The following is a 60948-nucleotide window of genomic DNA, read 5'->3' as shown; positions in this document are numbered from 1 at the left end:
TAAGTGGTCAGTCTCTCAAATTCTCTGGTCCTGATTCTAAGTTGTGGTGTCATCACTGGGGAGTAATACAGCTCGGTCTTGTGTTGGTCAGACACCAATCACTGGATAGGTGGCAGGCTGATACCACATAATCTCTAGGACTGGAAAGATGGCTCAGCAGTTAAGAGCACCTGCTGAGTCCCACCATCAGTTTCTGATGCTTCATGTTCCTGCAGTTCCATCTCCAGGATTCTACACCCTCTCTAGCTTCAGAGGGTGAGGATGCGCATGAGTGCAGCACACACAAATTTTCTCCTTTTATTACTTATTTCTGGGGCGGGAGGAGAGAAGGATGTTGCAGAAGTTGTTTCTCTGTTCATGTAGGTCCTAGTACTCCAACTTGGGTCACTAGGCTTGGCAACAAACACTATCTTGATGATTTTTCCCTCTCACGAGAAACTGGAAAATTGGTTTGGAAATCAGCCCACCCCTCCCCAGGTTGAGTCTTACACGCACTTATATTTAAGTACAGGTTTTGAAATCTACCCATATCCATGACTGGCTGCACAACAGCTTCCTCAAGGACATGAAGAATTGTTTCCTTAGGCTCCATTCACAATCCCTTGGTCAAGATACGGCCATCAGTTTGGCAAACTAATCATTTGAGATGTAATACAACAAGAATTAATTACTCATTCTGTTTATTGAGTTGAGAGAAGGGGATACAAAGGACTGGGCAAGTGCTGTGCACTGACATGGAAAAGGTGTAATTAAAATAAAATTTAAAAATCCAAGTAAAGCAAATCAAAGTTACTGTAATTTCAACCAAACAAAAAAATTTAAAGACATTTATTTAATATACCACACATTTATAAAATAAATGTCAACCAAAAGGTGTCTTGTAAATAATTAGTAGAACAAGTGAAAATAAATATGAGACCTGAAGTTTTATACTTTAATGAAATAATAAAACAAAGAAATTTAAACTACTAAATATAATCTGAGAGGCAGTTAAAAAAGCAAATCCCAAAGTTTAAGAACACAATCCTCTGGAAACATCAGTTCATAATTAACTATTACTCCACACCAACAGCTGTGTGAGCTACATCACATAAGGCCTTATCACTCTCCATAGCTCAAAAATCTCCAGAGCAACACCCAAATTCTTTGTGATCTCTACAGCTTGGTTTGTAAGCACATACATGCTTTTGTGATCTACTCACCTCAAAACACACACACACACACACACACACACACACACACACACTCACTCATTCTCTCTCACTCATTCACTCTCTTACTATCAAGAGGCCAATAACATCCCCCCCAGCCTAAAAATGTTATGATTTAATTCTACCATATTGATCCTGATAGTGTAAATGTCTAAGTCAAAGACGGGACACAATTAATTTCATTCTTATAAAAATAGACAAGTATTAACCAAGTCTTAAACTCAAGAGGGCACTTTACGTGTGCACAAGACTTTCAGTGAAAATGACAACCTAGAAGTTGTTTCTAGGATATTTTATGAACCAAGTTCTTCCTTTCTTAAGCACACAAAATTTTATACGACTAACTTCATTAAATCCAGGCTATCTGGACCAAGTAGATAGGGATTGGTTTTTACAGCTTGTTTTTGCAATTCTAGGGCAGTTACTGTAACAATTGCTCAACACTGCAAAGTTAGATTAAGTTCACCCTGTTTTTAGAAAGTGTCTAAGTGTAAATGCAAATTCACCTCTAATTTTAAGTTAGCAGTTGAAGTGAAATCAGGTATGGGTTTGGAAATGGAGGCAATGCTTTGGCCAGCAAGCAAAGGGAGAGTTGTGGAAGTCTGAGACATTAAAGTAAAATTACTAGGTAAAAATATATTTTTAAAAAATGGGACACAAAGGATATTAAGACAAATTCTCTTCTTTCCTCCCCATTCTTCTGCTGTAAAGTAAATGACATGGATATGTTCCCTTTCAAGACATGTGCGGTACATTTACCCACTGGGAGGCAGAGGGTCAGTTCTTGTTTGCAGGAACCAACGTCCTAAAAAAGATTTCAAGGCGGGGAGGGGTGGGAAGAAGAATTTTCTATTAATGCCATAGAATGCCAGTCAAGGCAGAACACTCCTAATCACTAATCTTGCTCGATTAATGCTTGTCTTCTCAAACTACGGAAACAGCGACAAGATTGCTCTTGGTTCATCTAGCAGGTTGTTTTCATTACTTACAGTCAGAGAATGCCTTTCTTGTTCTCCCACCCAATAAAATGGGCCAATATATGGGGATATTTGCAAATAAAATTTCCTGTTTTCAACTACTTACCTGGATTACTAGAATACATTTATCTGGCCAGCAAGGGCAACAAAATACTGCTGGCATGAATACTAATAAAGTACAAAACCCAAACCTGAAGCTTCACCATCTCCCCAACTCACTCCCACTCTAATTCCTTTTCTCACCACCCACACACCAACCTGTGACCCCCAAATCCAACACTTTACCACTAATAACCAGTTACTTAGAGGAAAAAGACATTTAATTTCATTCTTGCTCTAGCCCTTAATCAATGCATTAACAACAACAACAACAACATTTTTAAGCACACGGAATTGAGCCTACTAACCTGATTTTTGGAGGCAAAGTTCTCCACTATTTTGATCTATGTGCAAAAAGTATTGGTACTTTTCAGTTATACATTGGTTAGTATCTTGTGGCTGGCTTGACAGAATTTTCCTTCTTAAGCCTTTATGTTTATCACATTATCAGACATTTTCAGTTAATAGCTATGGGTTAGAAAAATCCTGCCACCAGGTTCTTCCATCATCAAAGCTAGGTTTCTTCACCCTCTTTCCCACCTTTCTGACACACTCACTTTGTGGTAAATATCTGACACAGATACTTCCGGCAAATTGGCACAGTGAAGTACCAGTATATACAGGAAGCGGCCAGTTAGGACAGACCTGGAAACCACTCACCTCGCTGCTATGAACATCTTTGCATAGATGTAACTCCACTTTAAAATGTGCCTCGCTTTTAGTCCACGTTTTTACTTCCAAGTGTTTTTAACTGCACAAGCACTGTGAAAGCTCAGATCTAGGTGTGGTTTGGTATACTGGTAGAATCTGAGTGTCAAACAGCCCAGTGGGCACAAACTTCAGGAACATTACATATGTACCATATAGTACAACGTAACCACATCTGTAAACAGCCGTGGAGCTCTATGCCCACATTTTTGTTAGTGACTGTTACTGTAGAGACTGGGTGTGTGTGTTAATGGCTTCAGGGTATTTCAATCAAGATACGGTTTTAACTGCACTGAGGTAAAGAGGAGTTGCCACTTAATTATATACAGTTACAAATGAAAGTTTTTATTCAAGCTGAAAGTGAAAAGTAATTTAGTAAAGAAATGAAGTACCAGATAAACGGTAACATATTATTTTAACTTAGAAGTATCAAAACAGGATTTCTGATTTTCTAAAGTGGTGGTCTCTGCAAAATGAAGCTTGATGTAATCTTTCTACACACCAATTTGATAAAATCATCGCTGACTACAAGCTCTCACTTCCTCACTATGAGCGTTGGGAGAATGAACTCTACTTTAAGGCCAAATGTGTTTTCTCCTTCCTTTCCCTGACTTTCCCTCCTCACGAGCCCTACACTCCAAGCCTCTCTCCTCTTAGGGCCGTGAAGGGTATGACCATAGGGAGAATAATGCTATAGATCTGGCTTGGCCTCAAGGGCAACTTGGGACAAGATTTTTTTTCTTCACTAGGATCTTACTTTGGGAGTAATTCCACCTCTCTTTCCAATAGCTGTGGTCACCCTGATCATCCTCTACTGAAAAACAGGGAATTTCAAGAGAGACTGTTAGACCCAGCAGCTATGGGGTTTAAACACCATGAACATCAGACATTAGATGTAAAGTCTTCAAAATGAGAGCCTTTTTCCATAAAGGAAACCATCCCTTAAACTAAAAGGAGGAGGAGAGGGAAAGACTGTCCACAGCACCAGTTTGAATGAGGTTCAGTATGGCAACATCTGAGAAGTTAAGAAGGAATCTTCGTTAAATTCCAGTGTCCCTACATGTTGGGCATTAAGGGCAATTAGAAATGACGGAGGTTTGAATCCCAGTTGATGAACGTTTGTAACCTGCTGAGTTCTAAGTCTCAACGACACTATGAACTCCCCAAGTGGTCTATCTTCTGATCTCTGCTTTACTACATCACACCAATTCCAGAAGAACTGGGAATAAGCTTTCGTGAAAACCTAGACTGATAGCCGATTTTTCATGTTGGTGTATTTATAAAATTCTCCTTTTGAATCTTGAATTTCTTCAGCATCAGGTACTGATGTCCCTTTGGGAATGAAATAAAAGGGGGAACCTTCAGAGTATCTCTGGCTTTCCTGTGCCGTGTCCTTCTGAGCACTGTTTCTGACCATGCCATGTCTCAGGTGGTACCCCAGAAGAGCATCAGTTACACTGCATATCTGAGTCACAGAGAAAACTGTTTTTAAGCTGGTTTAGATTCCAAATGTATACAAATGAAGTCACTTTAATCCTATAAATACTTCTTAATTTATTTTTAAAAAATTGTGCTGTTAACCCTTTTACGGGGCAACAAGCTATGTGAAAAGTACAAAACTTTTTGTCAAATGTAATATTGAGAGTGCTTTTGACATAGTTCACTGGTTTATCATCTGATCAGTATATACTGCGCAACGGGCAAGGCTAGAATCCATGAACCAAGCTGCAAAGATCTCAAGCTAAATAAGGCGGAAAGATTTGGAGAAACAAAAGGAAAATTCTTTCCTGTCCAATGTATACTCTTCAGACTAATGAACTCTTCCTATCAAGCCTTCTAAACTGTTAAATAAAGTTTCCAAACAAGCATTTGAACTTCATTACACAGAAGAGCAACAAGAATGGTATCCCACCAGACAAAGGCAGGAGGGAAAAGTATATATACTGAGTTCAATGGGTAAGCCTGAATGCAGTACAGTTCTTCACAACCGATGGGGAATATTCAACATGGTGTCCAACAACGTTCTAACGACGTGCTTCATCAACTGGTTACTATGAAGCAAGGTGTAAAGGTTTGGCCCCAATCGGGCTTCAGAAATGGTTCTTTTTTCATGACGAGCATGTCTGTCCAGCTATCAATCATGTTTGTTTGCACCAAATCCCAAGCCATTAAAATACGACTAATTTTAAGTTAAACAGAAGTCGTCTGCTCCAATTCGCCATCAACTATCCATGCTACTGCATTCCTCTGAATGACGCCAAGATGAAAATGTGCAGAGGAAAAAAGAAAAAAAGAAAAGATACCAGTTAGAAAGTTTCAAAATCTGAATTAGGACATAATAGCAGAATAAGTAACAATAAACAAATTCTTGGTATTTTCATAGTCCTTAACTTTTTAGGTTATATTTTTATAATGTAACCTCATCATTATTTTGAATAATGTAGGAAAAGAAATGAATAATTATGTTAGAATTTCCTAGTTTTATGTTACTTTGGAGTGGGGGGAGAAATGAAACAGGGTCTCACTGTGTAGCTGTAGCTGGCCATGAACTCACAGAGATCCACCTGCCTCAGCCTCCAGAGTGCTGGGATTAAAGACTTGCATAACCATGACTGACAGAATTCCCTATTTTTAAAATTAACCTTGAAATAGATAATTAGAATAAGAAAATCTTTGTTAGTTTACAATAAGACAGATGAAAGAACACTCTGGTAGTACAAGGCAGAGCTGCATACTCAACTATGTATTTAATCCATTTAGCTGCTGAAGCTTGAGGTCTACAGCCTCACCCAGCTTCGTTTGGGAGAGGTGTATCTGTGACTTTTAGTAAGAGTTCACATACCATAAAAATACACTCATTTAAAACTTATTAGTTTTAGTATATTGACAGCTTGTACAACATCAGGACACAATTTTAGACCAACTTCACCATTTTAGCAATCACGTACATCCTCATTAAAAAAAAAACTACTCCTCTGGTCTCTGTGGACTGGCTTATTTTTAGACCAATTCAATATAAAATGCAATCACAGTATATGGTGTGTCTGTTTTGTTTCTGGTATGTTTCATTTAGCATACTGTTTCAAGGTCCATGCACCTTATATAGCATATATAAATACTTCACCCTATTCCATTTTATACCCCACCACACAAACCCAGAAAGTTACTAAGGCAATCAATCTTGTAACTCATTATAAAAGATCAGCGACTTCTCTTTAAAATAAATTGTTAAGCCAGGAGCTAGAGTGATAGCTCAGCAGTTAAAAAACAATGGCTGTCCTTGCAGAGGACCCTGGTTCAATTCCCAGAACACACATGGTGGGTTTTTAAAACAGCTTCTAACTCCAGTTCCAGGGAATCAGATGGTCTCTTCTGGCCTCTGTGGGCACCACACATGTGGTACAGATTCATATTCAGGCAAAACACCCGTAACACATAAAGATAAATTTGTTGGGCAAATAAGGTGGCACCATGGGCAAAAGACTTGCTGCTAGGCTTGAAGACCTGAGTTCAATCAACAGGACCCACATGGGGGAAGGAGACCAAATGCAGCAAGCTGTCCACTGACTTCAACATAGCACATGTATCCACCACCCTCCTGCATACAATAAATGTACAAACCTTTTTATATGTATAAATTTTGAATTAAGTATTTAAATGACATGTAACTTTATGCTAGTCTTTGAACATTATCTTTAATCCACTTATATGTTCAAATTCCTATTCTTTTTTATTTTTGGTTTTTCGAGACAGGGTTTCTCTGTGTAGCTTTGTGCCATTCCTGGAACTCACTTCGTAGCTCAGGTTGGCCTCGAACTCACAGAGATCCGCGTGCCTCTGCCTTCCAAGTACTGGGGTTAAAGGCGAGCAACACCACCGCCCGGCCAAATTCTTATTCTAAGCAGGTACAATTTATTTTAAAAAATAATGTTTTCATTGTATGTGTGGGAAGACTCCAAAGGATATCCTCAAAAAGTAGTTCTTTTATTTGAAATGAGAATGACTGTATTTGTAGGGTCAGACTTATGTTGGTGTAGCGTAATGGACGTTGCTAAATTGGGCCTGATCTTGCAAGTTAGCCAGTATTCAGCATACCCACTGAATCACATTAACCAAAGTCACATAGCACAAAGTGCACCTCTTAGCCCATTGTGGTGTAAGACAGTACCCCTTATGAGATGAAGCTGCTATGTAATGTGGACCAGTCCTTCCCTACTTCCTCCAATCATAGTCTGAATGACTACTTAAAAGTCTTGGTTGATTTTCCAGGACTATCAGACAGTAAAAACCAACAGAAAAGGCCTCCAAGGTCCCATGCAACTTGACACAGTAGTTCTAACAGTTTTTAATTCTTATCTCTGTGTTTTGCTGTTTTGTTTTGTTTTTCGAGACAGGGGTTTTTTTTGTGTGTATTCCTGGAATTCACTCTGTCGACCAGGCTATTCTTGAACTCACTCAGAGATCTGTCTGCCTCTGCTTCCTGAGTCCTGGGATTAAAGGTTTGCGCCACCACTGCCTGGCCTCATCCCTGTGTTTTAAAAAAAAAGTAGCTAACTTCCCTCCAAGGAAAATCATTAGCTGAAATTGTTCCATGTGTTTCTTACTAAATCATTTAGGTGGGAAGCCGGACGATAGATGGCTTTAGCAGTTAAAACACTTGCAGCTCTTGCAAAGGACTGTCATTCTGTTCCCAGCATGCACATCAAGTAGCATGGGCACACAGGCACACACATGAGAAAAACAAAACAAAAACACAAACCACTTCGGTGGGACATACTGAACAAAACAATCTGTAAGTTATTTCCTTCTAAACGAGACATTTTTACTTGTTCTCTTTGAGGGGAAAAAAAAAAGATATTTACATAAAATTTCTTATTACTTCTCTCTAGTACTATTATATTTAATCAAGAATTTGTCCTCATCTGTTAGCTTTATGACTTTCTTCATCTTCAAGTATCAAGGTGGTGGGAAAACTTTCCAGACCTAGACTTGCCACCATGGCAGCATTCAACAAGTTAACAGGGGTCTGCCATATTTTGGTTCCTTCCCTATAAAATGAAAATAAAAATGTTTCTCTTACAAGACCATGAACACATGTGAGAGCAAATATACTATGAGCATGCTACTTGGCACACAGGCAGCACAGGAAATTTTAGTTCCTTCCTCTTTCCCTCGTCATAGTTAATGTTAGTATGCTATACAGTGCTAACATATTAGGAAAACCCCAAAATGATGCTCATTAAAATGGAAGTTTCTCAAATTTTATACATTGGTTAGTTCTCATGTATAGAAAATGTTTCGTGTAATATCACATTTACATAGCATGACAAAACAACATTTTAATAAAACTTGTATGTATGTGCATGTAAGTGCATGCCTGCAAAGTGCAAGATGTGTGGAGGACAGGGGACAACCCTGGGTGTCAGCCCTTGCCTTCCACTGAGAGAAAAAAACATCTCTCCTGTTCTCTGCTGTACAATTCTGCCTAGCTGGCCTGAGAGCTTCTGGGAATTCTGTGCCCACCTCCCATGCTCCAGCATTACATGGGTTCTGGGATCCAAACTTGAGTCCTCTTGCTTATGGGGCAAGCACTTACCTCGCTCACACTCATCTCTGAGCCCCAATTTAAAGTGTTACTGGTAACTTGATGTAAATGAGGTAGACTTTCTAGCTTACTTTCTCCATTGCTTCTCCAAAAGAACAAATAAAACCTAATCTTAAGATTTCATAAATTCTTTCCATAAAGTAAAATAGGTAAAATAAAAAAGTCATATTCCACATTTAAATTGCTATTTGAAAGTATTCTAACTCAGAGCAATGTTTCATCTGGAGAAAACAAGGACGGTGAAGGCCTTACCTTCAATATTCTGGTGGTCTATAAAAGGTGCTGGTCCCCATATTCTAACAGTGCCGTCATCTGAGGCACTGGCCATCATAGATGGAATCTGTGGGTTCCAGCTAACACAATTCACTGTGCGCGTGTGCCCTGTCAGTTCCGCAATTGGCAGTTCACTCCGTTTGTGCCAGATGTAAACCTTGTGATCTGGATGTAGAGTAATTCAGAGAAATGTTAGAAAGCTGTTATTAACAAAATCACTCACCCTAAGTTACCATTTACTACACACAGAACATGACTCTTCAATATTAGAACTTGAAGGGAGGAAAACATAAAAAATAGTTTAATAAATTAATTTTGTGAAAAGCCATGTTAATACATTATATTTTTTTCCTCCGTTCAAAGTAAATAGCTCTGAAGTCACAAAAACAACTACTTGCAATAGTCTGTCCATGTGACTAATGAATAATCGAAATCTGTGGCAAAATGGCTCAGCAGTTAAGAGTGCTTCTTGTTCTTGTAGAGGACCAGAGTTCAATTCCCAAGCACCTATGTAAGGTGGCTCAGAACCGCAGGCACCCTCTTCTGACCTCTGCACTCACATTCATGTGTGCACACAGACACACACATACTACATTTTTAACAGAAAAACTCCAAATACAATGAAGGTATTTGACCATAAACTAGTCCAGAACAGAGAGAGTGATGCATTCTGTAGAGATGACAGAGAAACAAGGTATCCAAACTGAAAAACCACAACAAGAGCAAAACCTTTATCAGGAGCTTACAAAGTACTTTGTGTATAATTAAATCCTCACTGTGCTATGAAGTGGGTACTATGCTTCTCCTAGACTGTAGAGATGGTACGCCAAGTACGAGGGGTAACGGCAGACCTTACGTAAGTACCTTATGTATAGCTTCTAGAAGACGATCAGAAGTGACCATAAAAATATCAAATCCACTACAGCTTGGGAATAAGCTAATTAGTAGATGATACTTGTAAACTGACAACAGAACTCCAAGATAAATCAGCTCTTTTTTATGACAATCTATCAGTTAAATAATGGGTCAATATGGAAATCTGTGAGTGGGTGTGCTGCCTCTACGTTTCAAGTGGGAGGACTAAGGGCATGTACCATCACACCAGGTGATTAGTTATATTTCAGTCAAAGAGCACAGGTTTGAAAAGTGGGAAGATGATACACACCTTTGATTCCAGAACTTGGGGAGTGAGCAGATTTCTGTGAATTCTGGTTTGTGTGTACACATGTTTAAGGAGGTATTTGCTGTAAGGTAGCAAAACTAGGATCTGCAGCCATCAAAGTAAAAATGATATGGTTCATGCTGACCACGTTCTGTGCGCTGTATCTGGCAGTCTGGCAAATCAACTGCCTATGTAAACACAGTCTGTAGCCCAAGCAGTCTCAGACTCACTATGTAGCAAAGGATGATCCTGAACTTCTGATCCTCCTACCTGTACATAGTGTGGTGATTACAGGTGTGAGCCTGTATGGTTTATGTGTGAGGGACTGGACACAGGACTGGGTGTGTGCTGACAAGCACAATACCAACTGAGCTACCACAATCCTAAGTCCCTAGTTTTCCTATATATTTTAGGGTATTTAGTGGGCTTCTGAAATATAGTACTTAAAAATTAAATAGTAGAATTACTGTGGTCATCTTTGGAAATTTCTATAAACAGCTGGAGTTCAAAACATTTTTAGAACCTTTCTATATAACTTGGAATAATGAAAAACTAATTTCTCTACTGTTCAGGCACATGTTTAAATACAGATGTTTTTCATCTACACACCAAGTTTAGCAGAAGGGACAGTTGTGTTAATTTGAGCTTTTCTGAAGCCATTAACAACTACCAGTCATAAAAGTGGTACTTAGACATACACAGTCACTATCTTTAAGAAAATAATCAAACTCAACTTTTCCCATACCCTTAGTAGAAATAATGACTGTGTTAAAACACAGATAAATCATAATAATTAATTCCAACTTTTGGTTTTGGAAACAGGTTCTTTCTACACAGTCCTGGCTATCCTGGAACTCACTATGTAGACCAGGCTGGCCTTGAACTCACAGAAATCCACTTGTCTCTGTCTCCACCTCCCAGTGCTAGGATTAAAGGCATGTGCCACTATAACCAGCAAGCCTGACTTTTACCAAGCTTTAAAAACTATCAGTCCTGTGAAAAAACAAGTCATCTAAAGGTATAATAACCTAAGTAAACTTTGATTTGATTCAAACATCAAACATACTTCTAACACATAATTAGGACAGGTTGCACTGACCCGAAACAGTAAGAAGAGCTCAACCACAGAACACTAGCAGCTTGAGGCCCCTGGGATCCATCCCCAACACCACAAAGGAAAATGAACAAGCAATCAAAGCCAAAACCAAACACCAAGGATTCAAGCCATTCCCCAAAAGGTAACATTAAGAATATATGGGAGGGTTGGAGACTTAGCTCAGTGGTACAGCGCTTGCTTAGCAAGTGCAAGGTCCTGGGTTCCATCCTCAGCTCAAAAAAAAAGAATATGGGATAAACTACTAAAAAATTTAATCTCCTATCGTATGCTTGCTGATAAAGAGTATTACAGCCCTTTAAGTGAGCCTGTCCGGGTGAACCAGCAGTGACGGCAGACTCTTACCTTCACTGCCGCTAGCGATGAAGTCTTCATTATGGCCTCCAAAACATGAATGAATTGTATAAAACCCTTGTGTGACACCTTGATATTTCCTTACTAAAACTCTGTCTTGCAAGTCCCATAAATGAACTCCCTGCAGGCAAAAAGAAAGAAAAAAAAGTTTTGTTGCTATTATTATTATTTTTTATTTTTATTTTTAAATAAAGATAGGGCTTTCCCCTTTATGACCTCTTTAAAAAGACAATCTCACTGTATACTCCAAGCTAGCTTGGAACTGATAGATCCTCACAAGTCCCTTTTCTTTTCTTTCTTTTTTTCTAGACAGGTTTTCTCTGTGTAGCCCTGGCTGTTCTAGAACTTGCTCTGTAGACCAGGCTGGCCTCGAACTCAAGAGATCCTCCTGCCTCTGCCTCCTGAGTGCTAAGATTAAAAGTATTCGGCATTACGCCCCACCCTCCCAAGTTTTTTAGAGTATAGGCATGTATGACATCAATAAAGCTTAGTAGGTTTTTTGCTTTATTTTTTAAGAAGAAAATCTAGCCCACCTTCCTAATGCTGTGATGTTTTAATACAGTTCCTCATGTTGTGGTGACCCCCCCAACCATAAAATTATTTTTGTTGCTACCTCATATCTGTAATTTTGCAACTGTTATGAATTTTAAGGTAAAATCTGATATGCAGGATATCTAATAAGCCAATCCTGTGAAGGATTGTTCAACCCCAAAATGGTCTTGATCCACAGGTTGAGACCTGCTGATCTAGCCCAATGGCTTGGAACTGCTCTTAAATTCAGAGAGATCGCCCGCTTACACCTCCTGAGTGCTGGGATTAAAAGTGTGGGCTGCCACACCCAGTCTCAATAGAACCTTTAACAGTAATTTGTGAATATTCCTTTGTCCACTGAAGCATTCTTATTTTCTATTTGTGCAAAATGCTAGTACTTCAATAAAATTGTAGCCGATTCCTACACATTTAAGCACTAAATACAGATATTTAACAGCTAGATTTAACAATTTTCACTATACTGAATTTTTCTGAAAGCTGTAAAACAAACAAACAAAAAACATACCTGAGTTGCTACATTTAACAAAGCTAATCGGCCATTTTTTGAAATAGTAAATGACATAATAGGATGATCTTCTTGTACTCTGTAATCAGAAATAATTTGTCAGGAACATCAAACGAAGAGTCGAGAGCTTCAAATTATGAGACTATAAACTATTATAGCTTAAATGACATTTTTGCCTTATATATGTCAATCAGAATGAGTTAACAAATACCCCCTGAACACCAATTCAAATCACCAATCAAAAAAACAAAAAACAAACAAAATTGCTTTTCTGGAAAAGTTCAACTGTATATATATTTTGGTATAAATTAGATCATTTCCTCCCCCCCCCCCCCTTTTGGGGTGGTGGTGGTTTCAAGACAGAGTTTCTTTGTGTAGCCTTGGCTGTCCTGGAATTCTTTTTGTAGACCAGTCTGGCCTTGAACTCACAGACTGGCTGGCCTCTGCCTCCCATGTGCTGGGATTAAAGGCGTGTGACACTGCACCCGGCTAAATTAGACCATTTCTACTGGAAACAAAAGGATAGTTACATGTTCCTATCTGTAAGGTCCTCAAAGTTGTAGCCCCGGATCCTCTGGTGTGTGTCAGAAGCCAGCACAGTCTTCCCATCGCTCAAGCACCATAGGCATTGTACTCGCACCCCCTCCCAGGAGTCCAAAAGATTTCCATCCAGGTCCTAAGCAGGGAAACAGAACAAAAAACAAACCCTGATGTAAATGCTTGGCAACGCCTCATGAAAATAGCCTTGTTTTCCCCTAGCCAAACGACTCCATGAGTATTTCAACTTAGGAGAGTTCGACTACAGGTCTGTAAACACTGTGCTGACATGCAAAGCTGTGATACAGAAAAAAGAGAACTAAGAATTAATAGCTTATAACCTGCTAAAATCAACAATGAATTCTAGAAGCTTCATTTTACTACAAAGTGGCAACTTGGAAGAGCTACCCAGGGAGATATTGGATTGCCAGTGAGCTGCCCTGGAAGTATGTTAAATGACCTACCCAGAAGACACAAAGCCTGTTGTACAGCCTATTAAGAGCTGTTTTATTCCACAAAGGTCAACTACAGACAGTTTATATAAACAAACACCTAACTGAAGTGATGCAGTGAGGGCAAAAAATCTGAAAACACATACTAGAACCATGTGAGACAATGGCATGTGTGACATATGGAACCTAGACAAAGCATAAAACATTGCATTTGTATGTCATAGGACAATTTACCTTGGTTTAATCAAATAATTTACAATTGCCAGGTGTGGTGGGACACGCCTTTAATCCCAGCACTCTGCAGACACATGCAGGAGGATCTTTGTGAGCCTGGGGTTTGTCTGGTCTATACAGAGAGTGCTGGGGTAGCCAGTGACAAGATGACCCTGACTCAGAAACAACAACATCCAAATCTCAATCAACACAACAGCTGGTGACCATAAGATCCTTTAAATGACTGCAAAATTCTGACAGCACCCATCACTTTTTAAAAAAGATTTTTGAAATTGTATTTGTATGTATGAGGGTATGTGCACATGTGTGTAGTTACCCATAGAAACCAGAAGAGGGCCTCAGATCCTCTGACAGCAGTGAGAAGTGGTTGTGAGCCTCCCAACATAGGATCTTGTGAGAGCACAGCATGCTCAACTGCTGAGTCATCCCTTCAACCCCGGCATTTCTTACTTTTAGTTCTCAAACATGTCCACTCTGTCCAGTCATGAAACTCAGCATTCGTGTGGGTTTGCTGTCATTTCACGCAGGGTCTCCTATACCCCAAGCTGACCATGTAGCCAAGGAGGACCTTGAACTTAGGATCCTCTAGTTTCTAACCTCCCAAGTGCTAGAATTACAGTGTGTGCCATCATGCCTTGTTCACGCTGAGCTACATCCTTAGCTCTACAACACTGCTTCTGGAGACAGGGGGTCTCACTCTATAGTCTAGGCTGTATCTAATTCACTACAGCCCAGGCTACTTTTTACCTCTTGGCAATTTTTCCATCTCAATCTCCCAAGTGCAGTGATTATACGCATGGGCCACCTGGCTAGCACTATTTTTCTTAAAAAGGCCTAAACCCACTCAAAAGAAAATGCTGAACTTTTCAGTCCGATAAATTAGTACCTTTGTTTTTGTGACAGGGTCTCACTATGTTCTCCTGGCTGGCCTAGAACTCAGAGATCCACCTGCCTCTGCCTCCTAGATGCTGGGATAATAGCCACCATGCCCAGCTAATTTTATATTTTTCAGGAATACCTGAAGTGGTTTTAAATACAAAAGAAGTAACAAAAAAAAAAAAAAAAAAGCTATTAAATACACATTTAAGAGGATGGAAAATAGGTTTTCATATACAATGTGTCAAATGAATCTTAATTTTATTTACTTATTTATTGATTTTGGAGATGGGACAGGGTCTTACATGTAGCCCTGGCTACCCTGTAGAACTTACAAAGATCTGCTTGCCTCTGCTGGTCAAGTGCTGTGATTCAAAGTGTGTCCCATCATGCCTGGCAACTGTAAATTCTAAAATGAATTAAATAACTCACTTTCCTTTCCAATAGGCACTCAGTACTTACACACTGATAGAACTGCCCACGCTGACCTCCAGTCACGAAGCGTTTCCCATCTGGATTCCAGGCTACACTGGTCAGACTGTCTTCATGAGACTGGCTCATTTTTGTCCTTAGTTCTCCTGTCTATAAAGAAATAAAACTGGATAAGACGGTCGAGATTCCTAAGCATCTATGTAAAGACAGACTGGAAAGGGGGGGAGAAGAGGAGGAGGGAGGAAGAAGAAAGTGGTAGAAGGAAGCCAGAAGAATGGAAGGTGCCTGGGGCAGCTTACTAGTGCGCCATTGCTTATCACAGAAACGGTTACTGCGACTGGCCTCACCAGAAACAAGACTACAGCACTCCAAGAAAAATGAAAAGTTCAGATATAATAAGCTTTAATACATTTTAATAAATTTCTCATCTTAAAAGAAATAAATGAAATTTTTCAAAATCAAGACAATGAAAAGCCCAAAGCTACAAACTTAAATCCTTCTGAGCCTCCATCTCAACCCAAAATTCTTTATCAATTTTATCCTAAAACTAGTTAATGCAATTAGCAATTCCTTAAGAACATGATTAATAGCTAGTAAAACTATGCCCTTAAAACCCACTAAGGGCAATTTTAATTACGCTAAATACCATATTCAAATGTTCATAATATAGCAGGGAGGGGAGAAAAAAAAGACTACCTTTTCTAATATGTAACTACTTCAATTAAAAGCAGAACAAAGAATCTCTGTACTATTTAGCATAGTGTTCTATATGGCTTCCAACTAATCCAGCTCGTTTAGTGCTTAAGGCTCAGACATCCTCCTGTTACATGTTCTAGGTTATTCAACTTACGAGACATTACACATACCATTTAATCTAGTCTTGGTCAACTTTGTTCAGGAACTAGAAACAGGACCTGAGAGGTAATAGCTGCCCTTGGTATAAAGACAAGTATGTGGGTATAATTTTCCTGTGAAAAATGGGTACTTAAAAGTAAGAATAAGCCGGGCGGTGGTGGTGCACCTGTAATCACAGCACTTGGGAGGCAGAGCCAGGCGGATCTCTGTGAGTTCAAGGCCAGCCTGGGCTACAGAGCAAGATCTAGGACAGCCTCCAAATCTACCCAGAGAAACCCTGTCTCGAAACCCCCCCCCCAAAAAAAGTAAGAATAAAAGCCTGAAAACAAAGGGTATGATTAGGAACCTGGGGCCAAGTAATAAAGGCACAAGAGCTCCCCCACACCCCCAAAAAACTAGATGTCTCCCTTATATGAGAGGAACAAACAAAACAAAAAACCCAATTCAACATCTAAATCTGTGGTGATATTTGAACAATTAAAATTTGCCTGAGGATCAGAGGACAGAACAAGCCACTACATTAAACGCAGAAGCCAGGCAGTGGTGGCACACACCTTTAATCCCAGCACTAGGAAGTTTGAGACAGGAAATGATATGGCTGAACAGAGAAAAGGAATATAAGGCAGGAGGAGACAGGAACAAGATGTTTCAGGCTGAGGAGTTGGTGAGGGAAGAGGTGATGGCTGTGGCTTGCTCTGCTTCTCTGATCTTTCAGCACTCACCCTGATAACTGGCTGTGGGTTTTTATTATAAGACCAATTAGGATTTGTGCAACATAAATCGTTCCCCAAACTCTTCACTATTCTCAGTTATTTAATTACTGTTCTGGTTACTAGACCTGAACAACTAAGAATAACTGCAAACACAAACAGCCACCAAATCTCGGGTGTTTACTTTAACAAAGACATGAAGTTCTGAGGCAGCAATGTTTCCCTTCTGTTCTGCATACAACAGTGAGTATACGAGGTCATTAGATTAGAAGCTTATCTAAAAACAGAAATAGCCGTGGGACTTCGTAAAAGACAACCCTTCTGGAAAAGGCCTTAACTTACCAAGTAGTGCATAGTAACAGTTATGCCTAGACATGGTTAACTGCCCAGAAACTCAATCTAACTCCAGCAAAGACCACACAAGTGTTAGGTATTATGTCTCTAGTAAGGCTCTGTATGCCTGCTTAGGAAGAGGAAGAAGCTTTAGTTAGTGGAAGACAAAAGTCTTCTAGATCAGATTCACTCTAATCTGTTCCTATTTTACTCCGTGCTTTGCCATCTCCCTATACCTAGTCACAAATGCAACAGTGGTTATTTGCTAGCTTGATACAAATAGCATGAAAGACATTTTTGGAACAAAATGAGATGTGGGTTAGGTATTAAAAAATAATAGGGGCTGGAGAGAGAGCTCAGCAGTTAAGAGCACTCACTACTACTCCACAGGACCAGAATTTAGTTCCTAGCACCCTGATGGTGAGTCACAACTATCAGGAACTCTAGTGCCAGGGGATTTGATGATGCCTTCTCCAACCTCACAGGCACTACTCACACATGTGAAGCACATAATACATACAAGCGACACATTTATACATATAAAATAATGTTATGAAGGATAATGTTATTTTTGAGAATATATGCTTGAATATTAAAGATTAAATATACCTGTAATTAACTTTCAAATACTTAGAATCTGAATGTTTTAAGTGTTTATATATGTGTATTTATGTACATATGTACACATAAAATATCACAAACACAACAGCTATCAAATCAAATGGGCACATATGTGATCACTATAACATCATTTTCTTTCTCTGCTTTTTGAAGACATGCTGGTCTCTAACTCACTATGCAGCTGAGGACAACTTTGAACCCTTAATCTCATCTTTCTCCCAAATAACAGGATTACAGTCACGCACTATCACATACAGCTATACCCTTTTTTCAACTTTTCTGCTGCCCAAGGTGGGTCACTCACTATATAGGTCACTGGGCTTCAGCCTCCTAAATGGGTTACAGGCATGAGAAACTATGTCTGGCTTCATTTTTTTTTTTTTAAAGATTGATTTATTTATTATATACACAGAAGAGGGCACCAGATCTCACTACAGATGGTTGAGAGCCACCATGTGGTTGCTGGGAATTGAACTCATCTGAGCCATCTCTCCAGCCCCCTAAGATTTTTATTTCCTGGAGCTGGAGTTACAGGCATTTGTATGGTACTTGATTTTGGTGCTGGGAACCAAACTCTGGTCTTCTGAAAGAGCAGTATGTGTCCTTAACCACGGATCTACCCCTTCAGTCTCTCAAATTTTTAATATTTGAAAATTCTCTTCAAAATTTGGAGTAAAAGCTGGGTGTAGTGGCACACACTCCTTTAATCCCGAGCACTTGGGAGGCAGAGGCAGGCTTATCTCTGTGAGTTCAAGTCCAGCCTGGTCTACAAAGCAAGTTCCAGGACAGACAGAGCTGTTTGTTCACAGAGAAATTTTGTCTTGAAAAAAAGAAACAGCAAAACAACAACAACAAAACCATTGGGGTAAAAAAAGGAAGTAAAGGAGCAGTCAGGACATTTTCACTCCACAGCATTGGGACTCTGTATTTCACTTGCAGGCCCATCTCAGTGTTCACTCTGCTCATGCCACCCACAGTATTTCATCTCTGTGGATATTATTATTATTATTATTATTATTATTATTATTTTTTTTTTAAATGTAGTGCCAGCTGTCCTGGAGCTTGCTATGCAGACCAGGGTGGCCTTGAACTCAGAAGTCCTTTCAAGTGCTGGAATCAAAGGTGTGCTCCATCACACCCTGCTTGCAGTATTCCCCCACCCCCAACCCCCAGACAGGGCTTCTCTGTGTAGTTTTGGTGCCTGTCCTGGATCTCACTCTGTAGACCAGGCTGGCCTCGAACTCAGAGATCCACCTGCCTCTGCCTCCCGAGTGCTGGGATTAAAGGCATGCACCACCGCCACCTGGTCTACAAACCAGGTGATAGAAACACAACAACTAAAAATTTTTTCAGGCTAAACAGTATGAATTCCATCAAACAAGGCAAAACATACTGACCGTCTTTTTAATAAACTTTACTACCCAGAATAAATTACATTTATAAATCTTAACGTCTGGGTTCTAAACACCTGAAGCAAGCACTATATCTTCTAAGAGACATGAGACATGTTAGTCATTTAGGTTAAATGGTTCTGTTGTATAAACTAAAAGTAACATTGTTCTCTTTTTTTTTTTTTTTTTTTTTTTTCCTTTCTGAGATAAGAGTTTCTCTGTGTAGCCCTGGCTGCCCTGGAATTTGCTCTGTAGACCCGGCTAGCCTCGATCTCAGGGATCCACTTGCCTCTGCCCGCCAAGTGCTGAGATTAAAGGCATGCACCACCACCACCTGGTAAGAATAAAGTTTTAACAAATATGTGTGTTAAGAAACTATGCTGGACTTAAACCAGGATAGAACTCGCTCACTTGTACATTCCAAAGCCAAAGCTCAGAGCAGTCATCTGGGCCACAAGCAACAAGATAGTTGTCATCTGGACTCCATGCAATGTAAGAAACACCATACGCATGTCCTTCTAATGTTTTAAGCAGCTTGAGCAGATGTGTATCCTAAAAGACAAAACAGACAACTGGGTTAACTCCCATCCCTAAAAGCTACCGTTTCTAGCAAAAGAACTTAAATATAAAGATGTACATTGATGGTCTCATTTATTCTGTGAAGTTTCTGTGCCAATCCAGCTTAATTAAGCTTAAGCAGTTTGCTTCATAGAGATTTGCCACACTCACTAATTACCTACTATACAGAGAATATTATACACTAGACAGAAACATGAAACTGTCACAGGACTTGCCCTTAGGAAACTTGAAAAGAACTGAAAGTAGATGTGCACACCAAAGTTACCTCTTTATTTTAAAGATTTGAATAATTTCACTGACACATAACAGCACTAAATAAATCCTCCTAGGGTATACAGTTCAACAGTTTAAGTACATTCACAGACTTGTGAAACAACCTGTGAGATGTTATAAAATTCCATTTTACAAACATATACAAAAACAAAACAAAACAAAATGCTGGGCGGTGGTGGCGAATGCCTTTAATCCCAGCACTTGGGAGGCAGAGGCAGAGGCAGGCGGATCTCTGTGAGTTTGAGGCCAGTCTGGGCTACCGAGTTCCAGGAAAGGCGCCAAGCTACACAGAGAAACCCTGTCTTGAAAAACAAAAGCAAAACAAAACAAACATATTTTGTCTATTTGGTTTCTACTTTTTTGAATATTAAGAATGAGCACGAACATGTATGTGCTTTTCTGCAGACATTTTTTTTCTCTTCAATATATACACAGCGGAAGAATTCCTGGGTCATTTGCTGTCTAATATTTTAAAAAACTGCCCAGCTTTTCTAAGTGACTGCACCATATAATATTTCCACTAACAAACCAACATCAATACCACTTATGAAAGTTCTTCGGATCCTCGTTAAGTCTTTTATCGTTAATAATGTTTTATCAACACAGTATCATTAACAACAATACACCCCAGGGAAGCAAACGCAGTTTTAGGAAGAAGGTTAAGACTGTCTCTCACAGTGGCAAGGATTTTCAGGTGGGCTTCCTGACTTGAAGCCTATGCTCTGAAGGACCAACTCCCCAGTGCAAAGGTCTGCCTGACACCACAACAGGTGCCATGTTCACTTCCCAGGAACGAGCCGATTCCTTCCTGAGGGGGAGGCACGCTAGGGAGCAGCTAGTACGTGGAAACAGTAACGCTGAAGATGAGCCAAAGGCAAAGAGGAGAAGAAGATGCAAGAAGAAGCTTTAAACTCCACTAGCCTAGGTCCAATCCCCAGCACTTAGGGGGGAGGGGGTAGAGGGCAAACTCCAGATTTCTGACTTAAGTGAAAAGGAGAAAAAAAAATCTAATAATATGTTTTAGATATTGGACTGGAGATTTACTGAACCTAACTTAAAAAAAAATATTTTTTATTTATGTGTTTGTGTGTGTGAGGTGGGGGAGTTGGGTGTGTGCATGTAGAGGCCAAAAGAGGGTGGGTCCCCTGGAACTGAGTTCCATGCAGCTTGGAGTTGCCTAAATGGCCTGACACTAGTGCTGGGAACAGAACTGGTGCCCTCCAGAACAGGAAGTACTCTTCATCACTGAGCTGTCTCTCTGGGCCCTTGAAACTAACTTAAAGCCTAGGATGGAGAGAGTCCTCTAGTAATGACCTATAAGAAACTATAAAGAGGTCTCAAGCTAGTCTGATAAAACTGAAGCCTCCTGGCTCCAGAAACCTAACTGTGGACTGTTTCCTACACTGCTTATTCACAGGACTAAAGTCACCTTTCACAAGTACAGTCCAATCTATGATCTTGAGAAAGTAAAACATTTAACAATGTAACTACTGGCTCCTCTCTGAGGAGCTAGGAGGCCCAGTACCTACATCAGATCAATAAAATGTCAAAGTGGCTAGCATAATTTTAAGTCGTTTTTGATTAGACAAAACAGTACTCCAGATGAACACAAAGATTTTCTTCTAAACTGACAATAAATTCCTTTAGAAATACCTATCCAGAAAACTGAATGTTTTATTTTAGCATGTTTGAACATGCCTGCTCTTACAGTACTTGGGAGGTTAGATGTAGAAGACTGTAAGTTCAAGGCCAGGTTGGGCTACACAAGATTCTGTCTCAAAAAACTCCAGGAGGGAGGAAGAAAGGGAGAGAGGGGGAAGAGGGAGGGGAAGAGAGAGACAAAAGAGGGAAAAAAAAGAAAAGAAACCAATTGTTTTATATACCTTAAAACAAAACAAAACAAAAAACAAAACTCCATAAATCATAAAATACTGCTCTTCCACAGGACCCTCTTGATTCCCAGCACCAATGTGGCGGCGCACAACCATCTAACTCCAGTTCCATGGGGTCCAACACCCTCTCTGGCCTCCACAGGTACCAGGTGCAGATACACATGCTGGCAAAACACCCATACACATCATCAACCACAACCACAACCACACCACCACCACCACCACCACCACCACCACCTCCACCTCCACCTCCACCACCACCACCTTAAATTCTTTTTTCTAGACATTAATCCCAGCATTATGGAAGCAGAGCAGAAGGATCATGAATTCTAAGGTAATTTGGAATCTAGTTTCAACAAAACAAATAACAAAAAATTAAAGGTATAAAAAAATACATATTCAGGGTTGGGGATTTAGCTCAGTGGAAGAGCGCTTGCCTAGCAAGAACAAGGCCCTGGGTTCGGTCCTCGGCTCTGAAAAAAAGTAAAAATAAATTAAAAAAAAAAAAAAAAAAACATATTCAAGAAAAAACATAATCAGTGGGGCAAGGTGGCACATGCCTTTAATCCCAGCACTCAGGAGGTAGAGGCAGGTGAATCTCTGAGTTTGAGGCCAGCCAGGGCTACAGAGTGAGTTCCTGGACAGCAAAGATTGTTAGAGAAACCTTGTCTCAAAAAAAAAAAAAAACCCACAAAAAAAAAAAACCCACAAAAACAAACAAAAAAAGAAAAAAGAAAAAAGAAAGACAAGAAAAAAGAGCAGTCACTTTTCTAAATGGTATTTGACATACTACCATGCTAAGAGTTCACCAGGCTCGGGGGACTCTCTACAGTACAGCCATCAGAAAATCATCCTTCACATTTCAGAATGGAATCTAAATATTAATCCTGCATTCCTAAGTGAAAATGGCCAAGGAAAAACTCCTTTACATTCTGCGCACCCAATTTTCAAGAACATGCATCCTGGGAAACAGCGGCACACTCCCCTCCTCCCGAATGAGCCTAGGCCATTCCTAATCAGTCCTTTCATCTCTCACCTAAAACCTTTTCTTACTCTCCTTAGCTTTCCAGGTCTAGCAAGATCTCTTCTGAGCTCCCACAGCGTCCGTTACAGAATCATCAGGGATTATTATATGCTTAGTTGCCTGGATTTAAAAAAAAATTAACACGGGGCTGGGGATTTAGCTCAGTGGTAGAGCGCTTGCCTAGCAAGCGCAAGGCCCTGGGTTTGGTCCTCAGCTCTGACAAAAACAAACAAACAAAAAATTAACACATAATAGGTATTTTATACTGGCTAAATAAAGTGGGTTATCTCCCACACAGCTGCTAGACAAACCAACATAACAAACCCCTTAGAACTCCATGTGTTCACCCCAAGGCTTGAGTGTCACTTGTGGCTCCTCAACCTCACTGAAAATCAGCCTGTTTGTATTTGAATGAAGAGGTCAAGACATGCTCCTTTTCCACCAGAATGCCCTTTTCTTGTCTCCATGTATGCTACACCATAAAGCTATGATAAAACTCTCCCACTTACAAGGTTCTTTGATGTCCTCATAAAAAAAACATATTGAATATAAACATAGTAATGTTATTTAATTGCATTTTATTGCCCTTTCTAACCTATACTATCCTTTGATGGAGTTTTTAATCTGACATCTACAAGAAAAGGTCCATGGAACAGGAAAGATTAATGGTACACCTCTAATAAACCACTGTCTGAAATTCAGTATTTCCTTCCATCTTTTATTTTTTGTTTTGTTGAGACAGGTTTCTCTGTGTAGCCCTGGCTGACCTCGTACTCAGAGATCCGTCTGCCTCTGCCTCCTGAGTGCTGGGATTAAAGGTGTGTGCCACCACTCGGGTTCCTTCCATCTTGAATGTAGGCAAGAAACAAAACAGCACTTAGTTTATTAGCATACTGTGGCAATGAATTATTATAAAAACTATCTCTTACATTCTAAAGGTCTAGAATTCTACTAGCCCTCACACCCAAGTTAATAATACACCTTAAGATCACTTATGACTTAAGATTGCTTTCTACTGTGTACTCAGCCTGTTTGTTTAATCTACCTTTAAGAGAACAATGTAAGCAGGCATTTTTAATCCCAGCACTCCTGAGGCACAGGCAGGTGGATCTGAGTGTGATGCCAGCCAAGGCTACACAGAGAAAGACCGGACTCAAAAGACAGCAATACAAACAACCAAATTTACCTGCTGCCTTGGATTTCCCATAGAATCAACATTCACAATCTAAGCTAGTGTTTTAAGTTATGTACTCTTCCATTCCCAGAAAACCAATGGCATGTATGTATGCTATGATAATCATTTGCTGAAAATAGGATCCAAGTGGCCTCATAAAATAAATTATCTACCATAATGTTGATTACAACATACATATATTATTACTTGACAGCCTTTCTTTGTTATCTTAAGTCAGTTGGAGTCAATGGCTTCATTCCTGTGTAAAACTGTTGATGCCTTTGTTAAGGACACACTAACAAAGCAGCATTAAAGCAAGCAAATTCAGACTCATACAACACACAGAGGATGACAGAGACAAGCAGAGAATTCAAATCTGGGCTCATGGTTGGCTAAATTACTCCAAGGAGACATGCTTCTATTTCTTTCCCTTAATGGATTCTATGGTAATGGTCTGAAAGGAAATGGCTCCCCAAAGAGGTGTGGCCTTGTTGGAGGAGGTGTGTCACTGTGGGGCAGGCTTTGAGGTCTCCTTTCCTCAAGCCACGCCCAGTGTGGACACAGAAACCTGCTGCTGCTGCCTGCTGACATAGATTAGATGTTATTTTAATTATTAAGCAAATTAAATGTTTTTTCCTTTATAAGAGTTGCTGTGGTCATGGTGTCTCCTCACAGCAATAGAAGTCCTAACACAGATGCCAATGAATTATTTGTGACTTAATCTATCACTAATGCATTTAAACTGATGCAATATATGTAGAACTATTAGGAAGTACATTAGGTAACAGTAACTTCAGTATCATGCCTTAACAATAGAGAAATTTCATTTCATTTCAAATACTTTCATTTCATATTGTAAATGCTGCAGATCTTACAATATTATTTAAGTTTACTAATTTAGAATGCTGGCAGTCATTATCTGCTACTAAAATTATTTAGGGTTAATAAAGGAGTATCATGCCTTTTCATTCTAGATAGAGAGCCCACATCTCAATATAATTAGGTTCCTTAATTAGCATGTAATTTATAAGTATATCATATATATGGTATTATATATATGTGTATATACATGTACGTGTATACACACACACACACACACACACACACACGAGGCTGGCTATGTATTTTGGCTTGTGTATTTAATAGTATTATTTTAAGATAACCAGTAAGTTTGTCAGATTGCTAACTAGGTATTATGGTATAAAACAGGTAAGAGCTCCCCCCCCTTTATTAAAAAAAATTATTTTTATTTTGTGTGCATTGGTGTTTTGCCTGCATGTGTGTCTACATGACGGTGGATCCTGGAGATACAGACAGTTGTGAGCTGCCCTGTGGGTGCTGACAACTGAACCCCAGTGCCCTTAACTGCTGAGCCACCTCGCCACCTCCCAAGTGCTGCTTCTTTAGAGTGAGGAGTGCTGTGCTTTCCTGCCACCAATCACAGCATATCACAGAAAGGTATTCAAGAAGGACCTGTCTCAAAGTTTTATTTTTCTTTCTAGGGTGCCTCTAAATTATTTGTTATATATGTTGTATGGGCATGATACTTGTGTGTGGGCTCATATGCCATGGCCCACACGTCAGGATAACCTTGTAGAGTCCTTACTTTCTACCTTTACGTAGGTCCCAGAGAACAAAATCAGGTCTCCAGGTGGGCAAAGCACATGCCTTCTTCACCCACTGAACCATCATATCGGCTCCTAAGACTAATCTATTGTTCTACTCAAATAAATTTGGGGGCCAGTATATGTATCCATAGGCCAAAGCCATGTTTTAGCTCTAAACCAAGTTTTACTTGCTTTAGATCTTAGGTGAACGGCTCCTAAAACAAGTGTAGTTCCTTGACCTATTTGGAGTCATGCTCTTTTTGACTAGTACAAATGTTTAACTGGTTAAAAGAAATGAACACACTTAGTTTTATATATCTGTAGATTAGCTAGTGATAAAGACAATTCTGATTAGAGAAAACTTAGCACTTAAAATCCATACACAACAATTTTCAAATATTACCACTGGAGGAAACCAGGCAGACTGCACACGAGATCCACAAATTATACTTGGCACTTAACACTTCCAGCCCATATCAAATCTCAACACAAGAGATTTGAGCACCTCAGTCATTCAGAGAATTAAAGAATGCACAAGGACTTAGCACAAGCACTGAACAACTAGTAAGTAAGTAAGTAATGAAAATGAAAATCAAGTGACAACCATGAAGACAAGTAGCTACACATATGTATATTAAGAACAGGTAAACAGACGGGCAGTGGTGGCGCACGCCTTTAATCCCAGCACTCGGAAGGCAGAGACAGACAGATCTCAGAGTTCAAGGCCAGCCTGGGCTACAGAATGAGTTCCAGGACAGCCAGGGCTACACAGAGAAACCTTGTCCTGAAAAACCAAAAAAGTAACCAGTGAGTTAAGATTCAAAAATAAGAGGACTGGGTCTGACTGCTAGTTCCTACATTGTGGCTCAAACCATCTATCACTCTGAATCAGATGCACTCCTCAGTCCTGTGCAGGAGAGGCGCAGACATAATGTACACACACACACATATGCTGGCAACACACACTGTGGTGATATTGTGTTCCCCAATCCATCATGCACCCTAATAAACTTACCTGGGGTCAGAGAACAGAACAGCCACTAGATAGACATAGAGGCCAGAAAATGGTGGCACTCACGCCTTTAATCCTAGCATTCCAGAGGCAGAGATCCATCTGGATCTCTGTGAGTTAAAAGCCACACTGGAAACAGCCAGGCATGGTGACTCACGCCTTTAATCCCAGGAAGTGATGTCAAAAAGGTATATAAGGCATGAAAACCAGGAACTAGAGCTGGTTAAGCTTTTAGGCTTTTTTAAAAAAGATCAATTTTATTTATTTTTATTATGTATACAGTGTTCTGTCTACATGCATGCTTGCAGGCCAGAAAAGGGCACCAGATCTCATTATGGATGGTTGTGAGCCACCATGTGGTCGCTGGGAATTGAACCCAGGTCCTCCGGAAGAGCAGCCAGTGCTCTTAACCACTGAACCATCTCTCCAGCCCCGCTTTTAGGCTTTTGAGTAGCAGTTCGGCTGAGATCCATTTGGATGAGGACTCAAGAGGCTTCAAGTCTGAGGAAACAGGATCAGCTGAGGAATTGGCGAGGTGAGGTGGCTGTGGCTTGTTCTGTTTCTCTGACCTTTCAACGTTCAATCCAATACCTGGCTCTAGTTTTTTTTTAATTAATAAGACCTTTTAAGATTCGTGTTACAACACACATAAAATAAATAAATCTTAAAAAAAAAAAAAAAAAAAAAAGGACCCTTCTGCAATCTAAGGACACATCCAGGGATACATACCGGATCGACTTGCCATATGATAACTGTGGTGTCCTTTGATCCTGTTGCTAGCTTAGTGCCATCATTAGAGAATTTACAGAACCACACTTCATTACAATGCTCCGTAAGTATCTGCTGAGTGTAACAGGGGAACTGTCTCCTAAAATAAACAAATCCACACATAATTACTCTTTCAAAGCATTTTTAGCAATAAAAAGAAGGGCATTTAACAACTGGTAGAACTCCTTTTGGAGTTCTCAAGTATAAATATGAATGCATTTATAATTCTCAAGAATCAAATTTATTTTGATATGTTGAAAAATAAAACATGACATCATGTACTTTTTGTTCAAGTCAACTTTAGCGAAAATCTGTAATAGAAAATCTACTTCAACCTAAAGTTTTCTTTCTTTTTTGTTGCCTTCTGAAGGCTATCTGGTCTGATTAAGGCAATTCATATAAATAATTATTATTCAGAAATTATGTTTACCCACTTTATAAATGAATGGCATTAGTTGGCTGTTCTACAAGGAATAAGAAATAATGCAGTATCTCCAAGCATATAAAATCAGTTAAGCTATTACTAAAAGCTTTGGTCCAACAAAAATGGGGAGCCAGTGAGATGGCCCAAAGGGTCCAAGTGCTTGTGGATCAGCTGACAATCCATCCCTCCAACAGTGGAGAGCACTGACTCCTCAAGTTGCCTCTGCCTCCACACATGCGTCGTGACACACATGCACATGCTCATTAGTAAACGATGAGAACTAGCCAGATGGCTCACTGGGTACAGTGCCTGCTGTCAAGTCTGACGACCCAAGTTCAATTTCTGGGACAGACATGACGGAAGGTGTAAAACTACTCTTGCAAAGAATGTGCTCCGAGTGCTTTGCCTACATACATGTATGTGCACCATATGTGTGCCTCATGTACCATGTGAAGGCCAAGAGAGGGTGTTAGATTCCCTGGAACTGGAGTTACAGACAGTTATAAGCCTCCATGTGAGTACTGGGAACCAAACTCAGGTCCTCTGCAAATATACCAAGTTCTCTCTTAACCGCTGGGCCATCTCTCTAACCCTCTACCCTGTTTTGAGGCTGGTTCTTACTACTGCAGTCTAGGCTGAGTCTTCCAAGTACTGGATTAATAGGCAGGCAGGCATCTTACCTAATCACACTTTAAAAATTCATCTTCAAAAGACTTCAACAGTCTTCTCTATTTTTTCCCAACCAATAAGTAATAAGAGCCCAGCACACTGGAATGAGCCTATAGTCTCAGCACCTGTGGAGTTCTCAAAAGAACACCGATTGAGCCCAGCATGGGCAACACAACAAGACCTTGCCCCCTCCCCCCCAAAACTGTGTGCACCAGCATGCACAGAGGAAAGGAGTATACTGTCAACTCCCCAGCCTGACAGGCTGCAATTACCTTAGCAGAAACATTCAGCAGTTTTAAAATTTAGATTACTTAACTAAGAACTGCTTTAATATTAAACCGTTATTTTACTGTGAACCAAAATAATGCATAATTGTGTTTTATTAAGCACTTTCCACAGGATGGAGTTTTACATTCTGTTTTTCTTATGTATGTGGGTGTTTGGCTTACATTTTGTCTGTACACCACTTATGTTGCAGTGTGGCCAAAAGAGGGGGCTGGACCCCCTGGAACTGCAGAGACAGATACCTGTCAGCCATGAGGGTACTGGGAACCAAATCTGGGTCCTCCTCAAGGACAACTACTCTTAACTGCTAAGCCACTGCTCAAGCCTCCAGAATACCAATTCTTGAAACTAATTTGACAAGAGAAATTTTAGCAACCTCATTTTAACAAGGCTCAAAAGCCAGTATCTTACCAGATTTTCAGGAAACTGTTAAGTAACTGAACTAAAATTTGAACCTAAAACTGACTGAATTATCTTTCCAAATGTCAACTTTAAATAATATTTTTCAAAGACTAATAAAAATTTCATATGCTTAAAGCTGATCACAGTAGAAAGATTCATTTAGATTAACAAATAACCTTGAAGTAAGGACTGACTCACAATTCAGGGCATACACCGTTTGGTCTACTCACAGCTGTCAGTCACTTTAAAATGGTCATTGTACCTTTTACTAAGACCAAGGTTGGGCTGGAGAGACAGCTCAGTGCTGGAGAGACAGCTCAGTGCTGCAGAGACAGCTCAGTGCTGGAGAGACAGCTCAGTGCTGCAGAGACAGCTCAGTGCTGCAGAGACAGCTCAGTGCTGGAGGGCACCCGCTGCTCTTAATGTAGCGCCCACTCAGCAGCTCACCACCTTCTACAACTCCAGCTCTAAGAGACAGCGCCCTCCTCAGGGCTCTGTGGACAACAGGCATGCAGACAGGGCACGAAGGCACAACATTCACACACATAAAATCTAAAAATAAATACATACATAAATAAATGAATGAATAAATGAAGACTACAGTAATGTGAAAATTTATTAAAACTCTTTTTCAGATACATAAGTGATGGTTGATGTCTTTGCTTTAAAATGGTTTCAAAACTTAAGATGGTATTAAAAACCAGTACTGTGTGAAAGAAAACAGTAAATGTAGCATTTTGATCAAATTCAATCTTTAAATTGTGTCTACAAATATTTTATAAAAATCCTGTACTAAAAAATTACTTATAGAAAAGCAGCATATGAAAACATACTTCCATTGGTTATCAGTGTAAAAAAAGTCCAGAAAATTCTCTTGAAAAAAAAATTTAACCAAATATGTGCACACTAGCTGACAAAAAATTGTGTACAATCTAATAAAAATTCTTCAGTGTTTATATGGGTTTTTCAAATTCATAACTCAGTTATTCATAATCAGTTCTCTACTTTCCAGAAAGGAAAGAATGGATAGTATGCTTACACTTAATTTCAGAAAATATCTTTCTAGCTCCAATGCTAAAATCTAGTTTCTAGAAGAAACTAAAGCAGATGGTTAAATATGATCAACTTTTTTTTTTTTGAAGACCTCCAGCTAAAACTTAAGGAATTAAATCCAGGCTCTATCTTCTAGACTGGCAATGAAGGGACAGCTTACTGAGTTAATGTCTGGTGTTACTCTCTTAGAATGAACAGCTGGGGACGGGTCCTGGTTTCCGGCTTGGAGACCTGGGTAGGTAGAGCCTCCCTGAGATAGGAAATGCAGGGATGGGAGGAGGGCATCTTAGCAGCTTAAGTTCCTGCAAGCAAGCAAGAAGATGCAAAGTTCAGATGCCTGAACACCATGTAAATGGCAGGTGGACATGGTAACCCGCCTGTAATTCTAGCCTCTGAAGGTAGAGACGGAGGATCCCTGGAGCAAACTGGCTAGAGACTTGCTGGGATCCCTGGAGCAAACTGGCTAGAGACTTGCTGGGATTGATGAGCTCCAGGTTCATCGAGAGACCCTGTCTTGAAAGAATAAAGTGGAAGAACTGAGGAAGATTTCCAGTATCAACCTTGGGCCTCCATTCAGATGTACCACAAGACCTCAAGTACATGTGTACCTACACACATGTGAAAACACATACACTCAAGCACAAATATCATACATGTGAAAAAGAAAAAGTAATAAAACAGAACTCAAGGGTTAAAAAAAAAAAAAAAATCCCCCAAAACCAAAAACCAAAAAGCCAGACTTAGCAGGCCTGAGTAAGAGGCAGAGAGAACCTATTTGGATCTGTTATGTTTAACTAGAGCAAGAACCACACTGTACTCAGGTCGAAGGCTCAGGAGAGCAAGACTGCGGCTCTGGCCTATTTCCAGGAGGCACTCGATTTGTGGAAGTCTAACCTATGGAAGAAATGGGGAAAGAAGGAACCTGGAACCACTATTAAAGGACACATGAAGAAGAGGAGCCCTGGGAGGAGTCAGAGCATCAATCTAGAGTCTGAAATAGTTAGAGAAGCTATCGTACTATAATACTATAGAAAGCTCAAGATAAACTGGAAAGCAGCTGCTAAATTAAACAGACAAAAAGACTGTTCCTCACCAACATCAGTACGGACAGTATAGGAATCTGGTGAAGAAAAATAAGGACACAGACCAAAGAATCACACATAAGGGAAGGACTTGAGAAGTTACCTTTGAAGGAGGGATGTGGTGAACAGGAGGCATAATACTGTTCTTTATTTTTATATGTATGGCTATTTTGCCTGCAAGTATGCCTGTGTACCATGTGTGCAATTTTTTAAACATTAAGAAGAAACAATTACTTTTGAAGAGCAGAGTCTCAGTCCTAGCAACATGCCACAGTGCTTTCTACATGGCTGGTGAGCACCCCACCTGAGGTAAAGAATGGAAAGGGTAGACTATGTCTTTGTTATATATTCGTTCCACAGACAGTGATATTAGGAATGAAAGAGTATACAGGAAACAAACAAACAAAAACCCCTCTTTCTCATGGGTTTTTGTTTCCACAGGAAGGAAAGGCTCTTCTGACACTTCTGGCACTGTTCCTTTCAATGTCCCCAACAGAAATGAATTTATGAGCCATGAAGAGAGGTTGGTCTACAAGTGCATTAATTTTAACAACCTCCTGTTTTTTGTTGTTGTTGTTGGAGCTGAGGACTGAACCGAGGACTTTGCACTTGCTAGGCAAGCGCTCTACCGCTGAGCTAAATCCCCAAACCCCAGTTTTAACAACCTCCTAAAGGAGCTATGAAACAAGGGACTAACAATATAGCCCTTTTAATGTCATCCCCCCCCCCCAATTTAAACAAAAAGCTTTAAAAACTCTCCCAAATGAGTACAAGAGCAGTGCCGAGGAGTGGGTGGTGCTGAGGAGAGAGGACCACTAATCACATCCTGGCAGGACAGTAACTCACACCAAGTCAGCAGCCAATACTTCTTACAAGTGCAGTGAGTGAAGACACAACTACACCCAGGTAGGTCCTAGGGCTGGGGACCTGGCTCAGTGCGACAGCTTCTGACTAGCATTTGGAAAAACCTATGTGCTATTTCTAGCACTGGCAAAATAAAAAAACAAAATAAAACACCTGGTTTAAACACACTTCAAGGGGCTGGAAAGATGGCTTGGCAGATAAGAGCACTGGTTGCTCTTCCAGAGGTCCTGAGTCAGTCCAATTCCCAGCAACCACATGGTGGCTCACAACCATCTATAATAGGATCTAATGCCTTCTTCTGGCATGCAGGTGTACATGAAGAGCACTCATATACAAAATGCAAATAAAAATTTAAAAATAAATAAATAATCCTTAATTATTATTTTAAACCAGTATCTAGATATGTGCATAGTATTTATGGTTACTCAAAATTTCCTATTGACTAACACATACACTTCCGTCTTTTATTTCTGAAATTCATGACTTTCATTAATTCTTCAGTGAATGACAGCAGAAGGAACGGAGTATGTGCACTAGAGCAGCCTGCTTTTAGTGTTTGGCTGGTCAGAACCAAATCCTTTCTTTCCTGGAGTTTGAAAAGGTTCACAGTTTCTATCTTGGTATTTTTAATTTAAAGTTATGATTTAATTTTGGAGAGCATCATTAAAAACAGAAGGAAAATTTTTACTAAAAATTACCCAACACCAAAAGACAAATTTGAATTCGTCCAACATCAATTATGTGCATGGTTTTGTAAAAAATAAACATAGTTAATGCCTATTATTCTAACCATTTCTGAAGCTGTTCTTTTATAAAAAGCAGAACTTTCACTAAGTAAAAAGTATTTCAATGATTTTTTTATATGCAGAGAATAACTTGGTACATAGTTCAATTGTTGGACATAGAAAATAACTAACCAAATCCACAGATAAGAAAATGAAAAATTGGCTTTTGGGTTTCAGCTCCCAACTGTGGCTTACTACAGAAGCACAGGCTTATACAGTAGAAACTAATTTTCTGTTTTTTCTACTAAATTTCAATTTTAGTAGTCCTAGGTTTTACTGTAAATAAATAGTATATCAGATATGAACTGTTATACAGCTATACAAAGAAACCATAAAAAAATGTTCAAATAAAGTTCCTAATTCCTTCTGTAAAATGCTAACACATTGAAAATGTATGAAATGTTCCTCTTACCTACTACAAACATGATCTATCAGTAGAGACACAGAATCTAGGTTATTGTCAAGTTTGGTGTTGTGATAGAGGCACCGGTCCCTTTGCAGCTCCACCGCCTGCCGCAGGAGAGTCTGTAAACGCCGTGGGGGAAGCATCACGGATGGTGGTAAATAGGCTTTAATAAAAGACATTTTAAAAAGAGAAATAAAGATAATAATAAACTGTAAACTTTTATTGAAGACATTTCACTCCTCTCCTCTTGTCCCTTTCACCTCAGTATTACTGTTCCTTTCGCGTAGACAAGCTTAGGGAAATGACATGAGCAAGTCTTGGGAGGATTTTCAAAGGTCACAGTGCTACCTCCGCTAGGAAAGAACATACTGGCTATATTCTGTAGATGGAGTTTCTGGGGGAATAACAACACATACGGAAACTACACACTGCAAAAATAAAAGGAAGATGATAGAAAATCCAATGATGATTATGGATCGGTAGATGATCAGTATAAAATAAATCTTCACTTAACAAAAACCCCAAGGCTACTAATGCCACAGCTACTGAGGAAACTCAGAGACTAGACATCTGTACAAACTCATTCCAACCCTCTTATGCTTTACATTTCTCCCAGGCATGAGATTTCCACTCTTGCTGCAACATGCTATACCAGCATGGTTTGAATAGAAAGGAGCTATATTTATATAAAGATATGGTAAAAAAAAAAAAAAGAAAAAAAAATGAAACCCCCCCAACACAACTTGAAAACGATCTAACACAGCTAGGAGAAGCATAAAACAATTTACCTAAAGAGCAGAAACTGTAAAATGCATAGGATTTGGAGCTGTGGTTCATTTTTTCTCTAGTCATGGACCTTTTCATCCAAAGAAAATCTTAAGAGCATCACTAAAGAACACAAACATAAGGAGAATGCTGAGCCCAGCACCTCCACACTGACTCTAAGTCACATCTGGTGACTGTGACAATCTTTGGTATAAAGGGCTCTTTAATGAACTCCTCCTTCCACAAAACTCAGGGAAAGTGTACCTAGGTATGAGCTTCCTATTGCTCTATATTACCTACTTCCAATCCAAGAGGAAATAAATACACATCAGAAAGGACTCTTACTCTGAAGCTTGTCCAGTAGTCTGGAGCGGGAAGCTGTTCCCTTGCCTTCCCATTCAGCTTTTGCCCGTAGGTCTTCTGCATGGCTACACATTAGATACCTACAATAGAGTAAGCAACAAATCTCAAACCCTTTTCTTTGGAATATAATTGAAAAACAATTGATTGCATTTTCACAATCAAGTTTTTGCTTACACAAATCAGGAAAAACATTTTTTACAGTGAATCTAATCTGTGCCTTCATAAAATTATTAAAAGGCAATAGAATATTACCTAAATACACAGTATTATCATTGCAATTATAAGATGACTCCCTTCTACTGTTATAATATATGTAGCTTACTTTGTGTCAAGTTATGTTCCAAATCCTCAGCACATGCTTCACTGAATACCCATAACTACCCTGTATGAAGCAAACACTATTATTCTACTACATAAAGCAAAAACTGAGGACACAGAGAGCTTAGGAATTAGTTCTGAGAGAAGGTAGGCAATACAGAAAACAGACCCAGGCATTCCAGCTGCACACCTGCTCTTCACAACTGAGCCGACCCCACAGCTTCTCTAGCGATTAAGTCCCAAAACCACAAGTCAGAACGACTTAGGGGCTGAGAAAGTATGTTAGTGGCTAACAATGCTGGCCTGGCATGAGGACCCGAGTAAAGTACCCAGCAAGCAGGAAGACAGGCCGGGCTGCCCACGCCCAGAGCCCCAGCGTTCCTGCTTACCAGGTACAGACAGCGGCATGGCTGCTGGACCCCCTGACCTCTGGTGGAACATGACAACCTCCTGCAGGGAGCACACCTCCTACCTGGCTTTTCTCAGGGAACAGGGTTCAACAGAACAAGTACTGGCCCTATTCAACTCGGAGGTGAGATCGGGTAGGTAACCCTCCTGGGAGCTCTGCCAAATATACCTTTCTCGTCCCCCCCTTCTCTAAAAGACAATTAGGCAAAACGAAGAAAAGCTCCTGTGCTCCCTGCTGCACAGGTAAGGCAGGCACTGACACCTCTCAGATACCAGGTCAATGCTCTTCCCTTCCTCAACTGAAAAGAGGATCACAGAGTCTAAGTAAACAGCAGAGTACCTTGCCTTCTTACTATGTAGTATGGATGTAGCATTTGGTTAATGCTTGTTGTTTTATCGAGACAGGGTTTCTCTGTGTAGTTTTGGAGCCTAGCCTGGATCTCGCTCTGTAGACCAGGCTGGCCTCGAACTCACAGAGATCCACCTGCCTCTGCCTCCCGAGTGCTGGGATTACAGGTGTGTGCCACCACCACCCAGTGAAAAAACTTTTTAGAAAATGCAATTATATTTAACAAGCCTCCGAAAAAACTGGGTATTAGGAAAATTCTGTCTCTAAAATAATTCTGTCTCTAAAATAATTTTGGGGAACCAGTGAGAGGGCTCTGTGGGTCAAGGCTTTTTTAATATAAGCCTGCCTCTCTACCTCCTAAATACTGGGATTAAAGGCATGTGCCTCCACTGCCCAGTTATACATTTCTCACAAATTTTAGGCCATCCTGGTCTACATAGCGAGTTCCAGGCTAGCCAAGGATATGTAATGAGAGCATGCTTCTACATAGACAGACATACAGATCAATGCAAATAAAGAGCATGCTGACAGTTAAGCAACTGATGGATGATTCTGTATGCAGAACACTTGTATGCCCTTCAGTGCTTGCTGTGATCCAAAGCCATGAGGTTTCTATTCTTTCTTTTTCTGTGTGAGTAGATTTTGAAGTAATATCTCATTGGCTATATGGATTTCTTCTCCCTTTCACCTATTACTTTGATTTTGAGGCAGGGTTTTTCTGTGTAGCTTTTTGGTTTCTGTCGTGGATCTTGCTCTGTAGACCAGGCTGGCCTCAAACTCATAGAGATCTGCCTGGCTCTAGCTCCCAAGTGCTGGGATTAAAGGCGTGTAGCACTACCACCCGACCTTTTGTTGTTTTTTGGCTTGTCTGTTTTTTCTAGACAGGTTTCCTGGCTGTCCTGGAGCTCGCTCTGTAGACCAAGTTGGTCTCAAATTCAAGAGATCTGCCTGCCTCTAACTCCGAGTGCTGGGATTAAAGGCATGTGCCACCACCGTCCAGCTCTCAAATCTTAATATAAATACCTAAATAGCTTGTGCACACATATGTGAATTGATCCAGAACTAAGAATTTAGCAATATCCAGGTACTTTCTCTAACTCTGACCAGCAGTAAACTTGCACAAAAATAACAGCCCCTTCATGAATCTGGAAGCCCACTTCCTTACCCACTAAGAACATGAATGCGCTCTGTATTGTATTTCAGTGGCGTCAGTTCACAGCGGAGAACCTGAAGTGCCTCCAGGACCTTGCCATCCTCCAGGTATTCCAGGTACTTCTGCTGCAGCAGCAAAAACTTCATCCTCTGACATGACAGAAAGCAGCAGTCAGGGAAAAAAGTCGATGGAAGTTTCAGAAAATGTTTGTGCCTAAACAGAACAGTAGAAACCATTCTACTATGCCTCTTGAAAATAATTTTATAAAGCTTCAAGATGACTCAAGATATTTTGTTTTACGAGTCATAGTAGGTTAAATGACTGCTCAAGTCTACATACTAATAAAACTCTTGAAAACTCTCCAGTAAGGACCATTAGTGACTGAGGCATTATGAATAAACGTAAGAAAAAAAAAAAAACCACAAATGAATTCTGCTCTTACATTTCCTTAGATTTTTATGTATCAACATTTAAAACTATTCCAAAAATTCCAAATTTGCTTTTTAAAATTTCTGACTATCTTAATAGGGCAAAAAGAGGTCTTATGCAACAAACTTTGAAAATACCGGCAAAAAAAAAAAAAAAAAAAAAAAAAAAAATCCCAGTTAATGGAAGAGTTATTTGAAAGCCATGATGTAGCGGGGGTATAGCTCAGTTGAATAGGGCTTGTGCAGTATGTAGAGATCTGGATTTGATTCTAGTACTACAAAAACAAATAAACAAACAAAAAGAACCCCAAACAAAACAAAAAAGCCACAATGTGACAGAAAACTAAGGTGACTGGAAGGCAGAACTAAAGTCACTAGGTACAAGTAGGAAAGTGCCAGATTTCGGCTTCAGAAGTAAAGCGGGCTTTCCATCAGATGCACACTGCAGGTTGGCGTGCCAGAGTTCGGAGACCCTGTGTCTAAACTGCGGAGCACAGGCTCACCTGTTCTCTCTGCAGTTGTAAAGAGATGCTTACATGAGAAGGTGGGATTTAATGGCCTTCAGGAAGGTTCAGTATCTACTATGTCTGTATATTTGTAATAATCTGCTCATCGATGTGTTTAGCAACGAAGTACAGATAAATATCATTTATTACTTGCCCACAAGGATAAAGCACTTTTCAGTTATGAGACACTTTCCCATTTATTCCTACAGAAAATGCTTGGTTTTAACATTTTTATGCTACATTATCATCTTACTCTAAACTTGAAAATGATGACCACAACCCCAGCAGTTTCTCCACTAGACAGGAGCAGCATCTATTAACAACTCTATTTAAAGTGTCTGCTCAACCTGAAGCTTAACTGATGGCCACTGTTTCCTTGTGCTCCAGCAAGCAATGACAGGAAACGTTATTATATTAGAAATTCATGGAATGTGGACAAGCTAAGCCCACTTAAAAGTTGTTACAAAACGGTGCACTGAAATTGCCATGTAACAACAGAATTAAAGCATGTAATGAACTGCTTTGAAGATTTTATATTAAGTAGTATCTTTAAGATATTATAGTATTATATATAATTATGTTATTATACTATTATTATTATTATTATTCTACTGTGTGTCAACTACAAGTTTATTTAAACCCTCTTATATAAACCAGACAACTATTTAAACTTATCTGTTGTGAGACCTGTTACTTCTGTTTGGTAATCTAATCTTAAAACTTTAGGTAAGACAAAAACAAAAACAAAAACAAAAAAACTTGAAACTGAGACATACTCCTGTAGCTAGGAAAATTCCACTTATCCATGTTACACATAGGTTAGACTAATCAGTTTCAGAAAAAGACTAATATAATTAGCAAGATGCTTTGAAAAGCATGTTTGTTGTATATGTATACTTAAGTTTATTTTATATGTCAAGTAAAAAATACTTTGAAGTTTACCAGGTGACAAAATACCCAAATTAAATTTGAAAGTCTTAAAGGGGGGGGGGGGTCTTATATAGGCTACTGTCACCATCTTCTGAAAAAATGTGTAATTTTACAAAATGAAGCTCCTATGTTATCAACACTCGGTTGGTTTCATAATTTAGTGTATTTTTAAGTCAAACTTAAGCAATGCCCTACTAGTCAGTATGGATTTCATTTCCTCACTACATTTTCTCAGCAATTGGGAATTTGGAAAACATTTTTTTTTCCTTTTAATTCCAGGCAAGTCTTTGCTCATTTACTGTTAATCATAATCTCCTCCTTAGATCCTGTGTGCAGAGGGACAGTGCCCAATGCTATTTCTCCCTTCCTTTCTCCCCAAGACCCTGGCAGAACATGTTATTGTGTTCTATGGGTGAAGATGGGGCTGGACAAAAAAGGAGGCAGACTACAGCTCGGAGCAAAGCCAACACAAACGCATATTCCTGTATATACGGGGTGCTGTAAAACCAATACAAGGACATTTCAATGAAGACAATGAACACCTTCAAATGGGTATCAAAGCTTGGCCTAGTGCACTGCAGCTAACATGCTACTAGACAAACACAGAGAGTTTGGGGGGGCGGTGATGTTTAGCCATCTGAAACTCAGCTAAGTATCTGACACACAGTAACAAGGAAAACGTATTTACCTTCCTAAATTTAAAGCTCAAAATTAATATAACCTCAAGAAAATAAAGACCTTTTAATGCACAAATGATGTTCATTCTTGAGAAAGTTAAAAAAAGGATCTTTTCTCTCTTTTCAAGATCAGAAACTTCTGAGGGTTGGGGATTTAGCTCAGTGGTAGAGTGCTTGCCTAGTAAGCGCAAGGCTGTGGGTTCGATCCTCAGCTCCAAAAAAAAAAAAAAGAAAGAAAGAAAGAAACTTCTGAAAGAGCCAGAGGGCAAGAAGAGGGACGAGATTTCCAATGAGACCTCCACCAGACATTTCAGCTCTCTGATGGCTCTCAGGGACTCGGGCCCAGCATTATTTTCTTCTCTTTTAAAATCTAATAAAAACCTGAAACTGCAATTTCTTCTTGGACCGCCCCCCCCATCTTACCCAATAGCTGAATCACTGTTCTTTTTCCCACATATCAGACTGAATTTTAACATTGAAGAAAAACTCAGAAATAATAGTATCCATGGAGCCTACTTACTGAGGACAATCTCCTAATTTTGTGATGGCTTTAACTCAAATAATATTATAAGCAAATTTTGCCAATTAAATCCTGATTCCAAGGAAAGGAGAAACAAATTATATTTAATCTAAGAATCTCAGTTTTTATTTGACTTTATGAGTTAATTTTTGAATGTTAAGTTCATATTTGCCCTTTTTGTTAAAATTATTTCTATTATATTAAAAAACAAAACAATGAGAGTTTGTAATCATATAGCAATTTTCTGTTCTTGGTATCAAATGCCCATCCAGATTCTCAGACATGGCATTATCAACTCAAACTGAAAAATGTTGATTCATGACTTCAGCATCCAAAAACCCCCAACATCTGCTATTCTGAGTATCATTAGACTGGAGACCATTTTAACTGTGGGGACAGGGAGAGAGTGAGGGAAGTAAACTAGATCAATAAAAACATTCAGATTTTAAAAATAAAGTCCAGTCTCAAGGCTAGCGATGCAGCTCAGTGGCAGAGCACTGGCTAAGCCAGAGAAGGCGCTGGCTTCCCTTCCCGTCAATGGAGATAATGTGCAGTTTGAGACTGTACCGTCATCACGTGTCTGGGTGGAAAGGAAGTGTTATGTTAAAAACCCATACAGCTGTCTTCTAAGACATTATGAACTTCCCTTCCATGATGCTCTCCTGGCAATGAAGGTGGGAGGATTAAAAGTATCAGAAAGGTGAAGAGTGGCTTCAAAGTCTGCTGAACTCGATCTTTTAAAGCAACTGATTCACCAATGTTTACGGAGACAGAAGTGGAAACCCCTTTCTTTGTATAAATACCTAAACAGTTTGATGGTGTGAGGCTCAGCCAGAGATCTAATCTTCATCTTTTATTAGATCCTAGAATGTTCTACAGACTCAACAGGCTGTAAAAAGAAAGGATTCCTCCTTATTATCTGTAACTACCTTTCTTCAATTTACATGTTGCTTCTATTGAAGTTTCTAATGAGTCATAATCTAAATCCAAGTCTCCAAATTATTACAAATAAATTTTTAAAAGAAGTGAATCCATTAAATTTTTGGCTATTACAGTATACATATAATTTGGATAAACTTAAAAAAATGAAAACATACTCCAAGAAATCACATCAGAATACTCCACAAATAAATTTCTTCATAGCCACCAACAAACCCCAATTCTTATTGTGGCCATTTTATTCTCTTTTAGCTCATTCAGACTGAGCCAAAAACTGAGTAGTGAGAAACTGCTCAATCAAAATATACTAGGATTTAAATCCCAGACATACCAATTGAAGACACTTTCTATTTCCTGAAAAAAAATTTAATTCCTTCAAATATGGATGCTTACTTTAGCTCATTTTTATTTTTAAATTATTCTATGGAATTGTTTGTTTCTTAAGTTAAATCATTTGACTCTGTACTCATTTAAATTTTTTAATACTTTGGGTATTTACTGAAAGAACAGAGCTATGAATTTAAAATTTAACTACACGTTTGTCATTCTTTAGACCTTTAATTTCCTGAAGCCTACTTTCTAAGATTATATTATTGTATAGAATTTTGAAACTATTTTGTAATAAGGGTTTTTAAAAGAAAAAAACCACATGGCTCTATTAAGTTTATAGAAAGGTAAAAATGGTTAATGTTTGACCCAATTAAAACAAAACAAAACAAAACAAACCCAAAATGCTACTGGTCACTTACTAACGAACAGCTGCTTCCCTATTCCACTTCCCAGTTTCCTTCTTTCCCTCCCCAATGACAGGAAACTGCCTTTGACAATAAATGAATCAGCTGGAAATCTATAAGCCAGCAGCTGATTCTTCATGCTCTTACTAGAGTAAAAAAAAACAAAAACAAAAAAAAACCCTAAAAAAAAAAAACAAACCCCAAACCCAAAACAAAACAACGTATCACTTCCTAAAGAATTCAAATCTATCCACATAAAAACAAAACAAAATAAAACCCATCAAGGTTAATGAAGGAGGTTAACAGGATGAACTACTAAACAGATTTTGAAAGAAAATAAAGACTGTAAATAGGGTCCAGTGGTCAAATCTGCACCTAAACCCCTCAAAGTGAGGGCACATATTGCACAAACTTTGACATTTATCAATTCATATAACTTGAATGAAAGAAAATGGTGAATGAAAGAAAATGGTAGGCACACCAACAGTAATAATTGGCTTGACTATGTAATTCCAATGGTCAAAAAATAATGTACCAGCTTCTTCAGGATACACAGTATACACATACCCAAACATACTCTCTACAACAAACACATTCAGTATTTTGAGTAATATAAAAGTATAATTTATCCTTGACCCTAACAATACAAGGCTCCTATTAACAGCACTAAAAGCAGGAAGATGCTTATATTTTTATGGAGCTTAAATTACAGTTTCAAATGACACATTTACTAAGTATGACATAAAACACTTAAAGTTCATAGCTTAAAACCATAAACAACTCATCCTTATTTATAAATTATATAAAATTTACTTTCAAGCCTCTTAAGATCAGATGCTATAGTTATCAATAACCTAAAATAAGCATAAATGTGAAACTAAGAACAAAAGTGTATTTACCACAATTATTCCCAACAACGTTTGAGAGATTTCAAGTGCGCCTCTTACCACAATAGCATGAGGAGAATGCACTAAAGGCTTTAGTTCATTCAGGTCATTTTCTGCCTGCAAAAATTGGTATAAAAGAAAAACAAAAGTGTCACAAAATGTCCATCACATACATAATTTTAGTAGCAGTCTTACAGCTCTGTATGCCCTACTTTACCTTATCCCAGTCTCCTTCCATGACGTGATTTCGGAATTTGGTAGCGGAAGGATGTTCTAAGCGACATCCTGACTCTTGCATAAGGAGGTCAACAGTCTGGCTGCAGGAGAGACACAGTGTGAAAAGACCAACCTTGGGGTGGGCTCTTCCTAGTAAACTAGTGTCTACAACTTCATGAAGAAAGAGAGCCTTTAGAGCACTTGGTTAAATAAACGATTTAAAATGCCACCTACATTTAAAGTTAAAAATCTTTCTTGAAACCATAATTCAGTTCTTCCCACTTCTGCCATTTAATGTTTCAGTAGTTTAAAGGAGTATATACAATTTCTAAAAATGTGCTCTAACCAACCAACTGGTCAAATAAAAGCTAGGATCTAGAAACTATCTATGGCACAGCATTTCGAAAGATAAACTACAAGATGACAGATGGCCTGTGTTAGGTGCAGCTTTCCTTCCAGATATTTTGCTTGTATGGAAATTCTGCTAGGTCAATCTTTAAAATTAAAACAAATCCAGCATCAAAAACCATTTCCTTTCTCTTCATACTAAAAATAGCCAATTTACTATGGTGTAGATTCCAAACCGTCACGAGTTATTTCCGCCTGCTGCTGTCAGCTTGCCGCTTCCCTCAGTAATATGTTCTGTTAGCATTCACAAAATTTATTTTCACGCTTACCCTTTTCCTTTAGGGAATAAAATGAAATCTTTCTAGAGTTTTCTTTGGGAGCTTAACTCAAATGTGGTTTCGTTTACCAGACACTCTGGTATCTAAGAGCCTGCATTCAGCAGTCATCTATATGCGCTGGTGGCTTTACTTAGTGTTTCTTTAGTGCTCCTCATTTTCCAGCTCAACAGTGCAATGCTCAGCTTGAGAATCAAAATACTTCTGTCACCCTGAGTAAGTGCTGTTCTCCCCATTTCCCAACAAGTACAAGTGTGCGCGCGCCCACCACCACCACCACCACCACCACCACCACCTCCTCCACCACCACCACCTCCTCCACCACCTCCACCTCCACCACCAAACAACAACAACAACCACCCCGACACTTCAGCCTAAGAGTTTATTTTAATTTCGCTCTGAAGCTGGGAAACTGTGACATGTTTACTCCCATCAGCTCCTTCTGGCTCTGGCACCTGCATTCAGCTCCAGGACACTCCCACTAACCCTACTTCAACTCCCTTAGTTTTTCTTTTGTGTGTGCACAAAACAGTGAGTTTTGGTTAAACCCTCTGTCTTCCTTCACCCTAAGTTAAAGGCCACTGAACCTGTATTTGAAAACAAATGATTCACCAGGCCAGGTATCACTTTTTCAGAGGCAACCTTCTTGGTTTTGAAGTGGGATGTCACTAGAGCTAGGCCTGTAGTACACACACAGCCTCTGCAATGACTTCAACTCCGCATCTTCCTTCATTATTCCCATCAGCTTTACTCGACAGCCTCTTTCCAAATCACCCCAGCCCCTCGGTTCCCATAAACACTTGTAGGCGACTGTTCTTCCTGATTGGTAGTTTGCCTGGGCTGTTGTCGGTCAGGGGTGGGGGTGGGGAGGTGTCCCACAAAGATGCCTCTGAGACACACTTGAAAAACAAATCCTCCAAGGTTCATTATTTCCACCGCTCTGATCCACCCCTCCCCCAGCAGAAACACCCTCGGTGTCCGCCTTCTCGGACTGACAATCCAGCTCTGGGGTGCGTGGGGAGGAGGGGTCGCTCTGGGCTTCCACTACCCCTCCCCAGCCCAGACGCTTCGGCTGGTTTCACGACAGCAGGCCGATTCCGTTTCCCTCGAGCTCCCTTCCGCTCCTCCCGGGGCTGTCGGTCCGCGGCCTCCTGCGCACCGGGCCCCGGGGTCCCCCACACCCCTCCCGGCGGCTCGGCCCCGGCCTGGCCCTCACCAGTTGTAGGACGGACACTTACTTGAGCCCCAGGCCATTGAGGTGCTGTCCTATGAGCCTGATGACATCCTCATCGGACTGCGAGAGCCGCTTCTTCTTCTTGAGGCTGCTGCCCAGCTCGGGGGTGGCCAGGGCGGCGGCGGCGGTGGCGGAGGCCGCGGCGGCCCCGCCGGGAACCCCGTTATTGACACTCAGGCTGTTGCTATTGTTGCCAGCGGCGGAGGGGGCGGCAGGCAGGAGCCCGTTGGCGTGGGCCAGGTCCCCCGCGGACGCCGCCGCCGAGGGGGACGACTCCCCGTTCTGCGCCGACAGGCAGGCGAGCTCCGGGGTCTGGCCCTGGCCCCCGCCGCCCCCGCCGCCGCCTCCTCCCGCCCCGTTGGCCTGCATGCTGCCGCCGCTGACCAGGCTGTGGCCGCTGCTCCGCTGGGGGGCGGCGGGGGCGGCCGGAGGCAGTCCCACCACCACCACCACGGAGGAGGAGGCGGCGGCCGGCGAGGGCGAGGGCGGGGGGGGGGAGGCCTGCTCGGCCGGCCGAGGCCCCGGGCTCTCCTGCTCCCTCCGCCGCCGAGGCTCGGGGCTTCTTCCGCGGGGGCGGGGAGGCTCCGCCGGCGTCCGAGTCGGAGGAGGAGGAAGCGGAGGCCAGAGTTTCCTCGCCGAGAGAGGCCGTGGTGGGAGGCCGGCGGGGCGCGGCGGGGGTCGGTGGGGCGGGAGGAGGGGGAGAAGGAGGACCGGGCCCTTCCCCCCCCCCTCCGGAGGCGCTCGCGGCGCGGCCCGGGGGCTCGCGGGCACTGGGGGGGGCGCGGGCTCGAAGCTGGAGCCCCGGCGGCGGCGGCGGAGTCGGCGGCGGCGGAGGCAGCAGCCGCCTCGGTGCTCGGTCCGCACCGCTCCGCTCCCTGGTGTGTTGATTCTTCCCCCAGCTGCTGCCTAATGGAGTCCGGGCGCTGGCGTCACAGGAAATGCCTATACTGCCCTCCTCGCTCACTTCCGGCAGCAGGTATGGAACCTATAGGGGGCTGTCATCCAGCACGTGTGTGTCCGGCAGCCCGGGTAAGGCGGTGCGTGGGGTGCAGGCGAGGGCCGGCCGGGGGTCCGGCCCCGGGTGGGGTGTCACCCAGCACGACCTGGCCCGGCTGCGCGAGGGCCGCCCCGGGTGCCCGGGGCCTGGCGTGCGAGCTCGGCCCCGCGGTAAGTTCGCAGCCAACCTCCGAGGCCCTGCGGGGTGGGAGGTAGAGTTCGTGTCCTCGCAGTGCACCCGGCGTGACCCAGAAAGCAGCGACCAGCTGGTGTGGAGGGGCCCGCGGACGCACTGGCATGGGCCAGGGTGTGGCCGGCCGGCGGCCTGGTTTTGCAGCTGCAACTTCAGGCACAAGGGTGTGCTAGGCCCCCGTCCACTGGCTTTTGGCTCCCTGCGCCCGGGATTAACCACTGCCTCATTTTAGGGTGGAAACACTTGAACTTCCACAGCCAAGCACTACACACAGTGGTTGTATCCGTGTCGCCCAAGGACAGGGGAGGTGACAGCAGAGGAGACCGTGCTCCACCCTGAGAAGGCGAAGTCGTCTGTCAACTGCCTGTCTGCTGGGGCAAGACGTCTGGTGTGCAGAGGAACGGAGGCACTTTGCTGTGGAGTTTTACTGGTTTTGTTTTGTTTTGTTTTTAAGTGTTCTCTCAGATGCCTTGGTCCTGGTTCCTGCTCCCTCTCAGACAGGGGGGAGTCAGGCGTCGATGCAGAGCCTGGCTTGACATTTTCAAGTGACCGGGTTTCACTGTCCCAGTGCGGTTCGCGGCTTTCTTGGATGGAGGAATACAGCAGCAGAGAACTGGGCTGAATGTTACTCAGTGGTGAATGGTCCACAGGACCCCCCTCCTCAGTTACATGTATATGGTTGGTAGCATGTAGATCTGGTATGTACAGATGTTTTCTCTGAAGTTTAGGAAGTACTTGGTGACTTCCCTTTGGGAGGAAAAATAAAAACCAGCCTCAAGCAATACATCATATGTCCCTAAAATTTACAATACTCACAGCTCAGTAATTTTGAGGCCTTTGGAGGCAGTCCTTTTCAATTCAGAAGTGCAATAAAAATTATCCTATGATTTGTCAAGAATCTTGATCTCTGTTCGTCCTGAGACAGGGAAGAGAGACAGACCAGGGCGGAGTTTCTCATGCTTTAAATATGCGTTCAGGTGTCAGCTGTAATTGCAAGGTGACTCACATACCGTGTTTGTGTTCACCTGAGACAGACAGATCTTGGTTCTAGCTGAGGTTCACAGGGCACAGACAGTATATCCAGCAGAGCCAGAATGACTAGATAGTTAATGCCTTCACAGATCCCTGTGTAGCTCCTTTAGAAATCTCATTATCACAAAGGTTGTTAGTGTTCAGGCAAACTTTACTCCTTACATCGTAGTTTATAGTCATCTGGTAGGCCCCAGCAGCCTTGAGAATGGATCAGCTCTGCAGCTTACTTTGAAGAAAGTCTATAGCTTTTATAAAGAAAAGAACCGTTTAACTACAGGCCAGGCTCACACTCAACAACAGAAGAGGGATGGAAGGAACAATAAATAGGATTTCATCGCCACCCAAGCTCAGTATGTATACCTCAGCTTTTCTTTCTTAGGGGTAACCGAGACTGCTCTAAAAAAATTTGAATTTCTAAAGTCCATATACATGTACACATTTTTATTTATAATAAAACAGAGGATGGGAACCTGTTGTCTGAACTCTAGGTCTTTCTTTTTTTTTGGTTTTTTTGAGACAGGGTTTCTCTAGCTTTGGAGGCTGTACTGGAACTCCTTTGTAGACCAGGCTGGCCTTGAACTCACAGAGATCCACCTGCCTCTGCCTCCTGAGTGCTGGGATTACAGGTGTGTGCCACCACCGCCGGGCTGAACTCTAGGTCTTTTTAGAGACAGGTTTCAGTGCCACTTGCCCATTCATAATTTTGAAATACTGTTCTCTGTAGTTAGAGTTTTCCTGCCTGGCCCAGTCAGGACAAATCTCTCTTACCCACCAGTCCCACAGTCGCTCAGACCCAACCAAGAAAGCACACAAAAACTTATATCGCTTACAAACTGTGTGGCCGTGGCAGGCTGCTTGTTATCTACCTTTTCTATCTTAAATTAACCCATTTCTGTTAGTCTATACTTTGCCACATGGCTTGTGGCTTACCAGTGTCTTTACATGTTGCTTTTCATGGCAGCGGTAGGCGGTGTCTCTCCAGCCTTCTACTTCCCAGAATTCTCTTCTCTCTTGTCCTGCCTATACTTCCTGCCTGGCCACTGGCCAATCAGAACTTTATTTACACAGAGCACTATCCACAGCAGTTCTCCACATTCAGAAAACTTTAGTAATGTCCTGTTACCCACAGGGTATAAAGATCTATAATTGTCTTTATTTCCATAGACAGATCTGGTCTTATCTCGGTCTTTCTTTTTGGCTAGTTTTCTTCTTAAAAGCTTCTTGTTTTTAGTTAACTCGTAAATTGTGTGCTACATATTGTATACTGCATATCTATGGAAAGGTTTTATCACTTGCCATCTCTGTGACCCTTTGTTACTGCCATTGCATGTGCTGGGCTTGTTTCTTCTGAAGACCTCCTGTCTTCTCTGCCAGTCCGATTGTATGGAGTTTCTCTGTCAAGACACAGCTCCTTTTGAATCTCCTTAGGGGAGCGTTTCCTGGCTTCTAGCCTTCCAGCCTTTACTGTGAATATAATTTACTGGGTCTCCCCAATACTGAAGACTGTGTATAATCTCATTCACTGACGCTCCTTGAGGTCACTAAGGGGAACTTTTTGAGACCTTGTCTCCAGCTTTCTCTCTTCTTCCTTCCTCCTACAAAAGCTGGGTCCTGGGATTAAGTACAAATTGTCTCTCCGGAAAAAAAAAAATTGTGCGTATTGTTAGGTACTTGATTAATTTCTGCACTGTTGTATAGGATTCAAAATACGGTAGGTACCAAATGAAAGGTAACTTCCGGTCCTGTCTGTTTGGCAGTGGTAGGGAAGCAAGGACTTCATCTGTGCTAAGCTGTATTCTGTCACTGAGCTTTGCTCCCTGCCCCAGAAAGCAAAGGCTTTGGGGTGTCACCCTGTCAGTGGTGCTGCGGAATCTGCTACATAGTAGGTTATTGAAGTAATTGACATTAAGGCCTTTCCAAGTCTTCTGGTTGTCTAGGGACTGTGTATAGATGAGACTGCCAGCAAATATATGAATGCCTCGAGGGCAGAATGTATGTGTACTCATCTTAATGCAGTGCTTTTCAATGTATGGGTCATGACCCATTTGTGAAATCAGTGTGCTGAGCCATAATTAGTGTTGTTTTTTTTTTTTAAAGTAAAGTAGAAAACTATACAAGCATAAATATTCAAGTAAATCACCTGAAGGTAGGGTGCTTATTTTGTGAGCCTTTTGTTTCAATGACAAATGCATGTCTGGGCTTTATAAAGTAAATGCGGTTCTTCTCTTCTCGGAAGGGTCTGAGGGCTGGAGAGATGGTGCAGCAGAGCACTTGTTGCTCTTGCAGAGGATCCAAGTTTGTTTCTCAGCACCTGAACCATCTGTAACCCTAGTTCCAGGGGATCCAGCAGGCATGCACGTGACGTACATACATACATGCGTGCAGGTAAAACATCCAAACACATTTAAAGGAAAAATAAGTAAACCTAAAAAATTCTTTTTAAAGAGTTTGTAAATAGCCAGTGGGTGGTGGTGCACTTGGGAGGCAGAGACAGGAGGATCTATGTGAGTTTGAGATCAGCTTGGTCCACAGATTGAGTTTCAAGACAGCCAGAACCCTGTTTCAGAAAACCAAAAACTATGAAAGAAAACATTGACAACAATGAACTCATCTGTATCAGTCCTGATTGACTAGAAAGCAATTCAGGAAACAGGAACAAGTGACTGGTATACTCCAAGGCAACATTTCTCATTCTTAAACCTGAAAAAGATATCACATTTTTGGAAGTTGAGATGTTTTGGATATGTAGGTGTTTATAATAAAACACAAAAATAAATTTTCACAGGTGTTGGTTAAACTGGTAATTATGTTTCTGTCAAGATTTAAATTTAGGAGTTGGGAGTAGAGTATTGTTTACCACACAGAAGCTCAGACTAGCCTAGAACTCCTGTCCATCTGCCTTACCTTCCCGAGTGCAGGGATTCCAAGCATGCACCAGTACACCAACTCCTACTACTTTTTCTTTCTTTGAGGTTGTACAGTGCCCAGCTGAACTTGGGCTGGGGTAAGTTGGACAGAATCAGGAGTGAATGTGGGAATGTCCTGGACTCAGGAGACTGGGGTCAGTGTCCTGATGTAGACCGAGCCATTTGACTTCACTGTCCCTCAGACACAATGTCACTTTTTAAAACTGATTTTTATTTCACGTGCATTAGTGTTTTTGCCTGCATGTATGTCTGTATGTCTAGTTCCCCTGGAACTAGAGTTACAGACAGTTGTGAACTGCCATGTGGTTGCTGGGGATTGAACCCTGGTCCTCTGGAAGAGCAGGCAGTGCTCTTAACCACTGAGCCAACTCCCCAGCCCACAATGCCGTTGTTTTTTTTTAAAGTATATAATAACTCCTAACAATTTGTTTGATGGAGTTGGTGGATGGGTGAATGAGATTGGAAAAAGCAAACAAACATAAAACATGTTAAAATGTTTCAAGATCAATTTAAACCTTCCATCATTTAAGGATTTGAGAGTACTTAGTACAGAGATGTCAAGTAGCTTTAATATTGACCTAAGGACTTGAGCCACTTACCTACCTCAACTCTGCCAGTCAGCCTTGGTCGTATGCAGCCATATGCAGACAATCTGTCCGCCTTGGTGAGAGCAGGGAGGGCCTAGTCACTAAGCAGGTTATCCATTGTCCCATGCATGTCTCTCCACACTTGCTTATCCCCTCCTCTCTTCAAACATCCATCCCCGCAGTGGGCAGCAGAGAGGGCTTGAGGACACCAGGCGTATCTCACTGGGAAGACAGAGGCCTTTGAACTCACAAGGGAGCATGCATCCACCTTTGTGTAAGAGAAAAGTAACTTTTTCCTCAGTAGTTGTCTCCAGCTGTTGAGAGACCCATTTGGTATAAGTAATAACATCTGGGGAAGTTTTCTGAAGGAAATGAACTACACCGGCAGCTTACTTTGCTCCTACTACACAGCTGGAGGGATTGCTGGAGTGGTTCTATAGTCGCTACACCAGTCTTGAGGTAGCACCACACTTTAAAACTGACACTCACCTGTGGGTGCAGACACTCACCGAAGTATAGTGTCTGTGGAAGAGGAAATCTCCAGGGCTGGTGAGAACACAGAAGCCAGACACCGTGTTACATAAAGAGGAACGCTACAAACACGTTATAGTAGGATTCTTCTTGGGAAATGAGTAAGTATATATAATTACATTTCTGGTAGAACAGAATTGTGTAGACAGTGGCTTTTTGTGGAGGGACTGAGTGAAACTTTCCTTACTGTTTAAATTTGCTAACTGTCAATATATTTTGAAGTGTCAATAGGGTTTATTTGGGTTATGAAGATGATAGATTAAATTTGCTCTTTTTGTATTAATGTTATGCTTTTAAAACACTAGTGTTCCCAGTATTTTGGGAGGCAGAGGCAGGTGGGTCTACGTGAGTTCGAGGCCAGCCTGGCCTACAGAGCACATTCCAGGACAGCCAGGGCTACACAGAGAAGCCCTGTTTTGAAAAAACAAACAACCCAAAAACCAACAACTAGTGTTTTTAAAAGAATACTCAAAAACAATCAAAATCTGAGAAGTTAATCCTAATAAAAACATGACAGAGAAAGCAATTCTGTGTGTATTCCATATTTGTTTTTAAGATTCTCCTCTCCACAACCTGACTCTCCTAATTCTCAGGTTGCTGTCTTCCACATACACAGTCATAGACACACACTCCATCACACAGGCACTTGTCAGTCTCTCTCTCTCTCTCTCTCTCTCTCTCTCTCTCTCTCTCACACACACACACACACACACACACACACACACACACACACCCTTCACCCGTGGCTAAATCTGTCTTGGGGATAAAGAGTAGAAAGGCATTCCTATGTATTAACTTTGAAAAGCAGATAAATCATTAAGAGCCCTGGGAGTCTGCATAGATTCTTAGACGGCAGACCCTGGGCGGTCTTCCTTATTCACAGTTCAAATGTATTCTTCATCTCGCTGGCTTTGTCATAACTCCTAAATAATTATGGGACAATTATGACTGAAATAAATTATAGCTATTAAAAATAGGTATACACAATCTGTATAGAGATACTAGAGTAGTAGATATTTTAAATTAAAATATTTAAAGTAGGTGATTAAAGTTGTAAAAAATTGGATGGGGCATGGGGTGATTTCCTTTAATCCCAGCAGTCAGGAGGCAGAGGCAGGAGGATCTCTGTGAGTCAGAGACAAGCTTAGTCTACATCATTCTAGACTACCCAAGGCTACCTAGTGAGACCTGCCTCCAAAAAATTATTGAAAGGATATCTAGATTTTCTAGTTCATTATTTTTACTTTAAAATTGTTATAGGGGCTGGGGAGATGGCTCAGCACTTTAGAGCACTTTTTCTTACAAAGGAACCTGGTTCTATTTCCAGCGTCCATGTGATGGCTCACAACTATCTGTATCTATACTTCCTGGGGGTCTGACCTCTGAGGGTACCAAGCATACATACATGCAGCCAAGCATTCATACACATGAAATAAACAAATTTTTTAAAAGTGTAAAATGGGGGATTGGGAATTTAGCTCAGTGGTAGAGCACTTGCCTAGCAAGCACAAGGTCCTGCATTTGGTCCTCAGCTCCAAACCAAAAAAAAAAAAAAAAAAAAAAGTGTAAACTGGTTGCCGGAGCTGTAGGTCAGTGGTAGAGCATGTATAAGGCCTTGAGTTCAGTCCCCAGCCCCAAATAAAATATTAAAACAGTGCTCTTTAATATCGAGTGTGCTCTTTAATAACATCAACCATATAAGCAAACGTGAAATAGAATAGCCTAAATTTGCCAGGTGGTGGTGGCACATGCCTTTAATCCCAGCACTCGGGAGACATAGGCAGGCAGATCTCTCTGAGTTCAAGGCCAGCCTGGTCTACAGAGCAAGATCCAGGATGGCACCAGGCACCAAAACCTTGTCTTGAAAAACCAAAAAAAAAAAAAAAAAAAAAAAAGAATAGCCTGAATTTAAAAAACAGTTTGTTAAATGAGAGGCCATCAAGCCGTTTGTGGTGACATATGTCTGTAATCCTAGCATTTGGGAGCTGGAGGCAGATCAGAGGTTCAGAGTCATCCTCAGCTGCACAGTGAGACAGTTCTAAGTGGCTTACATGTACTAATCTATCTTAATCTTCCTGTTTTTTTGTTTGTTTGTTTTGTTTTGTTTTTTTAATGAGAGAGGCCATAATGCTAGTGAATGACAACATAACAAACCATAGCTGAGCACTTCTTTCTAAACACAGACTTTCTATATGCATTTCTGAAAGGTGAGAATGCCCAGTTTCCTGATACCCCTTAGATTCCTTCTCATAATGTCTGCTCCTGATGCTAGGTTATTGTCCAATACTGTTCTTGTTTCCTGGTGGCTACTGGTTCTGCTGATTTTTAGTATTGTATTTTATTTTGTGTGTGATGGGGCGGTGAGAGACAGCCTCGGGGAGTCGGATCTCTCCTACTATGTAAGTACTGGGGATGGAACTCAGGGCCTCAGGCTTGACAGCAAGTGTCTTTATCCCCTGAGCCATCCTGCCAGCCCCTGCTTCCATTTTAGCCTTTCTTTTCTATGATAAAAGATGTCCATAACAGAGCTTTCATAATCACTAAATAAGACTGAAAGCCAACACTATTGGCCAGGCATTGTTCTGCACGGCTTACATGTATTGTCCTATTTTGCTTTTCCCATCAGTCTTAGGAAATACATTTGGTACCATTTTACAGGTGATAAACTGAAGCCCAGAAAATTTGAGGTCACACAGTTTGTGTATGGCAGAGCTGGATACTCAACCTTACAATATGCTACTTTTCAGAGATAGCTGTTGGTAGAATATGAATGTAAGTCATTGTTTAATTCCTTCAAGGTTAAAAGAAAACATGAAGCAAGTCCTATAAATTAATGTTTGTGCCTGGCTGTTTCTGTGTATATGAAGCCTTGGTTTTGCCCTTTGATGCCCATACCATTTCACCAGATTGATTAGTAGTAAATAAGGGACCACTGAGGGATACTACAAGGATTTCCTTCCTTCAAAAGCTGCCACAGGATGCCTGAAACGCCTTTTTAAGAAGCAGTTCACTTTTCCAAGGAATCCAGTTGGAATGCAAATAATCTGCCTGGTAGAGATAATACACGAGGCCAGGTGTAACCTGTAGACTCAACCAACTCCAGACACTACTCCAGAAAGTGGCAAAGGAGAGCAGGAAGGAATTATTTTCCCTATAAGTAGGAAAGCTCTCACAGCTGAAGTCTTCCCAAGAAACACTAACTCAAGAGGCCCTACCTACCAAGTCTATTTTGTGTTTGCATCTATCTCTAGACCAAGTGTTTGGGCCTAGGATTCTGGAGTGGCAAAGAGCCAGACTAGATTCATTGAGGAATTCATACTTGTTTTCTTTTTCCTTTCTTTTGAGTTTTTTGTTTGTTTATTAGTTTGCTTGCTTGTTTGCTTTTTTGAGACAGGGTTTCTCTGTGTAGCTTTGGAGCCTGTCCTGGAACTCACTCTAGACCAGGCTGGCCTCGAACTCACAGAGATCCTCCTGCTCTGTGCATCCTGAGTGCTGGGATTAAAGGCATGCACCACCACCGCCTGGCTCTTTTGGTTTTTTGAGACAAGGGTTTCTCAATGTAGTCTGAGAAGTCCTAGAATCCAACTCTGTAGATTAGGCTGGCCTTGAACTCAAGAGATCCATCTGCCTCTGCTTCCATAGTTCTGGGATTTAAGTGTGTTGGCACCCCCACTTCCTGGCTCATATTTGTTACGTTAGCACCTTTGGCCAGGTCAGCTTTCAGAGGAAGCCACAGACACTTGTCTGGGATGAAGATACTTGGCATAAGCTTGATGTATAGTGGGGATGTGTAGTCTAGGTCAGCTCCAGAAGCTGTGGGAGCTACCTGCCGTTCAGGGAGGGCAACCAGCCTGCTCAGAGCTCTTAGAATGGTGCATACCCCAAAGAAGGTAGTTGTCCTGGTTTGGTTTTCTATTGCTCTGATAAAGACCATGACCAAAAACAACTTGGAGAAGAGAAGATTTATTTCATTTTAGAGCTCACAGTCCATTATTAAGGGAAGGCTGAGTGGGGACTGGAGGCAGGGACTGAAGCCAAGGCCATAGAGGAGCCCTGCTGACTGATTTGCTCCCTCCTGGCTTGCTCAGTTGGCTTTCTTGTATATCTCAGGACCACTTGCCCAGGGGTGGCACTGCCCACAGAAGGCTGGGCCCTTCACATCAGTCATCAAACAAGAAAACTCACCGAGTAAGCTTGTTTTCAGGCGACTGTCTAGCTGTATCAAGTTAACAAAAACAAATTGTAAGCAGCCCAGGGTAGGTGGTTTTTCTGTCATGTCTGGATGCACTCTCTAAGAATAGGCACTGTACCACCTGTTTGTTGCACAGGTCAGTTTGCAGCTTGGTTTTGTTTTCTTCTGTTTCAGACATTTTGAAAATGGGTGGTGGTAAAGATGCCTCTAAAAAATATTTTATGCCAGGTAGTGGTGGTGCAGGCCTTTAATCCCAGCACTGGGGAGACAGAGGCAGGTGAATCTCTGTGAGTTCTAGGCCAGCCTGGCCAGTACAAAGCCAGTTCCAGGACAGCTAGGACTATTACATGGAAAACCCTGTCCATGTATGTGTATTTATGTATATGAGTGTTTCAAATATGTGTGTGCAGTGTGTGTGTGTGTGTGTGTGTGTGTGTGTGTGTGTGTGTGTGTAGTGCCCACACAGGCCAGAAGACAGTGTTGGATCCCAAATAACTGAAGTTATAGACAGTTGTGAGCTTCCTTGTAGTTGCTGGGAACCAAATCCTGGTCCTCTATAAGAGCAGCTAGTGTTCTTAACTACTGAGCAGTCTCTCCAGTCCCCCAAATACTCTTCCTTTTCTTTTTTCTGTTGTTCGAGACATGGTTTTCTCTGTGTTACCCTGGCTGTCCTGGATCTTGCTCTGTAGACCAGGCTGGCCTTGAACTCACAGAGATCTGCCTGGCTCTGCCTCCAGAGTGTTGGGATTAAAGGTGTGCACCACCACCTGGGATGTTTTTTGGTGGTGGTGTTTTGTTTGTTTTCCCTTTTGAGACAGGATAACATTGTAGCCCTGGCTGGTCTGCAGCTTGCTGTGTAGACTGGGCTAACCTCAAATTCACAGAGTCACAGAGCTACACCTGCTTCTGCTTCCCCAGTGCTGGGGTTAAAGAGTCTTGTACATGCCAGGGAAATATTCTACCACTAAAATCTATTCCTCAGCATACTTTACTTTTTATTTTGAGACAGGGTCTCTCCAGTGTACACAGGCTGGCCTTGAATTTACTCTGTAGCCCAGTCAAGCCTTGAACTTGAGATCCTTCTGCTTCAGCCTCCTGAGTAGCCTGATTTTGTGGAATGCTGGAAGCTGTGGCTTCAATTCCCAGTACTGCCATAAACAAAAAAAGAAACCATTGCCATAGAACCATTGTGACACCTAGATAGTTAATAGCCCCTTAATTATCGTCAAATGTGCAGTTAGTGTTCAGAATTCCCCCAATGGCCATAATTCTGTTAAACAGTTGGCTTGTATGAATCAAGATCCAAACAAGGCCCACACATCACATTTCTTTAAAGTAGTAAGTCTCTGTCTTTTTTAGTAATGATTTTAATTAAAGTACCATATATAGAGGAGTATATAAATCTGTAAGTGTACAACTTGGCTTTTTTTCCTTCAAGTGAATATGTATGCAGCCATCACCCAGACTGTGAAATAGAACGTTATCCAGATGCTCGTAGTAAATAGTTGTAATTACAGTGGGCATTTCTCTTAGGACCAGCATTGACTACACACATACACACGTGTACTGTTTTGCTGTTAACACATTTTCATCTTATCTCGTGAAATCTTTTTTTTTTTTTTACTGCCCACTCCCACCTTTTTCTTCCTTTTCCTGTTTTTATTTTGTATTTATTTTTTAAACAGAATTTTACTACATAGCCCTGGCTAGCTTGGAGCTTAATAGATAGTCCAGGCGATGAACTCACAGAGACCCTTCTGCCCCTGCCTAAGATTAAAAGTGTGCTAACATTAAGTGTGCTAACATTAAAAGTGTGCTAACATTAAAAGTGTGCCACCATGCCCAGTTCTTACTCCTCCCCTTTTCAGTGTTACCTCACTGATTTTATTAATCTATAGAATTTTGAAAGATGTTATTTTTATGTTTTGTGTTTGAATGTAAGTACTTGTGCTTATGTGTTTGGTTTTCACGAAGGGCAGAAGATGTGTTGGATCCCCTGGAACTGAAGTTACAGACAACTGCCATGTCAGTACTGGGAATCGAACCCAGGTCATCTAGAAGAACAGTGCATGTTCTTAGCAGATGAGCTCTCTCTCTAGCCCCTGATTTGTGTGATGACTTTTGTTTAAAGCAAGGTCTTCTGTAGCCCATGCTGGTCTTGAATTTCCAGTGTAGCTGAGGATAACTCTGAATTTCTGACCCTCAGGCCTCAGTCAGGTCTTGAATACTAGGAGTGTGGAGCTGGAATTACAGATGTGAGTCACCACTTCTGATTTTGTGTGGTACTGGGATAGAACCCAGGACTTACTGCATGCTAGCTGAGACTGAACTACATCCTCAGCCCTGATTTGTAGAATTCTTTGTGTATTCTGGATTTGAGTCCTTTTGTAGATGTTTTTTTCTCCTACAGCATGATTTGCTCTCACTGTTAATGTCCTCTTGATGAATTCTTTCCCCTTCCCACTTTGGTTTTTGAGACAGGGTTTCTCTGTGTAGCCCTAACTGTCCTGGAACTCACCCTGTAGACCAGGCTGGCCTCGAACTCACAGAGATCTGACTGCCACTGCCTTCTGAGTCCTGGGATTGAAGACATCCACCACCACTGCCTGTGAAGTTTGTGCTTTTTATGTTCTACTTAGAAGACATTCTATGTCCTCAGGGGCGTGAAGACAGTTTACTACATTATCCTCTAGGTTCAGTGTCTGGTCCTTTTGTTTCTGCAGCCTTTGTGGACTAACTTTCTGGGAGGTCTAAAGTAGGAACCCCATTCTATTGCTTTTCCATATGGATGCCCCGCTGAACATACCATATTTTTTAAAGGAAAAACAATCTCTTCTCCCTATGCCTTTCAGTACAGTCACTCTGATAAACAAGAGGACAGCTCGTGCTTGAGCAGGTTTCTGCAGGCTTCTTGATACCCTGGGTGTACTCTGCAGCCACTGACAGAAGTCTGTGCCGTGCTGTCCTGACTTGGTGCCTATGATTGTCTGGCATCTGGTAGTGGGAGTCTTTCCCCAGTTTTCCTTGAAGATTGTCTTAGCCATTCTTAGCCTTTTATGTTTCATATAAAATCATTTTGTTAATTATCACAAAAGCATGCTTAGATTTTGTTGCAGTTGTTGTAAACCTGTAGATCAACTTGGGGTAAACAGGTTTCTTTCTTTCTTTCTTTCTTTCTTTCTTTCTTTCTTTCTTTCTTTCTTTCTTTCTTCCTTCCTTCCTTCCTTCCTTCCTTCCTTCCTTCCTTCCTTCCTTCCTTTTTTTTTTTCCGAGGCAGGGTTTTTCTGTGTAGCTTTGCGCCTGTCCTGGGAACTCGCTTTGTAGACCAGGCTGGCCTCGAACTCACAGAGATCCGCCTGGCCCTGCCTCCTGAGTGCTGGGATTAAAGGCGTGCACCACCACCATCCGGCTAACAGATTTCTTTATAATGTTGAAGGCAGGCTTGGTGGTGGTGCACACCCTCATTCCCAGCACTGGAGAGGCAGAGTCAGGCAGATCTCTGAGTTCAAGGCCAGCCTGATCTACAGAGCCAGTTCAGGACAGCCAGAGCCACACAGAGAGACCCTGTCTCAGTGCCCTCCCCTGAAGCGCGTGGAGCAGTCCTCTCTGCTTTTGCAGTTCTCCGTCCCTCTTGGTTCTCTTGTTTCTTGACGGAGTAGTACTGCATAGCAATGCTCCCAGGTGGGATTCCAGGTGTGTGCCCCATGGATATCTGTTTTCTGAACACAACCTTTACTTTTTCTTTTATTTATTATTGTCTGTAGGGGAGAGTCATATGCATGCCACGGTGTGCATATGGAGGTCAGAGGACAGCTTGAACGAATTGATTCTCTCCCACCTCTTTGTGGGTTCTGAGTCAAGCATGTACACCTAGCGAGCGAGCCCTCTCGACAGCCCGTCCTGTCTCTACTCTTTTCCTTAATAGTGTGTACAGTTTTGATATAGGAACCTCACGTTTTCTTTTTTATTATTATTATTATTCCTAGGAACTGGTCAAGTGCTTTCTTGCTTGGATTTCCAGTAGTTTCTCTTCCCTGTCTTGGTGCTAGGTATGGGCCGGTTCTTCCTCATCAAGGATAAGTTCAAGGCCTGCGTCAGTACTGTTCTTAAGTCTGGGATATGGTGTGTTTCTTCAGTTTGTAATTGTTCTTCACTGCCAACCTTCAGTACAGCTGGAGCCTGGTTCTTTTCAGAGCCTTGGCATCCAGTTCACCCTGTGACGGATTGAGTCTGCTGGGGATGAAGGAAGTCCTGATGGGCCAAGTGCATCCTGAGGGATGGAGCTGGAGCCAGCTGAACCCACCTGACCCTATAGCAGAGCTCTAGGAAAGGGGGGCCTGCATGGTGCCTATCACTCTGGCTCGTCTTCTAGCCTAGCGTGAGTGGACTTCTGTCTTCCCTAGGTCTTCTGGAAGTGGATGTCATGAGAAGGATCAGGGGTGCAGCAGGTGAAAGGTCAGCTGTTTCACTGGTAAATTCAGAACACACAGGGTAGAGGCTGTGGTGCTTTGTTATCCCTTGGCATCTTATTACAGAAGGAAGAGGGCACTGGCTCTTCCTTCAAGATGACCTCCTAGAGCTTTGGTGCCTATGACAGGACCTTCCCGAGGCTTGCCAGGGCCATCAGGTGCCATGGCAGTGGCAGAGTAGCTCATGTTTATTGAGTGCTTGCTAGGTGCCAGGTGCTTTTAGCTACTTTACAAATGTTAATACTTTTAATCATCAGTTACCCCATAAGGTAGGCCAGTTAACACTGTTCTTTAAAAAATATACGTGTGTTTGTGTGAGTATATGCCCCATGTGTTGGGATGCCCAGAAGAGGCTGTTGGATTTCCTGGGGCTCAAGTTATAGGCCTCTGTGAACTGAGCTCAGATCTGCAAAAGCAGCAAGAACTCTTCAGCACCGAGTCATCTGTCCACCGCCACTCCTCCTCTTCATTTTTCAGATGAGGGCAGAATCTGCCTCTTAGGAAGGCTAATGACCTGCCCCCAAATCACATAACTCATAAATGGCCACACCGGTGTTCAAAGCCAAGGTGGCAGGTCCTAGTGCCCATGGTGTTCAAATTAGATGACCTTACAGATGGTAGCTGCAGATGAAAGCCAGAAGAAGAGTTAGGAGAATTCGAGGATCCCTGCAGTGTGTCTGCCCAGGCAGCCTACTGTACTTAGCACTTGTGACATATCCCATGAGGATTGTCAGGAATATCTTGCAATGGGCTGAGGCTGTAGGAAGGACCAAGAATGACGTTAGCCACTAAAGTCAAGAGGAACGAAACAGTTGAGGTAGTCCTAGCTTAATCTTTAGATCAAATTGACAGGTGGGAGAAGTCTAACATTCATTGATTTATCAATTTTATCACCATAAAATTTCCTTGAAGTAACTGGAAGCCTGACTTCTGGTCTTTTGTTTCTCTGAGGCTACAAGCATGTCTATATTTAGACCAATAGTCATGCTTCTGTGGTGATGGACCAGTGTGTTCCTCCAGAAATGGCTGTGAGCTGAAACCGCATGTGTGTCCTTAGCAGAGAAGTCATCAGCACTGTAGGTCTGGCATCTCCACATCAGAGGGACTGCTGTGCAAACTTACTCTGAAAGCAGATAAACAAGCCTTGTGCTGGGCACACAGTTGGCCACTTAGGCCAGTCTCCACCTGATCTAGGAAGTCGGAGCGCAGAGCCTACCACATCACAAACAGGACAGACTCAGAACTTCACAGCCTTTTGCTTTGAAGGAAACATCACGATTTCTCCACCAACACCGACCAGACACTGGAGTTCCTTTAACTCCGTCCTCTCTCTCACTCTCACATTTCGTGTGTCACTGAACTCTTCTGCTTTACTGCCTCAGCTTTCAAACCCAACGCTTCCTTCATCATTGCCGTTAATATTTTGCATTCTTCATATTTTGCGCATCTGGATTAGACAACAGTCTCCTAAATGCTTTGTGCTTTTTGTCTAATTTGTTGCCTTCACTACTACCAAAATCACCATAATAAGGGTGAAGACCATCATGTCACTTGGAACTCCTTGGAAGGTTCTTCATTCATCAGGTCACAGTTCAATGCCCAGAGACTTGT

At 41.4% G+C, this 60948-nt stretch overlaps 1 protein-coding gene across 2 annotated transcripts; it reads right to left on the bottom strand.

Moving 5' to 3' along the window:
* Positions 1-663: 663 nt before the first annotated feature.
* On the bottom strand, positions 664-45369 carry Wdr26 (WD repeat domain 26). 2 transcript variants are annotated; one of them, XM_036201912.1, is made up of 14 exons: positions 44415-45369; positions 42495-42594; positions 42290-42394; positions 36669-36805; positions 34411-34508; positions 33307-33463; positions 27292-27430; positions 19413-19553; positions 15122-15241; positions 13091-13236; positions 12561-12639; positions 11495-11624; positions 8853-9038; positions 664-5242 (listed from the first exon to the last, which is right to left on the bottom strand). In XM_036201912.1, the coding sequence occupies exons 1-14, from the start codon at positions 44777-44779 to the stop codon at positions 5217-5219; spliced, it is 1929 nt and encodes a 642-aa protein (XP_036057805.1). In that variant the 5' UTR covers positions 44780-45369; the 3' UTR covers positions 664-5216. The 2 variants fall into 2 exon arrangements, with proteins under 2 accessions (XP_036057805.1, XP_036057806.1); XM_036201913.1 differs by having other exon boundaries at positions 42338-42394; positions 44415-44850.
* Between the last annotated feature and the right edge of the window lie 15579 nt (positions 45370-60948).

Source organism: Onychomys torridus, chromosome 11 (genome assembly GCF_903995425.1).
Source record: "Onychomys torridus chromosome 11, mOncTor1.1, whole genome shotgun sequence".
Classification (NCBI taxonomy): domain Eukaryota; kingdom Metazoa; phylum Chordata; class Mammalia; order Rodentia; family Cricetidae; genus Onychomys; species Onychomys torridus.
Note: the sequence above shows the minus strand (reverse complement) of the source record. Positions and strands in the feature narration are given on the sequence as shown.

What these genes read in the sequence shown, in the direction of transcription:
- Wdr26 (XM_036201912.1), bottom strand. Translation starts at nt 44,779, where the DNA reads ATGCAGGCCAACGGGGCGGGAGGAGGCGGCGGCGGGGGCGGCGGGGGC. An exon ending in ACTACTGGACAAGCTTCAGA is followed by an intron (nt 33,464 to 34,410) that starts GTAAGAGTCCTT and finishes CTTTTATTAAAG; the next exon opens with CCTATTTACCACCATCCGTG. An exon ending in TGTTAAATGTAGCAACTCAG is followed by an intron (nt 11,625 to 12,560) that starts GTATGTTTTTTG and finishes TTTTGCCTGCAG; the next exon opens with GGAGTTCATTTATGGGACTT.